Source organism: Melanerpes formicivorus, unplaced genomic scaffold (assembly GCF_026170545.1).
Source record: "Melanerpes formicivorus ecotype bairdi unplaced genomic scaffold, bMelFor1.0.p_v2 SCAF_28, whole genome shotgun sequence".
NCBI classification, from domain to species: domain Eukaryota; kingdom Metazoa; phylum Chordata; class Aves; order Piciformes; family Picidae; genus Melanerpes; species Melanerpes formicivorus.
Window position 1 is genome coordinate 7,451,630 of NW_027142380.1, and position 71,135 is coordinate 7,522,764.

General features: G+C 45.2%; 3 protein-coding genes across 6 annotated transcripts in view; 1 reads left to right on the forward strand and 2 right to left on the reverse strand.

The window, feature by feature from the left end:
* Positions 1-9,763: 9,763 nt before the first annotated feature.
* Positions 9,764-48,716, reverse strand: EIF4E3 (eukaryotic translation initiation factor 4E family member 3). Of its 3 annotated transcripts, none has more exons than XM_068154368.1 (8): positions 48,698-48,716; positions 22,563-22,635; positions 20,402-20,496; positions 17,543-17,603; positions 13,580-13,646; positions 12,268-12,423; positions 11,556-11,599; positions 9,764-11,307 (listed from the first exon to the last, which is right to left on the reverse strand). In XM_068154368.1, exons 1-8 carry the CDS (start codon positions 48,700-48,702, stop codon positions 11,236-11,238), a joined length of 573 nt encoding a protein of 190 aa, XP_068010469.1. In that variant the 5' UTR covers positions 48,703-48,716; the 3' UTR covers positions 9,764-11,235. The 3 variants fall into 3 exon arrangements, with proteins under 3 accessions (XP_068010469.1, XP_068010466.1, XP_068010468.1); XM_068154365.1 differs by lacking the exon at positions 48,698-48,716 and adding an exon at positions 32,691-32,893; XM_068154367.1 differs by lacking the exons at positions 11,556-11,599; positions 48,698-48,716 and adding an exon at positions 32,691-32,888.
* A 265-nt stretch (positions 48,717-48,981) lies between these two features.
* Positions 48,982-51,336, forward strand: GPR27 (G protein-coupled receptor 27). Its single transcript, XM_068154420.1, has one exon. The coding sequence runs from the start codon at positions 49,119-49,121 to the stop codon at positions 50,259-50,261; it is 1,143 nt and encodes a 380-aa protein (XP_068010521.1). The 5' UTR covers positions 48,982-49,118; the 3' UTR covers positions 50,262-51,336.
* Positions 51,337-63,166: 11,830 nt separating this feature from the next.
* The window catches only part of PROK2 (prokineticin 2), a 9,600-nt gene continuing 1,631 nt past the window's right edge, over positions 63,167-71,135 (reverse strand). Inside the window, exons 2-4 of one of the 2 annotated variants that reach the window (XM_068154421.1) lie at positions 68,257-68,420; positions 65,052-65,076; positions 63,167-64,170 (exon numbers count right to left, since the gene is read on the reverse strand). In XM_068154421.1, coding sequence (XP_068010522.1) covers positions 64,045-64,170; positions 65,052-65,076; positions 68,257-68,420 — 315 coding nt within the window. In that variant the 3' untranslated portion in view covers positions 63,167-64,044. The remainder of the gene's footprint in view (positions 64,171-65,051; positions 65,077-68,256; positions 68,421-71,135) is intronic. The other variant, XM_068154422.1, reaches the window with a different exon arrangement.

Consider the following 71,135-nt stretch of genomic DNA (forward strand, 5'->3'; position numbering starts at 1 on the left):
TTTGATGAATAGGCGGTGATTGGCAGGAAAATCCCCTGATTGGCACAAAAATCCCCCGAATGGCATTAGGAGACTCAGCCACGTGAGCTTTGGCCCATTTGTACTAAGTACCATCAGTTAAAGTTGGCATTAAAGGATGCTTAAGCCAGCGTATTTTCCTAACGGGCAGGTCCTCTGAGGGTAGTGCTAAGTGTGCTGGGGGACTTCTTTGAAGTAGCATAAAGGGTAATTATTCCCCAAAGTCCCATTTAAAAAATACCCTTAGAAATTAGGTTTTGTGCCTTTGGAAAAAACCAAAACAAAACAAAGCCAAAACAACCTCGAAAAAGGGACCAAACAAACAAACAAAACCCCCCAAACCCAAAAAACCAACAGCAACAAACCAAAACCAAGCAAACCAAAAAACAACAAACCAAAATCAGCCTCAACGTTCCTGCCTGTGTGGCAGCTGACTGCTCACAAGAGCAGCACCTGGAGGGCCTAGTATAGGGCTGGATGCTGGGCTGGGCTCAGAAGGGTGCAGGAAGGAGGAATGTCCTGTCTCTGTTCCTTGTCTGGATAAAGATGAAGGTCTTGAAAGGTAAAAAAAATGGGAAGAAGAAAGAGACCTCAGGGAGAAGTGGGTCAGGTACAAGTAGCAGCTCTTATTTGTTTCATTTTCCTATATAACCCTTTCCTCTGAGGAGAGGCTGAGAGAGGTGGGGGTTGTTCAGCCTGAAGAGAAGGCTCCAGGGACACCTTATTGCAGCCTTTAAGTACTTAAGGGGCTGATAAGAATGCTGGGGACAAACCTTTTAGCAGGGCCTGTTGTGATAGGATGAGGGGTGATAGTTTTAAACTAAAAGAGGGAGACTGAGACTAGAATGAAGCTGGGTTTTCACAATGAAACACTGGGCCAGGCTGTCCAGAAAGGTGGTAGAAGCCCCGTCCCTGGAAACATTCCAGGTCAAGTTGTTTGGGGCTCTGAGCAGCCTGCTCTAGGTGAAGGTGTCCCTGCTGACTGCTGGGGGTTTGGACTAAATGACCTTTAGAGGCCCTTTCCAACCTAGTCTATGATTCTATGATTTTATGTAGTGGGCAGGGATTCCACAAGTCATGGTGCCTGGAAAAAACAGACCTCACTCAGCAGTCTCTACAATGAAGTCTCTGAGCTCAGGTGGGTTTCTGCAACCTGTTACAGCCATGAAACATCTCCACTGACAAGCTGGCTTCAGTACCAGGCTACCCATTACCAAAGCCCTTTTCCTAGCAAGAGCCCAGGAAAATGCAGGTCCCTGGAGTGATCTTTGTGAGTACCCCTTGGTGGGTGTTTTGGGGTCTGTCCAGTACTGTGGAGCAGGCAGCAGCCAGAGATGCTGAAGTTGAAACCACATTTAAAAACAACTCATGCAACATGGCCAGGTGCCCCTCAGCACTGCTCACACCCAGCACCACCACTGCCAAGGGCACCAGTGCTGGGCAAGAACCTGGGCAGCGCAGCAGGTTATTAACACCACAGCCAACCATCCTGGAAAAGACCCACTACTGGCTCTGGTTACCAAACCCTCCCTGTGCTGTAGGGCAGGAAAAGGGCATCACCACCCCCAGCCCACTTGTGGGTGTGGGTTTAGCTGATTGCTTCCAGAATTGCTCTTGACCTTGTCACAGTGCTGTGAGGAAGTTGTGGAGACACAGCCCACTCTTACTCTCTGACTGCAGAAATGCATTTGATGGGCTGTTGTTTACTTTCCAAGAGTTAGATCCAGCCAAGGCCCTGTCTGAGCAGGAGGGAAAAAAAAGCAGCACATTTCTAGGCAGGGAGAAGAGGGAGGAAAGCATCTATTCAGTTCAGCTCAAGAAAGCAAAGAAGCCACTCTCAATCTATAGAGGGTCCTTCCACGGTTCAGGATTTCTAATTGCAATTAATTAGCAATTGTAGCACGCTCCACCCTCTGCCTCCTGTCTGGCTTTGCGCAAAAGATTTTCCTCAAAAGCATTTTATTTACAGTGTCAGAGGCATCACCAACACCATGGAGCTTTGCTAGCAATGTGTGACATGGCACTTTATGAGAAAGATGCTGGTTTGCCCTGATATGGACACAAACTGCTTTTCCCATGGGCTAGCAGGAGCGCAGAGCCCCAGGAAGGCATACCCCGCCTCCTCCCCAAAGATGGGTGGCACAGCCAGCCCCCTCCTCAGCTGCAAACCTGCTCATCCACGACAGCTTCATCCCCCTTCCTACAGCTTGGTTTAAACTTTTTGTGTGCTCAAAGGGAAAAAACACACGAGTCTAGCAAAAAGTTATACCTTGTCTTTAACATCCTCAGAAACCCCCCAGAAGTCAAAGACTTTCTGGATTTGCCAGCAGCAGCTAAAGAAAACCCACATCCTTGCTGCTGCTGAGCATTTAGAGAGCCTCCCCCCACTTATTTGCACTGTTTATACATGAATTCCTACGGCATTATGTGCTTTGTGTAAGCAGGAAAAGTCCAGTCCAGACACGGCTCCATGACAGCTCCCCCTGACTAATAGCAGAATTATCCTTACATAAGTCCTTTCTCTTCCCTGGCATTTCTTTTTTTCCCCACCGGGAAGGGTGCTTCCCTGCGCAGCCCGGGCTGGGAGCCGCTCAGCGCGGAGCTGCTCCATGCTTTGTGTTGCAGTGCCATCTTATGGCAGTGCTGGGGGCAGCCTCCCACAGGAGAGCTTTCAGCTCTTCGCAGGTATTTTCTCCTCGAGCTGTTAAAGTTTTAGATCGATAAACTTGCCAGGAAAAAATAAATAAATTCCTAATATTAAAGAAGTTTTTAGTTACCAAAATCTCTATGTCCAAAACTTAGAAGCCTTCAAAAGGAGCTCCACAGGCTGGAGTAGAAGCAGCAGACATCATTTATTTCCCTGGAGGATGAGAAGCTTTCCAGTCCAGACTGCTGCTATAGAAATGGTAACAGGATACAAACATGTGTCTCCCATATTACAGACCACGTCTAATGGCTCCTTTATTTCAGAAGAGAGAAAGGAAAGAAGATAAACCTCATACTTAAACCTGAAAGCCATCACAGGCTCCAAATAGTAAAACTATTGCAAATCCTGAACTTCTACCTCCTCAGTAGCTCTGAGAAGTTCCCAGCAGTAAAAGCCCGGAGTTACCAAAGGCCAAGAGCAACCCCTGCTCCATTCACCACCTTTAGGTGCTCAGTGGGAGCACCTCCATCCAACAGCCAAGGATGGTGCCTTTGCAGAGGAGCAGAATGAGCACACACTGAAATTAGATGCTGCTCCCCAGCTTGTGGCGTGCCAGCAACTGGATGAGGCGTGCTGGGAAAGCCATGCTTTCAAAAGACCTCTCCTTCAAGAGTTCAGCTCATCTTGTGTTCACAGGAGGATCAGAGGGAGACCTAATCCCAAAAATTAAGGTCTGGATGTGAGCAGTGGAAGGAAGTTTGCTGCTCCCTGGAGCAGTAGCACACACAGCACCAGGCTGGAGAGACCCTGCTTTAGCAGGCAAAACCCAGACATAGCTTCCAACCAGCTCAGTATTCTGTTTGCAAAGGTCAGTGCCAGGGTGAGAGATGGGCTGTCAAGCACTGTGGAAGGTTGTCTGTCCTCCACACCAGAGCCAGGTCAGCAGGTCCCTCCTCAGAGCAACCTGGGATCTGTGTCTGATAAAAACTGTGAAAATAACCACAGAGGAAGGGGCGCAGCAACCTGCTCTGCCCTACCAGCTCCCCCCCACAAAGTCAACAGGTTTCCTGGAAAGACAGCACAGTCATCAGCAGAGGGTTTGCTGCTCCCTTGTTTTATGTGAAGAAGACACTGCAAAAGGCAGACAAAGAGCAGTGGCCGTGATCCTCACAGACCTTGGGCTGACTCCAGAAACATCCAAAGAGGGAAAGAGAGGTGTTTGGGGGAATGACGTCTGTGAGCTGCTAGAAACAGTGGAAAAGAAACAGGAGGGATGGAGGAGAGAGCAACAAGGCTGCTCACATCACTTTTTTTCATTGGCTTGATTCCAGGGACAGAAACATCAACCGGACTGCCTCCAAAACCAGCCCCTCTGGGGCTGCTCCAAGGTCCTCTAGTGGGGTGTCCTACTGGAATAAAGTCTGGGAGAGGTACCCAGTAACCCTCTGCACATGGCCACAGCAAGAGGGTGGGGGATCTGAGACATGACTCCAGAAGAGCAGCACAGCTGCTGCTGCAGGGTGTGGAGGGTGACTAACAAACTAGTTGGGAAATACCAAAAGGAAAACAGAACAAAAAGAGTCCCCAAAAATTATCCCAAAGGAGAAGAAAAAACCCAACCCAAAGCCAGCAAACTGTGTGGACTGTGCCTACTCCACACATTATGGGATCATTTCACATTTTACCTGGTAGCTCACCCTCCCCTCTTACAGGCAAATGTAATTTTTAAAGGTTGCTAAGAGCCAGCAGTGCTAATGCATTTAGGTCAGCATTTTGCTACTCCAAACCCACTATTTTGTGACCAAAAGACACTCAGGAAGGAGAAAAAATAAATCCTTTCTACCTTAGACTGCATTTCTGATGTGATCCACTCCATGCCTTGATGGCTGCAGGGGTATGGGCTGCTGGGCTCAGTGCTTCCCCAGTATGATGGGAGGCCATGCAGTGCTACCAGCAGCCCAGGGAGAGCACAGCACCGCACAGGTTTACATCCACCATCCATCACTTGCTGACCTTGTTGTTTTCTCTTTGCACGCTTGTATGGAAATAGAACTACAAACCGTTCCTGTGAGCTGTTCCCTGATGTGCAAATACAGCTTTCAATGACTTCTCTAGGAAAGAATCCTTGCTGCTTTATACCAATTGTCTTGCATGTTTATTACACAGAATCACGATCCAAAAAGAAGGGGATACATCCCCTGCCTATTCATAACACTGCTCTCCCTTACACATCATGAGCTGGAACATACTCCAGGCCCCTTTGCATGATGAATGATAACTGCTTTGCTCTTCACTTCCAGTCTGCTCTGATTTGCTTATTTGTGGAGCCTCAGTGCACTGATGGAAACCCTACTCTCCCAGTTTCACCATGAGCCAGAGCACACTGTAGGCATTGGGATGCAATGGGCAGTTGGGAGGGGAGGTACCAACACCTGAAACTCTGGTCCTGGCCTCAATGCTGTGCAAAAGCCATTCCAGAACTGCTGCACCTCCCACTGACACTCTTCCCAACAGCTAGTAGTTTCTCTACCATATTTAAGGCCCTTTCTCCTGCCCCATACCTGGGAGCAGAGCACCAGCTTGGACACAGGGCCATGTGGGTGCACAGATGCCCATCTGCTTGCTCCAGGGATTCTGTGCCTGGGATGTCTCCTGCTGTATTTAGCTTGGCTGGCTCAGCCAGCCCATTCCAGTGTCTGCACACAGCCTTAGGGCAAGTGGAAGGAAACAACATGTGGGCCAGCCAAACCAAACACTGAGAGGTCAAACTCTGCAGCACAGCTTCTTGGAGATGACACATGTAGCCAGGGCAAGTCCACTTGTCTGCTGGCACAGGAGCACCTCGCAGAGCCCTGAGCTAACACCACAGCCACTTAATGCCAGCTTCTCACCCTGGGCTCCAGCACATGCTGCCTTCCTCCCAGGGGTGAGGATTTTTCAGCCAAAGCGGGAGGAAGGTGCAAGGGAGGGGAGACCTGGTGCAGAGGGCAGCCCCCACTCCCTGAAAGCATGGTACATATGGCTTGGGAAATAACCCAGCCCTCACCAGCTTGTCAAATTGGGAAACTGAGAGCTGTCAAAGTGTAGCAAGATTGGAGGTGGCTTTTTTGCAAGCCATGGGATGTCCCACTGTTTATGTATTATCTAATTTCCTCCTTATTGTTGTCCTGGAATAATCATTAGAAGAGAGGGAGAATCATAGAATCATTTTGGTTGGGAAAAAACCCTCTAGGATCTTCAAGTCCAACCATCAACCCAAGATCACCACGGCCATTCAACCATGTCCTGAAGTGCCATATCCACGTTTCTTGAACACCTCCAGGCATGACGACTTCACCACCACCCTGGGCAGTGGAAGAGATGCCCAGGGAGGTAGTTCAGGCCCTATCCCTATCAAAGTGAGGCTCAACAGGGCTCTGGGCAGCTTGATCTAGTTGAGGATGTCTCTATTTACTGCAGAGGGGTTTGGACTAGATAAGCTTTGGAGGTCCCTTCCAATCCAGACCACTCTATGATTATAATGGTTTCCAGCTGAAGACATGTCCCTTCCATGCACAGGTGCAGGTGAGAGGGTTTCCATAAGCTGCTTGGGATCAGTGATTTTCCTCTATCACAGTCATGTTTGTGTTTTAAGACAACTCTTAAGCATCATCCCCTCTGCTCAATCCTGCTATAGGAAGAATATAAAAAGTGATTTCTTTTGTACTCCCAACAGCTGGCAGAGGCAGAGCATTGACCGAGCCTCTTCTGACCCACGGAGCTTTTGTGTTCCTTGCTCTGAAGTATTTAGTTAATTATTACTGAGGAGAGTGTGTCAACCTGTCCTGAACCTGCTATACTGAAATAAAAGCACACAGAAGACTGAGCAAAGCCCATAGCACGAAAAGGCTTTAAATTGAAGAGCTTTGATGTGCTTCTCTGCAGCAACCAAGCAGCATTGCTAAGATGCAACATGCACTCAGAAAGTGCCTTCTCCTCTACTTGCTCCTGCTCCCACTGTGATCCCTTCTCCAAAACCAAACTCCACATGCATCTCCATGGTGCAAATAAGCCACAGACCAAAATCTTTCATTCTGATGTCTCTCTCATTTCCAGGACCACTCTGCAAAGGTAGTTAAACAAAACACAACAGCTATAAAGTGGGAGAGCCCAGCAGGGAGAAATTTGAATATGCAGCTGCAGCTTCTTTCAGTGCATGCAAATGGCACAAGTGCCTGGTGAGGAAACCTCACATGTTTTCATGCTCTCTCTCCAACACTTGTAGCTAAAATGGGAGGGAGATGATGCTGTGCATGAGGTAATCGTAGCAGATATCTTTCTTCTTGCAGAGGAGCCATGACTGTGCATAGGCACTTAGAGCTGAGCTGGCAGCCCAGCTGGGGCTGGGGTGGCTAAAACTCCTGTGCTCCAGCATTAGCTTTCAGGAAGGCAACACAGAGTCTTCTGAAGAAGCAACAAGTGGAACATCTCAAGCACCTGTAGTTGCTGCAACAGCAGAGAGAGAACAAGATGTCCAATGACAGCAGTCAAACCAAATAAATTAAGTCAATCCCATCTCTGCTCGAGAATGAAAGGTTAAAATTATACCACCAACTGGTTGGGGACAGGCTTTTGAGCAAAGCTGCTTTGAGCAAAGCTGCCATTCCCTGCCTGCTAATAGTTGTGTTTTCCAAAGACTTCATCAACTGAGTTGTGTTCAACAAACTGGTATTTGATTACTGGAGTAGAATCCTGTTAATTAGCCAGCCCCAGAAGACAGCCCCTTCATTCCTGTTAAGTGAAATTCCCAACTAATCCCTCCAGCACCAGTTGTGTCACAGCCTGGGAAGCTTCAGATAGCTTTAAGAGATGCCCCAAAGGCAGGGGGAATGATCAGAGCCTAGCCCTGCCTGTTGCCAGCAGCCATCTTCAGCCTCAGGAAGGTGCAAGCCAGCACAAGAAGCTTAATACTCAGAAGCAAAAATATATTAATTTCTTCTACCATTTTCAGCTGTCCCTCCTGGCTCTATGTGCATCAGTGACTTCAGCCATAGTCCAGCCAGCATCTCTCCTTCCCTCAGGGCTGGTGTTCCTGCTGCATCATCCCTGCTTGTGCCCCTGTAAGAGGCCCCCAGCTCTCCTCCAGCCAGTTTGCCACCATCCTCCACTTAACATCATGTAGCATCAACTTCCCCAGGAAGTTGCTGAGAACACCTATTACAAGGTGCTACAAATGTTTCTAAAACATCTCACCTGGCTTCCCAGAGGACAATCTCCATGCAGTAACTCCACACAGCAGACCTGGGTGGCAGCACAAGGGTATTAAGGCCACAAAGTTCCTAGAAAGTCCATAAAAACAGCCTGAGTAAAACTTGTTGAAGAATGGCATGGTCCCAGCGTGGGCAGGTATCAGCCAAGGCTGGTTACCACCCCACAGGGGAGGCAGGGCTCTTCAATTCAGCTAGTGCAGCAATCTGGAGTTTCTTTGCTGTGCGTCGCTATGGAAGTCAAATGTATTAATCTTGTGTTGAAATGCCAGCAGAAATCCATTCTGATAGGACTTGTTATAGAATGGTTTGGGTTCAAAAGGACTGTAAAGACGATCTAGTTCCACCCCCGCTGCCATGGGCAGGGACACCTTTCACTAGAGCAGGTTGCTCAAAGCCTCATCCAACCTGGCCTTGAAAGCTGCCAGGAATGGGGCAGTTGGAGGCTCTCCTTTGATAGCTCTTTAAACAATTGAAACGGTTTTGAAGTAGAGGGGAGTTCATTTAATTGAGTTCAACAAAGCAGACTTCCAGGTGAAAATAATAAATATTTGGTTCAGACTACAAAAAAAAAAAACCAACCTCTCAGTTACAGACCAATGACAAACTGACAACAGTTCATAGTGTGGACTTTGGTGGTCAATGTGCAGCTACTCCACTGCATGGTGGGGATGAAGCCCCTCTCTACCTCTGTCATTAGTATAAAGGTCATTAGTATAAAAGTGCCATGTAAGGAACTACATAAAACCAATTTCCTTCAATAGGATGAACCAAGTAATATTTCACATTAGCAAGTTCCAGTGACACCACCAGATTAGCAGCTTCTGCTAACACATCCAACTGTACTGAAGTCAACATCTGTGCTGAAAGCAAACCTGGAGGAGAGGTAAGAGGCTCTGGCTTGTTTCCAAAGGTAAAAGTAAGCAGAGGGTGAGGTATGTCTTTAATTGATCATTAGTATTCCACTCACATTTCCTCCAAAGACAGGCAAGTATTTCAAGCGAGAAATCATGCTTTAAAACAAGAGGTTTCCCCAAGTTTTCTATCCCTCACTTCTCCAAAGTCACTTTTTTTGACTCTAGCACACAGCAAGGAGGTCATTCCACCTTGCAGGGAAAGCACTCTCTGACATCCCCTTATTTTTTCAAGGAGGTTGGGAATCTCCACGTAGGAGCTGATGGGTGACAAGGTACCTATACAAGAGAAACTACCCTGAGTTGAAATCCTGTTTGTAGTTGTGTGTGCATATATATTTTTTATATATATATATATTCTCTAGATATATTTTTAATATATATAGTGTGTATGTACAGAATATAATAGAGTAGAATACAACAGAATAGAGTAGAATACAATAGAATATAGTAGACAATAGAGTGGAATAGGATGGAGTGGAATAGGATGGAGTGGAATAGGATGGAGTGGAGTGGAGTGGAATGGAATGGAGTGGAATAGAATAGAATAATATCTCTCAAACAATTTAGAGGTAACCAAAAGCAGTAATACAAAAATAAATCCTTGCAGCATTAGATGTATCTTGGAAAGTCATAGGAGGAAAAATTAATCCTGAGGCTGAGGTGTTTCATATACTGTCATTATAGTGTGGATATACATATATATATACACACACACTCTCACACATAATTATAAATATATATCTATAATTATAAATATATATATATAAACATCATAGAATTAAACTGGTAACAGACTATTTGAAACCTCAGCCTAATTGCAACTTGAAAATACCTTAAGTATTAACTGAATTAACACAAGAGATACTTCTAATAAACTTCAGGTCTTCTTTCTGATTTAATTAAAGAAGAAAAGAAAGAAAAAAAAGCAACAAAGCAATTTAAAAGTGTTTTTAATTAGGAACAAAACAGCTTCTAAGAGAGTCAGTTTGAAATGAAAACCACACAGGTTTAACAAAACCCCAGGATCTGTACCATTCACTCTCAGAAAGCAATTACAGAAGGAAGACATTTTGATTTTAGAAAATTTGTTTAATTAGTAATGCTCATTAACTACACAGTTTTGATTCATAAATACAGGTAAAGCTATATATATATATATATATATATATAAACAACTCCAATGGTTGATTCTTATTTTTAAATGTATTTGGTTTTAATGCCTGCCTCTTAGTATACCAAAGACGTGGAAATCAGTGCCACTTGAAGAGCTGCCAAACAGAAACCTCTTGCCAATGAAGTAATGCTCAGTGGCGTGCACATTCAGCTCTACCTTGCAGCTTCTCCTCATAAAAGAAACTACATTAATCTTTGGTAGTGTTATTAAAACAACTCAACACCTCAAAGAATTAGTATAGACAAATACGTGAAGATTAACACTGTTTATATTCTTTACTGTTTATATCCATATCCAGGCTACAATACAAAATCCCTTTCTTTTCTGTATTTCTGTGTTTATTTTTTTGTTAAAAGGCACTTGGGAGGTCATGATGGCTTGAGTTATATGATGGGATCTCTTCCTCTGCACTGAAGTCAACAGAAATTCTGACACTGACCTTTGTGGGTGCAGCTCTGGGCCTGAAATACCCACAGAAGTGTGAGCGCTGGATCCAGTTAGTTTAATGCTTTCAAAATGATTCATGACACTTTTCCATGGAGAAACATCATAAGCAAGCATGCAATATAGGAACATGTATATCCCCATCCCCTCTTAAATAAGAGAGGTGTGGAACTGGCAAGGTTTACTCCTAGGAGATGCCTCAGTCTAGTCTGAACAAGGGTTCTTCAGAAATCACTACAATTAAAACACTCATTAGCATCGTCCCACAGGTAGTCTCAACATAAATGTGGTCTCTTCGGTCTCTTGCTTAGTGAACACTTCACTATTTACTTTTACAATTCATGTGCCCTCTTGGGACACAACCAGTGAGTAAATCTTAACACGATAGGAATGTTTTAGGATGAAAATTCAAACCACATTTCACTGAGTCATTATTCCTCTCCGTAGAGCACACCTCAGAAAAGAGCATACCAACTCTGCATGTTTGCATTTCACTCAGCACAGTACAGAAGAAATGAAAGTCTGCTACCTTCATGAAATAGGAACAAATGTGATCTGACTGGGAAACAAAAGAAAACAAAACCAAGTGGCAGAAATATCTTTTTACAGAAACAATGGAATATGTAAAGAACCAAACCAAAGGTAAATGAATTGCACAGTTAGTGGTCAAGGCAACTGGTTTTCCTCATTTTCCTAGTTTGAAATGTTAGGAACTCAAAAGGCCCAATGCACATTATGGTTCTGCAGGGCTTCTCCTTGTCCAGACCACCTCAAAACACCAAACAACAATCAATGAGCTTGGCGCAGGCTGCTCTCAATGTTTTCCCCGTTGGCCTTCAAAAGCATGATGCTCTCTGTGTGCTAGGGAAAAGAGAAGAGGAAAAAACCCCAAAAGAGCATGTAAACTCTGACAAGGAGTTGAAAAGATTAAAAAAGGAGAAGACAACAGTGTATAAGATGTTGAGTTGCTGGAACATGTGCAGAGAAGGGCAACAAAGATGGTGAGCGGTTTGGAGGACAAGCCCTATGAGAAGAGGCTGAGGGAGCTGGGGTTGTTTAGCCTGGAGAAGAGGAGGCTCAGGGGAGACCTTATTGCTGTCTACAACTACCTGAAGGGAGGTTGTAGCCAGGTTGGTCTCTTCTCCCAGGCAACCTGTGACAGAACAAGAGGACACAGTCTCAAGCTGCACCAAGGGAGGTTTAGGCTGGATGTTAGGAAGAAGTTCTTCATAGAAAGAGAGATTGGCCATTGGAATGTGCTGCCCAGGGAGGTGGTGGAGTCACCATTACTGGAGGTCTTTAAGAAGGGACTGGACGAGTCCCTTGGTGCCATGGTTTAGATGATAAGATGGTGTTGGGTGATAGGTTGGACTTGATTTTGAAGGTATTTTCCAACCTGGTTAATTTTATTCTATGCTATGCTATAAAGTATAAGCAATGTACAAGTGATCTTGGAAATATACTACTCTGATAATACATTTATACAGAGCCCAAAATAAGCAATCCCTGAAAATCCTGATTGTAAACGATTCCTCTAAATGAATACTTAAATTGAACAGCACGTAGTCTTTAGAGTTATCAAGAGATCTGTCTCACTCATTTTACAAATCAGGCACATGAAACATGCACCCAAATACATTCTACAATTAAACTAGAAGATGTATTTGGAATGGTAGCTGACTTTCACATTGATGGGCCATACTTTTAATGCAATGTGAGGTGCTATGTTTCCAAAAGATTAATGAGGAATCATGCAAGATATTGCCAAGGAAATACCCTACCAGCACTTTGTTTCTCTAGAGAAGAGCAGAAAACACTTACGTTTATAGAACACCACTTTAAAAGATGTCTGTGGCAGAAGTTTGTTTATCTTTTCCACCACTTTTGCTTCACTTGCTGAAGAGGCATTCACGTTCCAGACTTGCACAACATCCTCACGGTCACGGACACTGACACTCACCCCTATTATCTCATCATCTGCACAGAAGAGGAAGCATCATTAAGGAATACTTTAAAAGTGAAACATGTCTAATTTGATACTCATATATTGTGAAAACAGTGCCCAAAAGCAAAAAGAAATGAAAAGCAGCAGTCTCCAGTGAGGAGACCAGCATTCAAAGCAGACAAAATAGTTACCAAAAAGAAACAAACTGTATTTATAGAAACTATTGGAAATATTACCTCATGGTGGCTTTAATAAAGCGCCAGAAAATTATTCATCTCTGCTATTAGCAGTCTTACCCTTGATTAAAAGGGAATCACAAGATGCCCTTCAGTAAGGTTAGCAATACAAACTACTAAATAATTTACCTGCAGTTATGTCTAGAAGTAAAAATGGGAGGGTGAAGGTGAAACAACCAAAACCCCAAGAACAGTACCTGAAGAAGACCAGGCATCAGCTTTTCCACACTATGCTTTCTTTTTGTTTTAGTCAATGCAATAACTCCAAGAAAAAAGACCAAAAAAAAAACACCAGCAAAACACACCCAAACATATAAAAGGAACAAAAACACAAAGAAAAAATGGACAAAAGTACAAATGAAAGAAAAGGACACAAACAAGGAAAGGATACAAAAACACAAACAAGGAAAGGGACAAAAACACAAACAAGGAAAGGGACAAAAACACAAACAAGGAAAGGGACAAAATAGAAACAAGAGGACAAAAACATGAACAAAAAAGACAGAAACACAAACACAAGGGAAAGAAAAGCAAGAGGGGGAAAGAAAAGCCAGAGGGGGAAAAAAAGATTAAAAAACCCAACCCTCCACCACCCAAAAACCCAACAACCCAAAGCCCAGAAACAAGACTAATTTAGTTACTTCCAACCATGACGGTGCAAGCAATCCAGTATGAAAGTGTCATTTTTGGGGTGCAGAGTCCTGGCACTGTAGAATTTATTAATCATTTAAATGCTGGCTAATTTTATATTACTAGAAAACTACTTGCTGGCTTCCCATGAATGCAACCTGTCAAGTTGGAGCCCTGTGCTAAGTCAGCCAGAATACCTTGTCCTTTTCATGACAAGAGGTATGAATGTGATTTCCAGCCCTGTACCCCGTTTTGAGCAGTGTTTCCATGTTCTGCATTCAAATTCGATATGGCATGCCAGCCTCGATTATTTTTAAGTCACCTGCTGCGCAACAGTCTGCAAACTGCTCTCCAATCGTTGCTAACAGAAGCTCTTTCCAAACTGCAGCCTGGGGAAGGGGAAAAAACAACAACACAAAAAAAAAAGAGTTACATTTGCATTACTATATTTGGTTTTAATGAAAAAGTTAGGCTTGCTAGCTCAGCTTTGAGTACATTCTCTTCCTGAAGTTGTCTAGACAAAAAGAGAATTTATTCCAGGTACACTGTGTTACAGAATTAACAGAGAATTAACCCTTCCATCCAGTTGAAACAAGAATTTAGACCCTGCAAATGCATGCTGTTACACAGAACCGTACCAATAAATACTTGAAATATTTAACAATAAGTTTATCTTTGCTCTGTCTGTGCCCATGACTCATCCTGAATGCAGCAGTTAGTGTAAAGACTGAAAGTAGATTTCTCCCATGATGAAAGACCACAAGGCCCCACTTGTGAGCCTTTGTTTCTATGGAAAATAATTACTACCCACTTCAAGAAAAGTATCTGAAAACCAGTAAATTAAATTGATTTATATTTCAACATCATCTCTGCTTTGCCCTTGCTGTGAACCAAGCCCATCTTTCAACAGATTCAAATGCTCACCAGCAAATTAAAACGGGGAAAAGCTCTCTGCCACTTTTATCTGACACTTCCCTTGGAGACTTGTTATCACCTAAGCCAAAGCCCACTCAAAACTTTGGCTGTATCTGCACCAACCTAATGCTGCAAGGAGTGGGTTTGTAGGGACAGAAACTTTGATTTTTTTGAAAGAACACAACATGAACATTGGTCTGCGCCACCATAATGACTTTTTCATGGACCACTTGGTAGGAGGAGGGGTGATGGTTTTAAACTAAAAAAGGAAGGTTAAGACTACATAAAGAAGAATTTTATTTATGCTGAGGGTGGTGAGACAGCAGCACAAGTTGTCCTGCCCCATCTCTGGAACCATTCCAGATCAGGTTGTTTGCTGATCTGAGTGACCTGATCTAACTGAAGACCCTGCAGTCAGCAGGGTTGCACCAGATGACCTTTAAAGGTCTCACCCAAGCCATTCTATCACAGTTTTAAGACATTTCTTTTCTGCTATATGAAGTCAGCTTGAGTTTTGGAACCATAAAAACCCCAACATATCAAATGCACCAAGTTCAAACAAATGAAAAAGAAAAAGCAAGCAGCCCCAAGAATGTCAAACTAATAAACTTCTTTAATGGTGGTTTTTGAGTACTCCTAAGGCAACTTTTAGAATACAAAGGATTTCTGTGACTCACAGTCATCTAATTCAATGCAAATCCAAAGCTGTGCTATGGGAAAGACTGTCTGACGCTCCTGAGGCAGGCTGAAGATGCCAGCATGACACAGCCTTTCACATGATGCCCTTCACCTGCCAGTGGAACAGCTCATGTATTGATGATGGGAGTGACCATGAACTCTCTCATTACCAGGGGCAGTGCTCACTACTGGGAGTTGTCCTAATGGTCTCAAGGGTAGGAAGCATTTCATCCAGCAGTAAGCAGTTGCTGGATCAGGTTTATGAGGATCTAAATAGTATCAGGTTTCGTATTAAAAATTGGCCCATGGAAGTGTCAGCATTTTGTCAGTTTTTCATAACACTATCTTGAGAAAAAAAAATCATTTTCCCCCCTCCACACCCCCACCGAGAGCTGCTCCTCTTTTTGAGATAGCAGTTTGGCTCATCTTAGCCAAGGAGATGCTGTGTGCACATGTGATGAAGAACAAAGCCAAAAACCCCATGAGAAACAGGCACAAAAGTATTTTTATGCTATTTACAGAGGCACTGAAAGCTCACCAAATTTCACCTTCAGTTAAACCTGGGACAAAGTTTGAGAGACCAAAAAGTATCTTCATTTTTAAAAGGGGGCTATCATTCATAGAATTTTAGAATGGTGTGGGTTGGAAGGGGCTCCCAAAGGTCATCTAGTCCAACCTCATGTGCCGTCCACAGAGGCATCCTCAGCTAGATCGGGTCTCCCAGAGCCCTGTCAAGCCTCACTCTGAATATCTCCAGGGGCCCCAATCACCTCCCTGGGCAACCTGTTCCAGTGCTCCACCACCCTCACGGTAAAGAACTTGTTCCTAAAATCTAATCTAAATCTGCTCTTCTCTAGTTTGAAGCCATGGCCCCTCATCCTATCACCACAGGCCTTTGGCCCCCTTCAGGTATTGGAAGGCTGCTATTAGGTCTCCCCAGAGCCTGCTCTTCTCCAGGCTTAACAACCCCAGCTCCCTCAGCCTGTCCTTATAGCAGAACTGCTCCAACCCCCTGATCATATTCATGGCCCTCCTCAAAAAACAAGCAGCCAGTAACACAGGCACCCCAAACCAGTTGTCAATTTTGACATCTTCAGACCGTGGATTCTATGAGGGAAAAAACCCCAAAATTTCAGTCTTTTATGATCCCTTGGATCTGCAGGGGAGGAAAGCTGCAACTCACATCCCTTGGATCTGCAGGGGAGGAAAGCTGCAACTCACATCCATTGGAACTGCAGGGGAGGAAAGCTGCAACTCACATCCCTTGGATCTGCAGGGGAGGAAAGCTGCAACTCACATCCATTGGAACTGCAGGGGAGGAAAGCTGCAACTCACATCCCTTGGATCTGCAGGGGAGGAAAGCTGCAACTCACATCCATTGGAACTGCAGGGGAGGAAAGCTGCAACTCACATCCCTTGGATCTGCAGGGGAGGAAAGCCTGCAACTCACATCCATTGGAACTGCAGGGGAGGAAAGCTGCAACTCACATCCAGGGAAAAAAACCACAGGCAAAAATCAATTAACTTTTGGCCAAAACTTCAAGCACTACCATTCAGCATTCCAGGCCTTCTGCAAGGCTGTCACATTTTCCTGACACTTCACTTTTCATGTTTAGAGGCCTGAATCAGAACACACTTACGGTCATAAACACCACATGTGACGAGGTCAGATCTCCTCACCACAACAGTTCACAAGGGAAGTTATCCACATGTATTTGATTAAGGGCACAAAGAGAAACCCAGTTTTTTCAGCTGGGCTAGAACAATGACATGCCTGAATGGATTTTAGCTTTCACATTTTAAAATAAATAATAACAACAACATAAAATAAAAGGTGAAAAACCTGAGCAGAACTAAAGTTCCACAAGATGCACACAAAGTGGTCTGACACCTTGTTGTTGCCAAAGAGGATGATCCCACTCTTCTCTTCTCCTCTACCCCCTATATCCATCCCAAAACCCCTCTCCTGCCCATGCATTCTGATTAAAAATAAACTAAATAGGAGACTTCTGAGATCAGAGTGCATTAAGCTGCCTCACTAAACAGTCCAATAAGCATCACAGCCAGTGTAAGAGTGATCAGGAGAGAATGATCAAGATCTTCCTCCTTCCAGTGGGAGCAAGCCATGAGATGGGATGAGCTATAGGTAGAAACAATGCCTTGGTCCATGTTTGGCTACAGAAAGTCCCACACAGGTGCAAACAAGGAATGCCAGGCAGAAATAGTCCTACTGAGTCTAACACAGAGCTTAGGAGCACTTCAGTGAAACTCTGAAAGCTGTGCTGGATTCTTTCTGTGGACATTTGAAGAGCATTGCCGGAGTTGTGGCTATAATTTAGCATATAATATTACCAGGAAAAGATTCTTACATTTTTCTTTGCATGCCTGTATGCAAAAAGTCTTTAGAACAAAGGTGATTATATAAAGCACTGCATTTCCAAATGGAAATGACTCCAGCTTTCATTTGCTTGATAATATAACCCCCAAAAAAGTTACCAAAAGCAAGGGATGTGGAATTATCTGAAAAGAAACAGTTGTCCATTGTCTTGAAACAAAAGGTTGTAGGCAATAAAAGAGTGTTTGGTTGTTGTGTTAGGTGATGTAAGAACTAAAAAGCTTTGTCAGATGGTGTTTAATGAAACTCCCTCACTAAACCATGTTGAAGTAAAACAAATAAATCAGTGTCACATACCGTACTTTCTTTAAGGACCTTCATTTTCCATATACCTCCTTTGGCATTGCTTTCCTCTTCCCTGGTTATGGAAAAGAGATCAGCAACATAAACATTCATATTCACATCGAGATAAACCTATGTTTGGGGTTCAATTTCCCCAGGAAAATCTCCCACTGGAAATGCAGGTAGCATGACTCAAGCTAGGACTTCTGCATCAGAGAGAATTCTTCCATTGCTCATTCTCAACACCTAATCCCTTTCCTAAGTTTTGTGTGTTGGAAAAGATTTATATTTTCCCAGCCTGCAGAACATCTTTGAAGTGGCTGCACACTGCATGGGAACAAGCCACGAAGCAGTTGTATGTTTTACTATGGTAACCTTTTATTTTGGAAAAACTCTGGCATGTTGTCACAGAAGCAGTTTACTTCTCTTAGGTCTATCCAGTTGAAGAAAATAACATGAGAGCGCTTTATTGCAGTTTTGTGACAGCAAGAAATTAATTGCCTTTGTTAAAAGAAAGGCTGAAGCTGCCCAGAGTTGGGGCAGATGTAGCCATTTAAGCTGCTTCATAATGACAAAAGCACAATATTACAAATGTGTCAGCTTCAAGTTTAATTTGTCACAATGAGAATCACAGAATTGTTAGGGTTGGAAGGGACCTCAAGGATTATCCAGTTCCAACCCCCCTGCCATGGGCAGGGACACCTCACACTAGATCAGGTTGCTCACAGCCACATCCAGCCTGGCCTTAAAAACCTCCAAGGATGAGGCTTCCACTACCTCCCTGGGTAACCTGTTCCAGTGTCTCACCACCCTCATGGAGAAGAACTTCTTCCTAACATCCAATCTGAATCTACCCATTTCTAGTTTTGTTCCATTCCCCCTAGTCCTATCACTACCTGACACCCTAAAAAGTTCTTTTTATAAGGTTTTCAATTATAAGACAAGCTTCCCATTAAACCTCTTTCATAAGAAAGATGAAGGAATAACCTCAAATTCATCTTTGGAATATCTGGCATATATTTGGAATAATATCATATTGGGCTAAGATCAGTATGAGGCCTACAGAGATTCCCCAGAGTCAATGGTCTCCCCCCAGTCCACACAAACACTAGGGAAAGGAGGGGAAAAAACTTTGGAAGAACATCCTCACAAACCTGCAGTCCTGAATTCTTACTTTAGAATTTATTTTATTCTTAAAAACCAGTGCTTCAATTAGCCAGTTTATTGCAACTGTAAACTGAGAGGAGCTTCTTGGCATTAATTACTCAAAAGTTAGCAGGTTACCAATGAGATCAAATTTGTGCAATCCCAGTCCTAAAATACAAAATTACTTTCACAGCCTTAAAGCAGATGTTTCCTTCTCAGAAGAGAGCTTTGCATTTCACACCTCTAACAGTCACAGATGAAATAAAAAACTAAATCCATATATTGAAAAAAACTTCCAACCAAATATAAATATATCTTAAAAAAAAGCAAAATGCTCATCCTTACAAAGATATCAAGATCTGCACACAATGGCCCAGGTGATCTGTATCACAGAAATCACAGTATCACCAAGGCTGGAAGAGACCTCAAAGATCATCAAGTCCAACCTGTCACCACAGACCTCATGACTAGACCATGGCACCAAGTGCCACGTCCAATCCCCTCGAGGGATGGTGACTCCACCACCTCCCTGAGCAGCACATTCCAGTGGCTAACAAGTCTCTCTGTGAAGAACTGTCTCCTCACCTCAAGCCTAAACTTCCCCTGGTGCAGCTTGAGACTGTGCCTTCTAGTTCTGGTGCTGGTTGCCTGGGAGAAGAGACCAACCCCCTCCTGGCTACAACCACCCTTCAGGTAGTTGTAGGCAGCAATAAGATCTCCTCTGAGCCTCCTCTTCTCCAGGCTAAACAACCCCAGCTCCCTCAGCCTCTCCTCATAGGGCTTGTGCTCGAGGCCTCTCCCCAGCCTCATTGCCCTGCTCTGGACACATTAAAGTGTCTCAATGTCCTTCTCAAACTGAGGAGCTCAGACCATCAATATTTTTAAACCCCAGTTTATCAATTCTAACCACTCATAGTATTTTTAGAAGATATGGTATAGAAGATCTTCAGGTGTACTTCATTTGAGAAAATGTGCTTCTGTGGTAGATCAGGACAGAAACCTCCTGTAGGAAGTCACCCTCCAGTTAGACATACCACAATCAAGTTATAGAATTCCAATCCATTCACAATCTATGCAAAGGATGCCAAAAGGATCAAGCTCTTCAGAAAGTGTCTAGACTTCCCAACTGAGATGTGACAGAACTGCAGCAGGAAGAAAGTTCATGAAAAACTCCATTTCTGAAAGCAAAAACTCAGTGATGTATGCTTTATTCCATTACTGTCCTGCAATCAAGTATGAATTTGTTGCAATGCATCACTTCATAATGCCCTAAGTTAGTTTTAATCCAAGGTGTCAGTGCATTTCGCTGCATATGAAGCACCCTTTTGTACAGGTAAAGAACGGTGAAGCACCATCAGCTGTTTGCATCATTATTACACTAGCTCCAATGGAAAGAAAAAAATCTGCAAGCTAACAATAACTCAAATAGAAGTAACATCCTGGGAACTCTTGAACTGAAATTCAGAGTCACATTTTGATTTCTTAACTTCTCTTTCATAATTCAATTTCTTTCTTACATCCACGTTCAGAGGCAGACAAATTGTCAATACAGATTCTTGAGTACAAGGCACTTTTAAGCCTAACAAGATATTTCTTTTGTAGGTCTCTCGAATTAAGGCACTTGCAGGCAACAGAAAACAGATCCTCCTCTCCCACTTCTCCCTCCTTCCATCACTTGAGGTGCCTTCCCTGCCCATGCCCAGGAATGCCTCATGATAACACACCTACCAAAGTGGCCGTCTTTCTCCCCGCATCAAATGGTAGCTGCATCTCAAGGGCAAGTTTGTCACCAGAGGAATGTTGTTGTAGACACTCCAGAAATCCTTCAAAAGAAAAACACCAGTTGCATTAACACCAGAGAGTAAGATGAATGTAGATTCACCTCCTTGTTCATTTTCCCTAAAACAATTACACCTCCTGCTCCTGGAGAACTGGCACCTTCTACGTGATGAAAAAAAATATTTGTTGCAATTTCACTTCTAGTTTTTTTTGTTTTCTAGATGCAAGGAGGCAGAAAGAAGGAAAGGACTTGAACTGGGGATTACTTTAGAGTCAAAGCCCTTAGGAATAAAGAGGAAAAAAAATCATCAAAATCAGAGTTGCACAGAACATATCACAACAAACTGGGATATAGAACTTTACTAGCATATTAGAAACACTAATCTCAATTATCCACTTTGCTTCACTTATGGCCAGTCTAAAACTTCATTATAGAATCATAGAATGGTTTGGGTTGGAAGATCATCTAGTCCCAATCTCCTCCACCATGGGCAAGGACACCTTCCACTGGACCAGGTTGCTCAAGACCTCATCCAACCTGGCCTTGAACACTTCCAGGGAGGGACCATCCACAACCTTTGTGGGCAACAGCGTCTCACCACCCTCCCTGCAAAGAATTCTTTCCTAATATCCAGTCTAAATCTGCCCTCCTCAAGCTTCAAGCCCTTGTAAGATTTCTTGTAGGCCCCCTTTAGGCACTGGAAAGCCACTATAAGGTCTCCCCGGAGCCTTCTCTTCTCCATGATGAACAGCCCCAACTTCTGCAGGTATTTGTTATGACTGAGTTTCAAAGCCTTCACAAACAATAACTTGTTGAACTAAATGCCTAACTAGAAATTCAACTACTTTGTCTAGATGACAGTGAAAAGTTCCAAGCAGATACAAAGAGCTCAAGCTGCAGATATTAACAAGAATGGGGGAGAAATTACAAGATCCAAGTCAGCAGGAACCACTGGATTACTTCCCAGTGTTTCTTCCCAGAGTTTCTGCTAGTAAAAGCAAAAGCTGTCATGCAGGTTTGGGGTGGATGAAAGGCACCTAACAGCAGTGGTGAGCAACAGGGAGGGATGACTGAAAAGATCCCAGTCCCCTTTCTTCTTCGTTCAACAGCTGGGAATAAGAATGGATTGTTAAAGACTTGCATTGCACCAACATGCAACGAGGCAATATTAAGCATTAGTATAGCTCATTAATTATTGTTTAATATTGAATCATTAGCACAACTTCAGAAACAAAGATTGCAACACTGTATGATACAATTTGGTGGCCTTTGGCAATTCTCTTTACCAGCCATTACCATTACCCAGTCACAAGAAGAGATGGAAGACTATTAAAAATAGAACAAATTGGTACAAAACCTCCATTTCAACTTTCATCTTACTCTTACCTGGCTGTGTGCCCAAACCCTAAGGTTACTAACAGAAGTGAAGGGAGCAGAGATGCACCAGCTCTGCAGCTGGGAACTCTTATGTCCGGAACAAGGGATTCAGTTTGAAAACTTTCCTTTTTCGGACATCCTTCAGGCAGTGCAGGCTGGCATTGCTCATTGAGTAGCTATGGCCCATGATGGACAGTGATGAAGTCAACGAAGATTTTGTGTTTGCTCCCCCTCTGGGCCACACTGCTAGCTTCTGATAACCTCACCCAGATCATCAGCCTTCCCAGGGAACCTGAAGGTGGTTTTATGTTTTAATCCTCAACCTGATGAGAAGAAAACCTTGAGTTTTTCAGCCAATAAAATCAAATCATTTAAGTAATGGCTAGATTCAGAGTGAAGCAGATAACACTAGGGGGAAAAAAAAGCAGGAAAAGTGTTCAAAATTAAAATGTTACAGTTCACTGGAAGCACAAGTGGAAACTCAGCACAGTTCAAAAAGAGGGGGCTTGCCTCATCAAGCCAATGTGCCTCCTGCTTTCCTGGCATGGAAAGCGAAGTGAAATCCAACCCATGACCAAGCAATACCACACACAGCAGATAACACTCATGTTTCATACCACAGGTAAGCAAAGCTGCAAGCCTGACTCACCCCTATGAGGAAAAGTGAAACTTAAGAAGTGAATAGACATGACTAACATGTGACAGCTCCTATGGCAATGCCAGACACCTCACCTGCACTGTTTGGACTGTATAAATTTTCTTCAGATTTGAGGCACATTCAGCAGCTGTTGTACCAGGAAGGGACCTTGGAAACAAGCAGAGATTAATTAAAACAAATTTTAACAAGTGGGAAGAAGGGAGATGGATGGGGAAAGCGCCTCATGAGTGTGAAGCTGACATATTTACATGCCAGAGTTGCCTAATGAACTCCAATTCTAATTATCATAGAATACCACAATGACAAAGGTTGGGAGGGACCTCTGGAGATCATCTAGTCCAACCCCACTGCCAGAGCAGGCTCACCTAGGGCATATTGCACAGGACAGTGTCCAGGCAGGTTTGGAATGACTCCAGAGGTGAAGACTCCACCGCTGCACTGGGCAGGCTGTTCCAGTGTTCTACCACCCTCACAGGAAAACAGTTCCTCCTCATGTTTAGATGGAACTTCCTGTGTTTGGCTTTGTGCCTGTCACCTCTTGTCCTGTCACTGGGCATCACTGAAAAAAAGACTGGCCCCATCCTCATGACAGCCACTCTTTAAGTATTGATAAGGATTGATAAGATCCCCACCTCACTTTTCTCTAGGCTAAAAAGCCCCAAGTCCTTCAGCTTTTTTTTCTTTTTTCATATGAGAGATGTTCTAGTACCCTCAGCATCTTTGTAGCCCTTTGCTATACCCTCTCAAGCAGTTCCCTGTCCTTTTTGAACCAGGGAGCTCAGAACTGGACACAGTACTCCAGATGAATCATTTAAAGATGAACTTCAGTGTTCTTATACTTTGGAATAAATTAAGATTCCCCCGGTATTTTGTAAAGTATTTTGATTAAACAGGTGAATTAGAAGTTTTAAGCTAAGAATAACAGTGCTCCTTCTAATGGTCCACCCCCACCCCACGGTTGTTAGGCATCAAAACCCTCTGCAGTGCCAGTGAGAAGGGCTATACAGGAGGCACTCCAAGCTCCTACTCCAGGCTTCTTTTTAATGCAGTTTAATATAAACCAGAAGCTCCTGCAGAGTTTTAAGGCACTCTCAGTGTTCCATACTTGAAAAAGAAAGGCTCATCCACACAGTCTACATAATGAAGTGTAATTAGCAGGAGCAGAGGCCACTAGGTGGCAGAGGCGACCAGCTGGCTGCGGGCTGGGGACACGATGGGGACGTGCACACGGGCTGATGAGAGGAGCATGTCCCAGAGGACAGCTCTCCGTTCTCTTACGGTAAGCCAAGTAACTCAACGCATGACCAGCAGTCCTCATCAGGGGTCAGTACTGGGGGCTGGCACCGTTTAACATCTTTGTCAGTGACATGGGCAGCGGTTAGTGTGCCCTCAGCAAGTTTGCTGACAACGCCAAGCTGTGCGGTCTGCCTGACGTGCTGGAGAGAAGGGATGTCATCCAGAGGGACCTGGACAGGCTTGGGACATGGACATCATAAAGGTCAGTAAGGTCAAGTGCAAAGTCCTGCACAAGTACAAACTAGGAGATGAGTGGATTAAGAGTAGTCCTGCAGAGAGGGACTTGATGGGTGAAAACCTGAGGATGCATCCTGAGCTGCATCAAAAGCAGTGTGACCAACAGGTTGAGGGAGGTGATTCTGCCCTACTCTGCTCTTGTGAGACCACCCCAGCTCCCTGCTAGGAGCACTGTGTCCAGCTCCAGGGTCCCCTGCACAAGACAGCCATGGATCTGTTAGAGCACACCCAGAGGAGTGTCAAGATGATCAAAGGGCTGGAACAAGGACAGCTTGAGACAGTTGGAGTTGTTCAGCCTATGTGAAGAGAAGGCTCTGGGGAGACCTTATTGTGGCCTGCAGGAAAGATGAGGAGAGACTCTTGACCAAGGAGTGTAGTGACAGGTTAAAGGGTAATGGCTTCAAACTGAAAGAGGGTAGATTTAGATTAGATACTAGGATGAAACTCTTCACTGTGAATATGGTGAGGCACTGGTTGCCCAGAGAAGCTGTGGATGCCCCATCCCCAAAAGTGTTCAAGGCCAGGTTGGACATGGCTTTGAGCAATCTGGTCGAGTTGAAGATGTTCCTGCCCATAGTCACTGTAACACTCATCTTACAATCCCCAGCACATGCCCCCACAGGCGCTGCTTGCAGAGAATGAGGTCAAAATTGCCAAGACACATTCCATTTATTAGAATTGGAAACATCTCTTTTTTTTTTCTCCCTCAGCAGATGAAGTAGGATTTCTAAAGAAAAACGAAGATCAAAGGCAAAGCAACCTCCCATTGCATCTCAGAAGGGGAAACAAAAATGTGTAAAATGACTAAATCTGGCACAGAAGCAACAGAGCAGATTTAAGGAAACAGAAAGCGCAGTTGTTGCTCAAGTACCTGCTGAAGAAAGGATAAAAGCAAATCAGATCTCAGTAACCCTCCCGTCAACGTGGCTCTCTGCACTGCTACATCTGATCAGCAGGAAACACAAGAAGAAAAACACTCAAGTTACTCTCAGTTGTTACAGATACAATGTAGGCTCTGGGGCAAAAACTAGATATTCATGAAGAGGGAAAAGAATTAATATGCAAAACTACTGAAACAGCATCACATCTTCAAAACTTTAGTAGTAGCTCCAAGGTCTTTTGAAGGCTCCTATCAAAATGAGTTAGCTTTAAAATACAGACAAACCTAGCAGAGAATTCTCTCCCAACTTTCTCAGCACAGAACAGCCAAACAAGCATCTACTTGACTATTGGCCTGCTAACCCAGAGAATCATGGAACTGATGGGGGAAAGCGTGGGTACCTTTAAATCTCTAAGATCACTTTATCTAGAGGTTATAAAAAAATCCAACCTCTAGCCCAAGAAATCACTATGGGGCAGGTTCTAGTCCTGTGGCTCAAGAACTATGAAAACTCCCAAGGAAAAAAATGGTAAGTTGAAAGCAACAACAAACTTTCATCAGTGTGCTCTAAAGGAATTATCATAGTAAGGTTTGGGGTTATTTTTGCAGGGTTTTGTAGGGCTTGGTTGTTTTGGTCTGTTTTGTTGGGGGTGGTTCTTGTTTGGTTGGGTTTATTTTTGTTTTAGTTTGGGGGAGTTTGGTTTTCTTTTTCTTTTAGTCTACACCCAGTATAAAAGAACAAAAAGTGAAATATTTTTATTCCTCTCAGTACTTCACAGAAACTGAGCCAGCTAGTTAAGTTAAAACAGGCTTTAAAACTTCCAGGTGATACAACTGTGTTTGTCAGCATGGAGTAGAGGATTGGCAACAAAGTACCCATTGTTTTCCCCTTGTTGCTGACAGAAGCAGCACCTCTGTGCTAACCTTTGTTTCATAGATTCATAGAACAGTTTGGGTTGGAAGGGACCTTAAAGATCATCTAGTTCCAACCCCACCCATCATGGGCAGGGATACCTCCTGCTTCGACCAAGTTCCTTAAGGCCTCATCCAAACTGGCCTTGAACATCTCCAGAGAGGGAGAGGGCATCAACAACCTCCCAGGGCAACTTGTTTTATGATTCTATGGCTGGTCTGTCACCACACCACCTACAAATGCCCATCTGGGTCCCCCATGGAGAGGCTGCACATAAAATATTCAGCAGTTCTCCTGGTCTGTCTATTCTGTGCCCTTTCATGCCACTTTTCTGCATCTTCTGGAACTTTATGGCAGGAATGATCCAGCCTCACTGCAAAGTATCTCCCAGTTAACTCCATGAGCATCAGTTCAAAGTCAAGTGTAGAAACAGGAATAACCTACGTGACCCGAATCCCAACTGCAGCTTGCTTCACTACTACTCCATTATTCCAACATGAATAAAGAACAAAGGCTACAAAGATAAATTCCATTGTTTTACCCATGAATAAACCTCCAGGTGGTTGTGCTTATGTTAATGTCTGCTGCTGAACTGTAGCTCTTCTGTTTCCCTGCAAAGAATTAAGGACAGAAGTTTTTTCATATGTGCTCACACTGGCCTTTGTTTCCCAGTGGGAATCTCATCAGGGCTTTAGCAGGAGCTTTCAAAGCTGCCAAGCACTTTGGAAAATACCCCTGTAAGCACTTAGCTGCAACTGCTTTTGGTCTAAATAAGCAAAACATTGACTTACAAAGCACAAACTCCATGGTGCACCTCAATAAATCTGGTAATCCATTCGGAATACAAAGACTGATTTCGAGCCATCAAAGCCTGTCAAAATGCATTTACCAGGTTGAATGTTCTTATCATATTAACTATCATTTTTCATTGTAAACCACCTACTCATAGGCTTTGATAGATGAAACAGGGGATCCTAGACAAATAAGGTTTTGCTATAGGGAAGAAGGGAAATGATGAAGTTTAGTTTCAAATATCTGATGAGTTCAGTTATGAAGATTCACAATTATTACCAAAAGGGCTCTGTTATCAGAATTCATCCACTACACTTACATAGAGCTCATCAGGATGACTTGGAGAGAGAAAAATCAGCATACAAGGATAATATGTTTATGCAAGAATATTTTCACTTTCCTGGAGTGGATTAATAACAGTGCACTACATTTTACAATGTTTATATGTATGTTCTTCCCCTCATAAAGATCCTGAAGAGTTAAATATTCCTGCAATAGAAAAACAAAATTACCTAAAAACCATAACAGAAATCAGGCACGATGGCAAAGCAGGCAGGTCATGACCCTGCAATGTGATCTGCCCTGCTTCACATGTAGATTTCCATGGAAGCAAGCAGACCTTTGATGAGATTTATCTAGAAGTTAGGCTTCTGCACTAGGTTTCTGTGGGACCTCTGCTTGATTTCTGATAGCACTGATTTGTACAGAAGGGCAAAAGTATTTTCCTTGCTGTTGAATGAAAATGTTCTGTCAGCAATGCTGCCAGAACAGATGCAGTTAGATCTTCAAAAGAGGGCTTTTTGTTCCAAGGATGTGCAACATCTTCATTGCATGTGCACGCACACATACTGGGCCAAAAACTGTTACCACTGACAAAACCTCTGGCTTCTTGTTGTGAGGCTGAAAAAAAACCCAGACAGCTCCTAGTGCTAGTACATTTCCTCTATTATGTCATTAGGGAAATGCTTACTTGGAGTAGCATCAAACATAAGGTAGCATAAAACACTCAGCCTGAATGAGTCATGCATTGCAAGGTTTACAAAGCAGAATATTTACACCACGTCCACATGTAGACCAAAGAGCACAATCAGCTTCGCAACTTTGTGTCTACACACAGATCACACCCAGACCCACAGCCCCAAATCCCACTAAGGGATGGCTTCTAGTGTCTAATGTGGCTTTTGTTACCCAGGACACCTCGGTCTTTGATGGTCATTTTTCCTTTTGTGCAATCCTCAAGTTGAATGTGCTGCATGAGTGGATATAGTGCCCAGACTTTTAATCCTTGGCTTTAATTTGTTATACTCAGGGCTGGGTATTGACACTTTGGTGTAAAAAGTTGAATGCGTAGTGCAGCGGAACCTAGAATGGCAATCTTTCATTTCACACTCTGAGGACACTATAAGCAAGACCTTGCACCGTTCCAGAGCTTCACAGAGATAAAGATGAGTGTGAAGATCCACCAGCATGTATCAGCTTCTCAAGGTGGCACCAAAGACTTACTGAAATTCCCTGTGCCCCCAAACATCACTCCAAGCAAAAGTACTATGAATTAAGTGCATTAAGAAGAGTGTGTCTAGCAGGTCGAGAGAGGTTCTCCTCCCCTTCTACTCAGTCCTAGTTAAACCACATCCGGAATACTGTGTACAGTTCTGGGCTCCCCAGTTCAAGAGTGACAGGGAACTGCTTGGGAGAGTATAACAAAGAGTTACAAGGATGGTTAAGGGACTGGAGCATCTCTTTAATGAGGAAAGGCTGAGAGACCTGGAGCTGTTTTTGTCTGGAGAACAGAAGGCTGAGAAGGGACCTTATCAATGTCTACAAATATCTGAAGGGTGGCTGTCAGGGGGAAGGAGCCAATCTCCTTTCAGTGATACCCAGTGATAGGACAAAGGGCAGTGAATGTAAACTCAATCACAGGAAATCCTTTATTTAGAATAAACCAAGCCAGGTTGGAAGAGACCTTCAAGATCATTGCGTCCAACCCATCAACCAATCCAACCCACCCAAACAGCTAACCCATGGCACCAAGCACCCCATCAAGTCTCCTACCGAACACCTCCAATGATGGTGACTCCACCACCTCCTTGGGCAGCACATTCCAATGGGCAATCACTCTCTGTATAGAGCTTCTTCCTGACATCCAACCTAAACCTCCCCTGGTGCAGCCTGAGACTGTGTCCTCTTGTTCTGGTGCTGGCTGCCTGGGAGAAGAGACCAACATCCACCTGTCTACAACCTCCCTTCAGGTAGTTGTAGAGAGTGATAAGGTCACCCCTGAGTCTCCTCTTCTCCAGGCTAAGCAATCCCAGCTCCCTCAGTCTCTCCTCATAGGGCTTGTGTTCCAAACCCCTCACCAACTTCGTTGCCCTTCTCTGGACTCGTTCCAGCAAGTCAACCTCCTTCCTAAACTGAGGAGCCCAGACTGAGGTGTGGCCTAACCAGTGCAGTGTACAGGGGCAGAATGACCTCCCTGCTCCTGCTGGCCACACTGTTCTTGATGCAGGCCAGGATGCCATTGGCCCTCTTGGCTGCCTGGGCACACTGCAGGCTCATGTTCAGCCTACCATCAACCAGTATCCCCAGGTCCCTCTCTACCTGGCTGCTCTCCAGCCACTCTGACCCCAGCCTGTAGCTCTATCTCAATGTAAGAAAAAACTTTTTTATTGTGAGGGTGATGGAGCCCTGGAGCAGGCTGGCCAGAGAGGTTGTGGAGTCTCCTTCTCCAGAGATCTTCAAAACATGCCTGGATGCCTTCCTGTGCGACTTGACTGTTCTAGTTGAAGCTTTCCCAGAGTCCAAAAGCGCAAATAGAACAGATTTAGATTCTCTCTCCCTTCCATTTTTTCCCACTAGGGAAAAGCAAATTAGGCAGAAGAGAGGTAAAATCATGAAAGAAACAAGTACTGACTAGATTTGGATGTATAAGGGTAAGTTTAACAAAATATATATGGCATTTGAGTAAAAAGGAAGTTACAAAGATATAAGGAAAAAGAGTAAATGAAAAAAAAAATATACAAACCCAGGCCCAGCTGGCATGGGATTCTCTTTAGATGCAGTCGTTAGGAGTTTGGATGCAGCACAAAGCAGGACTCACCACATGGTAACAGCAAAAGCCACAGGAGCAAAAGGAAAGGACAGGCAGATGGCTCTCCTTAAATAGGCTTGCTGCACAGGAAGGGGGAGTAGAACAGACCTTGACCCGGGGACCCCTCCCCCTGGGATGGGGAACCAAGTCTCTCTGCCCACCTTGGTCAGGTTTCTTTGTCCACCTGGGGTCTAGGTTCTTTTCAGCCCACCCTCTCCAGGGATGGGTTTAACCTGACACACCTGCCCTAAGTGGACCTTGATGATCTCTGGAGGTCCTTTCCAACTCCTAGCATTCTGTAATTCTGTGAATGAGACACCTAGGTGTGAACTTGAAGCCTTGAAGAATGGACAAACAAAATGGCAGATCTAAATTCCTGGTTTCAAAACTTTTAGCACATGACCTTATAACATTTTAGCAGTTAAAAAGGAAATCTTGTTTTTCTTAAGAGAGAAACACCTGACACCTTCTCTGGCACTGCTGACCTGTGAGCATTTAAAGACCATAGATGGGATCTTACTAGTCAAGCTGGTGGATAATATTCTCCCAAATGCCTTCATCATGCTCACTAAACAGGGTAAGATAGATACGAGGGAGTGATATCAGATGGTTACTATTTCAGACACACATACCAAGAAAGGCTTAGCTCTTACAGGAAATGCAGATGCCCTGTGACACGTGAGAGATAATGGCACTGAACCAGACCCTGGTCAGAGGATGCCAGCCTCTGGATGTTAAGCCTGTGCCAAAGCACTCACAGAAACAAGTGCTGATGTAGATAAAACAAAGACATTTACTTCTGAAGCAGGAGATGTATCAAGTGATACAGTGATAAAAGCAAGGTCATGAACCCCAAGAGAATTACTGGTAAGTCTATTGCTAGTTGCTATAGGAAGTGCTGGATAGCTGATGAGTATTTATTTTAACAGTGTGATCTATGAAAAAAATGCACTGTGGAGATATTAAAATGTATGCCATGGATCTCTCTCACAGTAACTTAATAGAAAACGATAACTAAGTATCCATCTCAGCATCTATTTATCCTTAAGCATCACTTCTTCCTGCTTCTCAGTCCAAGTATAGGGTAAAATGCAGTAGCAGTCGAAAATCAATACCACTGTATGAGAAAACATCACTGTTTCACACCATGTTACTAAAGTAAGTTAAAGAAGTGCCTGCAGTTATATTCCATGGGAAGCCCACCCCAGGGAAGCCTAAAGCAATGGTCCCTCCAACCCACCTGCATGGGTGTACCAATAAATGTCACAGTGACTTCTGCAAGGCTGTAGAGAGACATGAACCTCCTCACACTATGGTAAATTAAATTCATGGCAGCATCTCTTGTGTGCTTTCTACTGCTTTAAATGTGTTTTTTTTAAAGCATGAGGCATGCCTCGTTTGCTGTCACTCTTGTTCCCTGACATTATTCCATCACTGCTGCTGGCAAACAAAACAGTTTTGTGCATACATGGTCCTACCTTCAGGTTTTTTTCCCTTCTTACACATACACTTGTTTTTATAAGTTCAGCAATAACAATACTACCAATGAAATGCACTTAGATGTGATCAGAAAGAAGGAAAAAAAGTCATACAATACCTGAAACTTTAAGTGTCTAAATTGCAGTGCAACTAAGACTTAGAGTAAAAAAAAAATCACAATGCATCTGAACTTGAAATGGATTTAAATACCTGACATGGATCAGAGAAGATAGACATGCTCATGTCCATATGGCTTGTGTAAACAAACAGATCTGGATGGTGGCTTGCTCAAACAGCAATCCAAATGGTGCTGTTTAAAATGAACTGCAAACACAACTCAGATCCTGAACCTGGCCACATCACGAGTTGAGAAGGATTAACCAGAAATCATCTGTGGGTTTATTAGTAAGGTTGAATTTGCAGGACCTGAGAATACTTGTGTGCTTTCAAGAGTTTCTTGCTGTCTCCCTGTCATGAAGTTACCACTGGGGAAAAAAACAACTAACCAAAAACCAAACCAAAAACACACCATAAACCAAACCCACCAACCCCCCAAAAACAGAGAGAGAGAATGTTACCAATACTACAAAGCAGAAAGGCTTCCTTCTGGAGTTGGGGGTGAGGAGAAACATCAGAGAAAATTGAGAAAAGAGAGATGTATAGAAGAATTCACACTAGCAAAACAGTATCAGATTCTGCTTTTAAACTTTCTATTTCAGTTTTTCACTCCAGCACTTTAGCCCTGCGCATGACTGCATGCACCATGGGAGTGAGCACCCTCAGCAGCAGCTTTCCATAACCATCAGACATCAAAACTTCAAGCCCCCGAAATGCAATGTGAACACTGTGTTCAACTGAATTTTAGCTAATCCTTCAAACTGATTGCTTCGGATTTTCAGGAGTAATCATCTACAGGAGTAAAACCCAATTTTTAGAGTTATACATTGTGATGTGTCACGGTCAGGTTGGTGGGACTTGGTCCGTTTGGGGCTGGGACATCAGGGACAGGGCGGTACAAACACTGCAGCAGCGAAGGATAACAACCTTTTACCCTTCTATTTCTGAGGCCTGCCAGCGTCACGTCTAAATTTAGACGTTAAAACATCACCACTGTTGTCTGAATCGATGCATGACCGCTCAGCTACTGAACTAAAAGCGTTTCCCAAACCGGTTTCATTAACTAACTCCCAGAAGACGCTGACGCTCCCCCGCGATGAGAGCTGTCACTGCCTGCGTTTCCACTACGGAGGAGGGAGAGATGTGGCAAAAAGAGGAGTGGAAAGATGGTGACCGGTCCCTTGATGGAGGGCCACCAGCAGTGCTCTGGCTGGTTACAAAGCGGCAGGACCACTAACTTTTCCCAATCGGAGCCTGAGATTAGTCTCCCCGTGCCCAGTCTGTTGGCCGAGCGAACCCGGTAACGAGCAGCGATGCTTTCCACAGCCGGGTTTTACCCCCTCCCCGCCCCGCTGGCTCCTACAAGGCTGCTGTCCCCCGCCACCGCCGGCCCCACTCACTTGTCCAGCCAGAAGGTCCAAGGCGAGTGCAGCGGCAGCTCCGCCAGCTCGTCCTCCCGCCCGCCCCGCCGCCGGGCCCGCTCCCCGCCACCCGCCGCCTCCCGCCCGCGGGGGCTGAGCGCCATCGGCCCGGCTGTGGCGGGGGGCGGGACGGGACGCGGGGAGGGGACAAGGGACGCTCGTAGCGGGGAGCCGGATAAGGGGAGGGACGGTGGAGAGGGAATGGAGCGGGACGAGGGCAAGGGGAGGAGGGACAGAGGGACGAGGGGCCTTTGGCATAGGGGAGCCGCATTGCTGGCGTGCCTTAAGCAGAGTGTGGCCAGCAGGTCGAGGGAGGTTCTCCTCCCCCTCTATTCTGCCCACATCCGTTGTCCTGTGTCCAGTTCTGGGCTCCCCAGTTCAGGAGAGATAGGGAACTACTGGACAGAATACAACTGTCCATCCAAAGATGCTGAGGGGACTGGAGCGTCTCTGTGAGGAGGAAAGGCTGAGAGCCCTGGGGCTGTTTAGCATGACGAAGAGCAGCCTGAGAGGAGATCTTCTCGATGCTGATCAATAGCGAAAGGGTGGGGGTCAAGAAGATGGGATCAGACTTTTCAGTGGTGCCCTGTGATGGGCAGGAACCCAGGATGTTCCAGCTGAACATATAGAAAAAAAAATCTTCCCATTGTGGAGTCTGCTCTTGGGGAGTTTAAAAATCTGACTGGACATTGTGACCCCTGGGTAACCTGCTCTGGTTAACCTGCTCATTGCGACACACTTTAGCACAGGGACTGAACTGGATAATTCCCAGAGGTCCCTTCCAAGCCCTACCATTCTGTGACAGTGAGGATAAGGGAGCCACACTTCAGGTGATAGCAATGGATACATTCAAGGGTACATCTGCAGGCACGTGTGGCTCCAGAAAAGGGTCCTGACCTAGGCTCAGCACATATACTCATCCTATCCACATCTATGCCACTTCTGCAGAGCACAATGGAGGGGAAACATTGATCTACTCTATCAGACCTCTACAAGAATCCATAGTTGATGGTGTTAGGGTAGGCAAGATGCCTGATAGCAGCGTCCTGCATTGAGCACACTGCTCGCCATCTCTCCACATGCACAGATCTCACCTTCCTGAAGGATGCCTTCCTGAAAAAAATTACATTTGGGCTCAGTTTGGTTTGGCAAAGCTGACCAGAAAACTACATGTGTCTAAAAATCCACGTTTCAAGACACAAAAGCCTTGCATGTCCTCAAACTGGAGGAATGAGTATGATGCAAACTGACCATGGATGGAGGCAATAACACAACAATGAACCTTTCCAAACTTGAGGCAAGGATAATTTATCTGTTTTCTCATCTTCTCTACAGCCTACTTAATTTACATGCTTGATTTTATAGGGATATGTTCCTCCTAATCCAGTGAGAACATGTGCTAAAAACCTCACATTATTTTTATAATAGTATTTTTAAAATCAAGATTCTCCCCAGTGGGACTATGCAGAATAGTAAAGTTAAACACCCACACAAGTGATAGCAGGATCAAAGACCATGAATCACAGAGGTTTCCTTGCAAGAACATTTGGTAGGATGAATAATTATATACATAGTTCATCCTAAAGGAAAAAAATCAATAAAGACACATTCCCCTCAAGAACTAAAAATCTAACAGTAAGGCAGGTCAGAGATCACCCATAAAAAGCAGTCTGTACAGTGACAATGAAGCAACAAAAAAAGTTAATGATTATGCTGTGCAGATGGAAAATGCTAACTGTTAAACCAAATTAAGATCTGGAAAACCAGTTGCACCCTCTCTTGCAATTTAATTTACTCCTCTTTAAATAGAAGGCAAGATAACAACTGCTTAGGAGAGCTTGAAAACGAAAAATTTGGCACTCTGAGCATTTCTTTCTGTTTTAATGGTGAGCCCACCAAAAATGTTAATCCTGGGGGGAAAACAAACAAACAAAAAACCCTCACCAAAAACCCCCAATCCAACACCAAAAACCTCACAATAAACCGCTATCTAGGCACAGATTTCTTCAGAATAGCTGGAAAAGACAGGAGGAGAGGAGGAGAGTACTAATTTCTTATGACCCTAAAGGGCCACATCTTGTCCCTGTTATGGCTGTTGACAACCTCCACGCCTGACACATTTGTGGTGTCCTCTGCTGGGGCTGGCAGCAAAGTATAACATTTTTTGGATGTGCAGCAGCATCACTCTGGAAATAAGGCCAAACCCACTACACTCTAGCACAAAAACTAGCTATGAATCCTGCATCTGCCTCTGATGGGAACCACATGCTTCAGTGAAAACCTCCAGATTCCTCTATTAGAGAGCTGCCCATCATTTAAAACATTATAGCTTGTGTTGAAAACAGTGTCCTGAGCTGCAAGGAACAACCCCCACACCTCTGAAACATGGAGCAAGTATCAGGCAGCAAAACCAGGGTCATTATTCCAAATGAGACATGGAAAGCCTCCTTCTATTTCTTGTTTACATCGGTAAATACCAGGTTTCACACGGCACAAGGTACGTTGAGGGAATCTCAGCTAACAGTAAATTAATCTGGTGGTGGAGGAAGAGCAATCACAGGATACATTGAATTAGATTTGCCCACAGAGATTTCTATGAAGTTGTGACACAGAGGGGAAAAAAAAATTCCCAGAGTCTCCTGAGATGAATCTCACAAGGAAAAACAATCACAAGAACAGCATCTTGATTCTGCTTTGCCACCCCCTGCTGCTAGAACTCCTTGAATGAAATCAGAGATTAAAAATCCCAGGAAATTATTAGCATTTTCAGAGAAATATTTATAGGGCTTTAATTAAAAATTTATTTTATTGATATTTGCCATATATCTGGAAGGTTCCTTTTAAAAGAACCCCTGGTGATGCCACCTCCTGTGCTTTTGTATCTTCCCCAGAAGATTTTAAACAAACCATGTGCTAGTGCCATCCTGGGCTACAAAACGGCACAAAGGTGAAATGAGTTGCTTAAAGCCCTCCACCATAGAAGGGGCTTCTGGCTCCACTCCCTACACCTTCTCCCAACCACATCCTCCTCTTGCTTGCAGAGTTATCCAGGTAAACAGGCAATTGTCTGCTAAGGTCTTACATGGCAGAACTGTGTAGCTGAGAGCAGGAATCAGCTGCTTTCATATGGGTAAAAGGTGAAATTCTCCAAAGTAACAATTGGGAAGGAAAGAAATCCAACAAACCTGGAGTGGGAAATGCTGCTCTGCCCTGTTTTGTGTGCTTCTAGCACTGCTTGCCTGCACCCAGTTTCAGGCACCTGAACCTCTTTGGTCCAAATCACTCCACACTGGGTCTCATTAGAGCTGAAGAAGGCACATTCTAGCTTGAAGAAACAATGACATCTTCATAACTCTTTCCATGGTTTTACTTGAGATTTAAATCCTTAGAGTCCTTACTAATCCCAAACTCTTGACTGCAATGGGTATGTTATGTGTGCTTGAAATGTTCCTTGCCTCTTCCAGTAGCTTTCCCATAGGCCACACTGCCAGCTAGTGCAAGGAATCCCCAGGATATAAATCAAGGGCTGTTTGAAAGGGCAGATTGCCTCTCAAAACCATCAGGACCATCCCTTCTCCTGCTGACAGCTGTGCACCATCACTGTGGCAACTGCAATGCCTGCATGCATGAGAAATATTAGGAAAGCATTAGGCTTATTTTAGTTATATTGTAATGCAATGTAGCACCTGGAAGGGAGGAAGGGAAAAAGCACCATATGAGCAGTCATGTTGCTGGAAGAGTTCCACAGCTATTTCTGAGGTGACAGGTACTGCACCTTAGAAAACATCTGATAGATCACCTGGGTTGGTTTGTTCAGCACTCCAGATACAAAATGAACTCTGTGAAACATCAAGCTAGACCTCCCTTCTCCCAAAACTCCTCTTTTTCACTGAAGCAGAGCTAGCTGGAGCATAAACCTTCACAGCCTTGAAGGATGGCTTGAGCACAAGCCTTGGCTGCTGTGCCCAGCTGCTGCCCTGCTGCTGCCTCACAGCCTGAGCCAACAGCAATGAAATGTAATTCCTCTACCAAAAGCTGGTGTCACGATCACTTGCTCTTGAAACACTGCCTGGGACTTCAGAAGCATATTAAGTAACACAAGAGCTTCTGAAAGGTAAGATAAACTGATCAACTAAGAGCTGAAGCAGAGGTGAGGATGAAGGGATTGTATTTGATATTTGCTTCCAGAGGCTTAAATCAATGTTTTTTAAAACCTAAGACATGCTATTGAAGTGCTGAATCCCAATGCTTTTGGCAAAAGCTCCCTCATCTAGGAATGATTTCATATCAGCCAAGCTGTTAAGTGGAGGTTGTCATGGAAACAAGTTATATTCAAATGATATGGCCAGAGATATACTGTATTTAGTGAGTTCTTCATTTGCTGCGTATTGGGAACATGTCAGAACTAAATGATATTGCATAACTTTGTTTTGTTAAAAACAAACTGGCTCACTGCCTCTGTTTTCCATGCAGGCTTCAGTCCAGTCCTGCCTGAGACAGAAGGTTTCCCGCAGAGTCCCAAGCAGGGCTACATGGGACAGGCTCCTCACAGCTGGTTCCTGCAAGCTCCCATTCACTGAAGTCTCCCTTCAAATGGACGAGCCAGCAGTCAAACAAGCAGTGGAACTTTTCCTTAGCTTGTGCAACTGGCATAACTATTCCCTAGTCCCAGCAGAAGTGCAGTTCAAGTAGATCCTTTCCTTCCTTACTAAAAAAGTTCCTACATATGCATTGTAAAAGTGAAGAGCAATAATGTATACTATTACATAAAGTTCATGGGCATCCCTTAAGTGTCCATCATGGCCTTGCAAACACAGGACTCCTTTGAACTTACTGTGTGTGAGTGATGCTAGGACAATCTCAGAGGGGTCTATGTGCCTACTGAATTTTTATGTCTGCTTTTGTAGCTGTGGAGATGTTAAAAAGTGCAAGAATTCTGTTCCACATTCTAGGAGTTACTGCATTTTTTTTATATAAACAAAATTAATGGAAAAGTTCTTGCACAAGTTAGAAACCAAAACCAAATCACTTTTGGCCAGGACATTGTGTGGAAACTTCAGCCTGAAAAGTGAAAACAAAAATGAAAGACAAATCTGGCTCCAGAATTGCTATCATGGGAACTGCTGTGTGGCTTTTACAAGGCAGCATCCAAAGGAAAGTGTTTTCAGCAGTCTCCCAAGAGATCAAGATTCCTGACTGCTGAATAGAAGCAGAGCTTGAAGTAAAAGTCAAACAAAAGTTAAACCTCACCTTTAAAGTTGTTACATAACTGAACATACTCTAAAATGCTCCATGAGAAGGTGATGGCATCCCATAACCTCTGGGTCTAGAGGGCTGTGAAAATAGAATGGCAGCTTGCAAACTTCTGGGCCAGATAATCCTAAATTTCTCCAAGCTCCTCTCTTACAGTTTAGAAAAAGAAGGTGAGAGAGCTCCTCTGGTATACAAAAAGCAAACCACTGGACAGTCTTCTGTCAGATGTGAACATGAAGAAGGCTGGCTAGTCCTCTACCTACCTCAGGTTAGGGCAATAGCTGGAATGACAGGAGTTTTTCCAGGATCCTTGATGCACTGCAGAATCCCAGCTCTCTTTGGTTCCCACTGCTTGTGAAGAAAGAATGAGCCTCCTCCAAATCCCTTTACAGTTAAAGTGCGTACTGACTTCAATATGCTTTACATTAGGTCTTTATTCTTTATGTGACCATCTTTGGGAGCCAAGCTGACTCCCCAGTGGGAGTTATTGGCGGGGTTAATGGATTAACTCAGCATTCAATCCATGCATTGGGTATTAAAAGACTCGAATTTCTTTGGATCCCATGCTTCTGCTTTCATCTCTCTCCCTTCCTACTTCCCTGTGCTTGCACAGCACTGGAGCTACCTTAGCTGTCAAACAAAGAGATGCTCAGCAAAGTTGAGGTCAGGAGCAACCTGATGCACCTCAGTTCTAAGTTATATCTTGGAAACAAACACCAAACAGCTTTGTTTTCCTTATTTCCAGTAATATATCTGCAGAGTGTGCCACTTTGATATTGCTTCCCTAAACATGAGCATCTCAAAATAGCACCACCCACAATGCTGTTCTGTGTTATATTAAATCAAAAAGAATGTTGTTGGCACCACATCTGGCATTGGCTTTGATGTGGAACATGAGCTTAAACACTGTTTCCCCCCCAGGCATCCCAATATACAGCTGAAGGAAAACAATACATGAGAGTCATATCCTACAGATCAAGTGAACCACGTTAGCCTGTACCACAGAATAAGCCTGGGGTGGAAACCTCATCTCCTACTGATATTGTAAAAAAAAACAAAAACCAACCCAAAACCCATTCCAAGGTATAAAATATACAGAAAATAACATCTTATAGGTTTTATGATCATCTCTTAAAAATTATGAGATCAGTGCTGCTCCATGATTTAGCTCCTAGGGTCATGCAACTTTCTGCATCACTCTAGTTGCGAGGTGTCCTTGCTCACTGCAGAGTGGTTGGGCAAGGTGACCTTTGAGGGTCCCTTCCAACTCGATACAATCTGTGAAGCTCTCAGGTTTGGTACCGGTCCAAGCCGGTAAGACAAGGGCCCCTCTGGAAATAAACCACTAGAGGGAGACTGACTTCAGCAATGCAGCACCCAGAGGGAGAAAAACCTGCACATCGTCTGATTCAGATAAAACATGCTCCCTATAGCTCATTACAAAATTTTTCTTCGTGTTCCTTCTCCACAAATGAAAGTGGCTGAAACTAATGGGTCAAGTTTTACTTTGCTACTGTAAATTGAGGGAGAGTGGTAGAAATGGGATCAGGCAGTCACGTAGCCTTCTACTGATTATAAGAGAGGTTAGGCCAACTCTATTAAAAAAAGAGAACACCCAAAAAATACCCCAGCCACTGAAAATACTAATAGCTGTATCCTAGCAACATCACAGATTCCATGTGGACTTTGTTCTGGAGTCTACAGTCTTATTGCATCAAAATTATTGACTTTCTCAAAGTCTCTAAACGACCATCATAAAACAGTTAGTGCTTAAAAAATACAAACATTTAATTAGTCACATTAATAAGAAAAAGAAAAAAAAAGGGAAGAAAAGCAGCACTGAATGCTAGCACTCCCTTTTCATGGAGCTTGGTTGAGCTTCCATTGAAATCAATGTCAAATTCCCACTTCATTTATTGGTAGCAGAGCTGGATCCCTCCTTTGAGCAGAAAAGCTGGAAGCAGCCCTACAGAGCTTGGCAGATGAGGTTTGTTTCCCACGCTGGGCTCAGGCACTGCATGGATGACATTCATACAGCTCTCCACAATCCTCCCAGTTGCCATGTCCTTATTGTAAAGGTAATTCAACTGGTATTCAAATGGTGCATAGAGGTTTTCTCCAAGGCTTTTGTACCATGCATATAACCAATGTCTGGGGTTTTTTTAACTCTAAGCTTTGTTTTTATTTAACCACAATGACTTCTTTCAAGATCACAAAAAAAGATGCAGTCCTGTTGGTTCATCCCAAAAGCCTCTGCTCGTCTCAGGGATGAAAACCTCAGCTTTGACATAGCTCCAGGAGCTTTTCCCCTCATCAGCCCTGTATCACTGAAGTGAACTTTGTCAGGTAAAATACAAGAACAAAACAGCAAATAAATAAAAAATGAAGCCAATCAATCCTCCCAAAGAAAATCTCCTTGCACAAAAGAAACAACTATGGAAAAAAAAAACCCAAACAAACCAACTCCAAACTAACAAGCTGTTTGTCATCCTTAATGATCCTTGCATGATGATCTCAGGAATCCTGGGGCATTTTAGCATTTAACTCAGGGTTTGGGCAAGCTCACATTTTGGTCACCATTTTCACTCAGCTCCAAATTATATTGCAGCTTTTCTGACAGCTTTATCTGTTATTTCAAGCTCTGCTTCAGTAAGTTAGCAAGACCTTTTCACCAGAGAGAAAGTGCTATTAAAATAATAGATTCCTTTTCATCACCTGCCTCAAAAGCTCAGTTGATAGGGTAGTATGGTAAAAAAGATTTCTCATGCTTTACTTAGCCTACAAAGTTGGTGGAGCCCCATGAACACTTCAAAACTGCAAAACCTTTTCAGGTGCTATTTCTATAGTTCAAAATTAAACAAAGGGAGAGAAACGTCTTTGTTGAAGAAGCAGCTGAAATACAGAAGGGTTAGTTAATGACTTTCAGTCCTTGAACATGAATCCAGTGATGGCTTGATTTGAATTCCAGCTGTGGTGCTGAACTGTTTGTACTGCTTCAGCAGCCTTGAGCTGACCTCCAAACCACTGCTGTCAGTTATGGGAAAACACTGCTGGATCATCATCCCACTGCAAGGATCCCACTGGGTTATCAGTCCAACACCCTGACAAGGGCTTTATCTAAATAGTCAATACCCACTTAACTAAGAATTTATCATTCAAGTAGTGTCCATGGACTTTCTGATATTGTTCTATGTCATGGCTTTAGTCCCACTGAGGTTTTTACATTGCTTATGCTTTCATTTCAAGCCACTGGAGAGGGGGAAGGGGATGTAGGCAAGGAGAGGACATCCATTTGCACAGAGTGCCAAAATAAAAGAGTAGCTCTGGCTTCAACCTAAGCTATAAACAGGCATAAACCAACAGCAAAGGCAATATATAAGGACAATAGAGCAGCAAAGAAAACAGCCTTCAGATTTTATCTACTCAAGTTAAAAGATGGTATCAGAAGGTAGTTCCAGCACCTCCAATAACTCTCCCTGATGATGCGATTAATGCCAAAACTGCTCCAAGGAGAGGAACTAAAGAAAAATTTGAGAGATGCAGACCAAATTATGTTCCTAGTTACACCTTAAAAAATGCTGTTGGGCTAATTTATACCTGTAATATGCAAAAGTGTAGGGAAAATAAAATACACAATAAAGATGTAGATGCTTTGACTAGCCAAGCAGGCTTTATTTGAAGGCTCTCTTCAGCATTTACTTACAGTAGCAACTGTAGCCTGCTGCCCAGTTGCAGCAGGATTGCTTTGGATGGAAGACACTGGAGAAGAGCAAGGGCTGCATTCATACTAAGGCAATAAAATCCTGCTTTGAAGATGAATTTTCAGTTGTGCATTAGCTCTTTTGTTTTTTAACTTCCAATGAATTTTCTAGACAGATGTTCATAATAGGTCTATCTGGATAGCAATGGAAAGAAGTTGTTTCATAATCCTAACAGCCACTTCTTGCTCTGAAGCTGCCCACGTTGCCCATGGTGAATTTGCTGCTGGGTGCCAAAGGCCATTTCACCATGACGAGGATGTTGGATCCATCCTGTGCTGATGAGACTGCAGTTTGCAAGGGCTGAAGTCAGTCATGCAGGGAGACATGACAACACCGTGTGTAAAGCCTGTGGTTGCCTGTTTGCCCTGCTGCCAAGTTTTACCTCAGCCTGTGGAGGTGGCTGCAGCACACACATAATTAGGAGTACACTTATTTATCTGCAAGATGTTATAACCCTTCCTGCTAACGAACTTGGGGCCTGAGAAGCACAACGGTGGCAGAGCCCAGGGCTGGCAGTGCTCCTAAAGGCAGTAAGCTGCTTATCTCTGGCCTAAGGAGTTTATAGCACCCATGTATCTCCAAAAGCTCATTACTTCCTCAATAAGCAACTGAGACCTTAGATACACAAGCAGAACAGCAGTGACTTGAGGTTGCTACAGCACAGACGAGTTTTCTGGGGTTGGCTAATCTGCTGCAGGCTGGCTCAACAGCCTGAAGCAATCCCTTTTACCTATAAACTGGAGAAAGCCTGATCTTGTGAAATGCTCCTTAGTATCCAGCTTTGCTAGCAGGAGAGTGTGTAGCTAAAAGTCAGCCCCGAGGAGGTAGCAGGACCAGCAGGACATGATGTCCTGCAGCATCACCTGCCATGGCAGTGGAGGAGGCCATGTGCTCTGAAATGGTCCCATGTTGTATCTGCTTCTCCCTTGCCCTGCAGTCCTCTGGTCACTCACTGCCTCCAGGGCAGAGAAGTGGAAATGCAACCCAACCAAATGGTCTACATCCCATGAGAGAAATGCAGAGGAAAGAAGAGAGGAAATGGGAAAATGTGATCCTGGGGAGGTTCCCCTGGAGATTTTTGAGGAATTTAGAGAAAGAAATTTGGTAACTTTCTTGGCAGGTTCATGGGACTGGATCCCAGCTACAAGCTCTGTAGAAAGCTATCATGCCAGGGACATTTTCTGTCTTACTGTGGCTATTCCCTACGTCACAGGGGATCTCCTCCACAAAAGAGCTGCTTCTGAAGAACAGCATGTCACCAACAATTCAGCAGGTTAAGTTTAGCAGAGACAGTGATAGAAGTGAGCAGGAAGGAGCTATTCTTCCCCTCTGCTTTTCTTCCCCCTCCATTGAACAGTCTTTAAAGGCCAGCTCCCTTTGCAGAGGGCTACAGAACTTTTCACAAGTGGTGTGCATAGAGGCATTCACAGCCATGATACCTGTGTCTGGTTATTTCCAGTCAAAATAATCTCCTACTCAATTATGGAGAAGAATAGAGAAGCTCAGCCTGACTCACAATCACATGGGGGAAAAATGAGAGGAGTTGTTCAAGTTCAAAACGTTCAGCTCGCTGTGGAGGAGGATTAGTACTGCTGTGGAAGGAGGCTTTCTCTCCCTCTGCAACAGCACAGCACTAAGGGATGGAAGAGACCTGAGTCCACTTCCCTGCTGTGCCAAATATACTCCTCCATTCTTCTCTCCTCCCTCCCCAAGAGAGCATATGAAGTATTAAACAGCTAGGAATAAGCCCTTGAAAAATGTGATAGCTAGCTGTCAGATACCTCTCTGTCACAGAGATACAGCTCTGTCACTGTTTTGCAGCCCCACTGCTTCCATCCAGGAAATAGGGATTCAGCAGTAACATTAATACTCTCACCCACTCCAGTGTCATCAGTGCATTTTGCACAGCTGTGCTAATACTTTGGTGAACAAAAGCACATCCAAAATGCTTCACTAGTATTTTGCTGAGCACAGAACTGGTCTCTGCTTGGCCATGCTCTTCCCAGCCTGGTGGAAGTAGCCAGTGCACCATCTCTGACCTGACATCTGGACCCTTTGCAAGCAAAGAGGTAGGGTGGGGGTTCTCCAGTGTCAATTTGAATCTGTCTCCGTTGCACTGTGCATGTACCATGGGTGTGCCCCAGTCACAGAGGGCAAGTGCGACCCCCTGAGCAAAGCAGTTATTTTGGGTAGGAGTGTAAATTTTGCAGACTTAAAACTTCTCACCCTGTTTTCATGTTATTCCATGCCCAAACATTACCTTAAAGTGTCATCTTCTGTTCTGCCATTGTCACAAAGTATTATCATGATCCTTGTAAACACCCACAAACCTACCTCATTATCTCCTCACACTCCCTCCTCCCTTTGCAGGGATGAGTGATAGCCACAGATAGGCCAATGCCATTTCCCGGGCTGCAGCCTTGATGCTTGTTCACCCTCCCCCTTCTCTAGGGTTCATATCAGCTCCTTCTCCCATCTCACAGCTGGATTTAAGTTCCCTTGGCACAAGGACAGCTTTCTGTTTTGCTTATGTAGCAGCCTGGTCCTTGACTCACTCTGTTAGGTGCAAAGATAACACAAATAATGAATGTCATCCAGAGAGCTGTCTGGGAATTACAGGAAGCTGAGAGGGAGGATCCACATCTTTCTCGTATTGGCATCTGACTCAATCCTTTGTTATCCCTTTCTGCTCCAGACTGACCTTTCCATCTCCTTGATTACTAAGCCTGAAGTCTTTTCCTTGCCTGAATTATCTGTGATGGAAAAATTCTTTTGACTGACTGCTCTCACCTGTCCTGCTTCCAAGTGGCATCCCAGCCATGGAGGGACTCCAATATCATCCCCTAGGCATGCCCAGACATTTTCTACTTCTTCCAGACACCAGAAGTTACACTGGTTTCTACTACAGCAGCACCAATGATACAGGTCACTTCTCTTTGCAGAGACATTATGCAGAGCTCCCAGACACAAGAAGACAAATAATATCAGCAATGACAAACAGCTAAGGCTTTGGGAAGACCCCCAGTGACTTTTGGAAAGATGGCAAGATGCTTGCTCTAAGAGTCTCTATTTCAGCTGTCTTTCCTGTTTGAGGCAGTGAGTGGAGAACATGAAGAGGCAGCCAATTCAAGTCAAGCACATTGAAAGGTCAGAGGAATCCATCTAGCCTGTGCAGCACCATTTTGTAAGCAGAGAATAGCTCTTCATTAAACTCATTTTGTGAAAGTGACTGAAGTGAAAAAGAGAAATAGCTTAACACACTCATTACAATCTCTGAAAATTACCTGTTCCCCATTACTGCTGTGTAGGACCTGGCTATGCCCAAATCAAAATACCCCCAGTGCTTCCAGCCCCTGTCTGGGCACTGGAGGTGGGAGCCTGGGATTTTGGTGCCATGCTGTGTCTGGGGGTACACTCATGCCACAATCATGCTCTTGCTCCGCTGGATGCTTGGCAATCATGCAGCACTGAGGGTGAAGGCTTCACTATGGGGGTGTTGGGACAATCCCTGTGGCTCTTTTGACTCTTAATGGCACCTGAGGGCTGGAAGAGCTCCTCAAGCAGTTCTGCAACAACAGACTGGTTACAAAATACCCCATTTCTCTTTTTTCAATCAAATACTGTAAATGTGACACTGTCCTAATGCCCAAACTGAAATTGAGCCTGCGTGACGAACTTGGCTGAACTTGGCGAGTCTGATACAAGGACAAGGTGAAGCACCCTGAGGTGTATGGGGGCTGGGACAGGGAGGGCTATTCCCCTGGCAATGAGCAGGCAGGGACATCAGAACAAGGGCTGGGGTATAACCAACAGGCAGAGTATCTTGGCAGGTCTAACCCATGCCAGCTCCTTTGGGAAATAAGGATCCTGCTCATGTGGAGACTGTTAACCTCCACCTACCCCTTTTCTTCTTCAGTCTTCTTGGCTGTTCTTTTAGCATCACACCTCTCAGCTGGCCCTGCAAGGAAGCTGACCCCAAATTCCTGGCTCATAACTCCTATATAGCAGCCCCATCAGGGGAGCTGGCCTGGGAAGACGGATGAAACACCATTCTCTACCGACTCTCCCCTTGCTACAGGTGGGAGAAAGATGAGCTAGCAATTTGCTGCTGGCCTGGCAAGATAGCAGTGAATTACAGCAGCTCCTGAGCCAGCTCAGCTGTGCTGGCAAGCGTTCAGGGAGAGGAGAAACCTTCCCCACAGGCGCGGAGGAGGGAAGCAGGTGTGCTATTCCCTTTTGCTCACTTGGTGGCAAAGATCACAGAGCTAACATGGGCTGTAAGGTCTCCTCTGCTCCTTTAAAAAGCCGCATGTCCCCAAAGACAACCAATCCTCATACTTGTGCTTGGCAAAGTGCTTTGGCTGCTGGCACCCTGCCATGGGAGAGCCTTTTAATGTGGTCCCGTATCACACTGGGGGCTAGCAAGGTACATATCCCCTGCTCCTTCAGAAAGACACCATGCCCAATGCTGATGCCAACAATGAGACACTGCACACTCAGTGATCAAGTCACTGCATGAATGTGAGAAATGCCTTGAAAACTGCACAAAGCACTGAACAACCCGTGGGCAATTCTCTGTCACAGTAAAACTTTGGTGCAAATGAAAACTCAACAACTGAAAACAGCTCAGATGTACTGGGAGGAAGCAAAAAGCAACCTCAATTATCTGCCGCTTATTTTTCATCTCTCCCAGGACCTCTTTCTCTCCTAACAGTAGCAATAAATAACAGATCCACGAGCAAATGAAGTCCTGAGAGTGATACAGGTTGCCCTCAACACATCTTTGGGGCAAAGTCTGGTTTTGGTTCCATCACTGATTAAATGCCAGGTGTTCAGCAGAGCTGCTGTAGATGTCTGGTAGCATGAGGAAGGTCGGTGCCTGGCGCCCACCACATGCAGTGAGACTTTTACAAACCAGCTCAAAAGCTGCTCCACTGACATCTGCTTTTGGGGCTGATGCAGATGAGTTAATTGCTACCATTGCTGGAATAACGCTGAATTTACTGATGGTTTTTAATAGAACGCTCAAAAAGGATTTCAGACACGTCCTTCATGAGGCCATGAAGGAAACTCAGTAATAGTACAGTAATTGCATTAGCATCTCCAGCGAGCCCAGGGCTGCCTGGTGCTGTGTGCCTTACAAGGCACACAGAGGGGCCTTGCCCTACATACACAAGGATGGCAAAGTGGCAGAGGACAAGGATCTGCGTCACACTGGCCTACATTAATTAAACTGCCCGTTATAAACCCACATTAGCAATACAGGTGCATCAGGAGCTCTGTGCTAGTTCGGCCAAAGGTATTTGACCTGCCCAGCCCTCCATAAAGGCCCTGTGGAGGTGAGCCTGGGAGCTGGTGAAGCCCCTGCACAATGCATAAACACTAGACATACCCAGGTGAATCAGGGACATTTTGCCATCTCCTCTCCCATTTTGCCTTCTTAGGAACATCAATCAGACCCCAAATGTTAGGCTCTGACTTGCAAAGGCACCTTCTCCCTGATGCTCATGCTGAAACATCTGACACATGAACTTACTGCAAACGAGCAAGGGACCATGTGCCTGGGTTCTCTGCTGCAATAGGCGCTACAGGACTTGCCTTTGCTGTGTGCAGAGAGTTAAATGGCTATTTAGAGACTCATGGAACCATGGAATCATTTAGGTTGGAAAAGACCTTTAAGATCAGGTCAACCATTAACTCAGCACAGCCAAGTCTGCTGCTAAACCATGTCCCTCAGCACCACACATACGTGTCTTTTAAATACCTCCCAGAATGGTGAATCCACCACTTCCATGGGCACCACTTTCAGTGAAGAATTTTTTCCTAATATTCAACCTAAGCCTCCCCTGGCACAACATGAGGCTGTTTCCTTTCATCCTATTGCTTGTTACCTGGAAGAAAAGACCAACACCCACCTGGCTCCAGCCTCCTTCCAGGGAGTTGCAGAGAGCAAGGTTTCCTCCAAGACTGCCTTTCTCCAAGCTAAATAGCCCTCAGCCACTCCTCAGAAGACCTGTGCTCTATACCCTTCAGCAGCTTTATTGCCTTTGTTTGGACACTCCCCACCACTTCAGTGTTCTTCTTGCAGTGAGGGGCTGAAAGGTGTAGTATCACTAGTACTGAATACAGGGTCACGATCACTGCCCTAGCCCTGCTGGCCACACTATTCCTGATCCAGGCCAGTTGGCCTTCTTAGCCACCTGGGCACATACTGGCTCATATTCAGCCAGCTGCTGGCCAACAACCCTAGGTCATTTTCTGCTGGGCAGCTTTCCAGCCACTCTTCCCCATGCCTGGAGCATAATACTGGGTTGTTGTGACTCAGGTGCAGGACCCAGAGCGCAATTTAGTATGGATAAATCTTGCCACATGAACGTGACACAGATCTACAGTAATGTATATCCATACACATATTGGATTGATACATATATCAATAGGTGTGTATATGGGCATGTACACACCTGTGTCTCACACACACACACACCTCAGCTCCATAAGCTCTAAATGGCTTCACTGCTTTGCCTCCAGAAGAGGCTGTGGAAGGTCTTCAAGGCCACACAACAGCAATGGCCAGATACCCCATCCCACTGCATTCCACTTCACATGGCAGCAGCAGTCGGACATCCCATCCCATCCCATCCCATCCCATCCCATCCCATCCCACCCCCCCGCTGCGCCGCAGGGAGCATCTAGCCCCACCTCGGCACCCCCTCCCCACCGCTACGCCCCCCGCACTGCTCCGCCCCGTAGCCACGGCAGGAGAAGGGCGGGGGCCGAAGGGACCTGCGGCTGCGGGCGGCTCCGCTCCCAGCCCTGCTGCGACAGCGGGACCTCCGCGCCGCTGCGCGGGTGACTCAGCCCCGCGCTCCGCAGGGGCCGGGCTGCTCGGGGAGCGGGGGCGGAGGCAGAGCGGGGGGGAGAGGGGGAGGAGAAGGAGGGAAGGGAAGGGAAAAAGGAGGGAGGGAGATTTACCCCATTGTCCTCGGCGGGAGCTGGGCAGAGCCGCTGCCGCTGTGCGCAGGCTCGGCCGGCCCCCTCGCCCGGCGCGGAGGAACAGCTCGCCGGCGGTAAGGGGGTGGGTGGCTGTCCCCGTCCCCCCCTTCCCCAGCGCATCCCCCATCCCCATGGGGCGGCGGCGGCGGCGGGCGCGGCCGTAGTGGGGCCGCGGGGCGGGGGGAGCCGCATGGCCCGTGGGGAGCGCGGCGGCAGCGCCCCGCGGCGCCGGGGCGGCGGCGGAGGCGGAGGGGAGAGAACGGCGGCGGCGGCGGGCATGGGGGCTCCGGGCGGCCCGGCCCTCGGCCCCGGCGTGCTGCCGCGGCGCTGAGACCCCGGCCCTGTCTGCGTGGTGCTGCTGAGGAGGAGGGAGTGGAGGAGGAGGAGGAGGAAGGACCCGATGGCGAACAGCAGCGAGCTGGGGAGCAGCAGCAGCCCGCACCTGCCCAGCGCCGGCGGCCTGCTGAGCGCCTCCGGGCTGAAGCTGGCCACCCTGGGCTTGATCCTCTGCGTGAGCTTGGCCGGCAACGTGCTCTTCGCCTGGCTCATCCTGAAGGACCGGCACCTGCACCGCGCCCCGTACTACCTGCTGCTGGACCTCTGCCTGGCCGACGGGCTGCGCTCGCTGGCCTGCTTCCCCTTCGTCATGCTGTCGGTGCGCAGCGGGGCTGCCTGGCCCCACGGGCCCCTCAGCTGCAAGGTGCTGGCCTTCCTGGCCGTGCTCTTCTGCTTTCACGCTGCCTTCCTGCTCTTCTGTGTGGGGGTGACGCGCTACATGGCCATTGCCCATCACCGCTTCTATGCCAAGCGCATGACGGGCTGGACCTGCCTGGCTGTGGTGTGCATGGTGTGGACCCTCTCCATGGCCATGGCCTTTCCCCCCGTCTTTGACGTGGGCACCTACAAGTTCATCCGGGAGGAGGAGCAGTGCATCTTCGAGCACCGCTACGTCAAGGCCAATGACACGCTGGGCTTCATGCTCATGCTGGCGGCTGTCATTGCAGCCACCCACCTGGTCTACATCAAGCTCCTCTTCTTCATCCATGGCCATCGCAAGATGAAGCCGGCCCAGCTGGTACCGGCCATCAGCCAGAACTGGACTTTCCACGGGCCGGGAGCCACCGGCCAAGCAGCTGCGAACTGGACGGCTGGCTTTGGAAGGGGGCCCACGCCACCCACCCTTGTGGGCATAAGGCAGGCCACCCACAGCCAGATCAAGAGGCTGCTGGTGCTCGAGGAGTTTAAGATGGAGAAAAGGCTCTGCAAGATGTTCTACATGATCACCTTGCTCTTCCTGCTTCTGTGGTCCCCCTACATTGTGGCCTGCTACCTGCGGGTCTTCATTAAGGCCAGCTCCATCCCCCAAGTCTACCTGACCACCTCTGTCTGGATGACGTTTGCCCAAGCAGGGGTCAACCCCATCCTCTGCTTCATCTTCAACAAGGAGCTCAGGGTCTGTCTCCGAGCCCACTTCCCGTGCTGCCAAAGCATCCAGAGCACCCAGGGCACCATCCTTTGCGATCTCAAGAGCTTTGGGATGTAGGGGGACTTTTCTCTTTCTTAAAAAAGAAAGATGGATATAATTTTCCATGTTTCTGCATATGATCTCAAGAGAGTGTGACCTGTGGGGGACATACTAAACCACCGCCCAGCACCCAAACCTTAGGCTGTAAGAAGCTATTTTATTTATTTTTCTATATTTTGCGTATGCTCTCTTCAGAACATAAAAGGTTGCTGTCTATGGGAACAGGTACTTGAGCAGAACACCCCTAAACCTTAGGCAGTAAGAAGCTGTGTTTCTTTGTGATTGTGTGGTTTTTAAAAACAAAAAAAAAACAAACCACCAGGGCTCTAAGTTTCTGGTCTTGCTTCTAATGTTTCTAGACATGTTTCCAACAGATACGGATTAAGGCCATGGCATCTTTTTTTGTTTCCCTATTCCTGTCTGTTTTGATAAAGGCTTAACAATTTTACTCATGTAATATTTGATAAGGGCCAAGACAATTTTATACTAAAGTTATTTTTGATGACCTCAAGAGGTGTTGTTTTGTTATTATTTGATTCCAAGTGAAGACCAAGAAGAGGACGTTCCTAATGTGGTCAGAAGTCAGTTTTTGGTGGGAGCTGTTGGGTTCATTCATTCTCCAATGGTTTTGAGTATTTGAAGCAGTTGTTACTTACAACTTTTGCTTGACATGCAAACAGTGTAGAACTACTTTTCAATTTTTTCTTGTTGCACTATTCATTTGGTAATATTTCAGAACTATTTGTGAAACGTGATTTTAAAAATATCAACTTTAAAAAAAACAATCAACTATAGCAGTTTTTAAAACCTAGATTGAAATTCATATTTTACTGCCTTTATAGGAAGTTATCTACAAACCTGGGTAATACTTGTACATTTTGACTGTTTTCTTTAATAAAATATTGAAAACCTTTACTGTATGTAATTGTTTCAGAATGGCAGCATTCTGCTTTGCTGACAAATAACTTGTGTATGTGGAAGGTTGTATGTCTTGTGTCTGAGTAGATTTCACAGCTGAGGTTATTATGGACAAGCACAATCCTTTTGCTGTTAGATCTCAATTGAGGTGTTTATACCAATAAAAGTGACTAAAGCCATTCTTAAGAAGACTTAAGTTCATGATGGGCAACAGGTTTAACTGGCACAATTCTTTGTGTCTACTGAAACCAGATTTCTGGTTTAGCTGATAGCTACTCTGCTAATGCTAGAAAAAAACCCAAACAAACCCAGAAGTGTGTAATTGTGGATTGCTAATTTTAGTTGGCAAAGCAGTTTTTTAACATGGTGGCTTGGTTAACACTGTGCTCCCAAACTGTGTTCTTAATGGGTAATTTGCACTGATTAAGCATGGCATTTTAAACTGCTTTATTGTTCTACAAAAACTTCTCTGAAAGTATTTTAACCAGAAGCCTTTTAGTAGGATCCTGACAACGTTTTAGCCGTCTCAGAGGAAGCTGTCCCTGATGTGCTTTCTCACTGTCTCATGTAACATTTAACAAACATCAGTCGTGGCAGTCCTGGAGCAGGTTGCACACGAAACAGCAGAGATAAGCTCGGTGTTCATGAAGAAATCTACATCTGTGCTAAGAGTATTTCTGTAGAAAGCAGTCCAAAGTTGTTAGCCATCACCTGAGCAATAATTGTCCTGACTGAAGTGAGCACAGACAGACATGTGCCAGATCAGAAGGCAGCTGAGGTGGCAGCTTCAGATTTAGGCAGGGAACTAAATGAGGTGGGGCTTATAGGTTTTTTGTTTTGGGGGTTTTGTTTGTTTGTGTTTTGATTTTTAATTGCTTGCCGCCCCTAAATCAGATTTGAGCACTAGAGAGGCAACATTTCTTGGAGTGCATAAAAAGAAGTTTGCAATTTAAGCTTTTGGTGTAGTTGCAGAGAAAGTAGGCAGGGGGAAGGTGGAGCTGTTCTGGTACTGCCAGAGCTGGGCAAAGAGATCTGACCATGGATGAGGTATCTAGAAAATAAAGTGAGACAATGTATCATTTCCAAATCTGTTTGAAAAGGCATCTGGGTACAGGAGGAAAGATGTCAAGACCTTCAGATCACAGCAGAAGTTGGTTATCTGTGCTAATTACATTTTCATCCTGGAATATCAGATCATAGTTCAGTGATTTTTGAGCAGTAAAGGCAGAGAGTTGTGTTACAAAGATGTAGGGGCAAAGCATTGATGCTGTGCTGGGAATTCTCTTCCAAGCATACCTGTAGGTCTGTTTCACTGTTAGGTCTGAATTTCAGCAGGGTTCCAACTTTTTGCAGAACCACCTTTCCTTAAAACTGAAGAAGCTTCCTATCTGGGAGCCTAGAACCTGTAATCTTGCTGCTTTGTTTCTCCTAATCCTGCTGGTACCAAAGCCAATGTTTTCCTTCTCCTACTCTATTAAAAAATGCCTGATATTTTGGCATCCTGTCTCTCTTCCAGGCTATAAGTAGTATGGTTATGATTCTATTTAAACCACAGAGATGGGAGAATAGTTATTTTAAAACCTCCTGAAAAGCTGCAAGGAGCAGATTTTCATTTTTAGAATCAAGCACAAGTTGTGTAGTCAATCCTGTACGCGGGGGAAGAAAAACTCACCTTTGGGTGACCTGGTGGTTTTATTTAGCTCATCAAGCCACGCTGCTGAACTGAATGCCACTCTCTGTGCATAGAATTATAGAACATTTTGGGGTAGAAAGGACCTTTAAAGGTCATCTAGTCTAACCCTTGGGCATTCCCCATCTCAGCAATGCTCTAGCTGATAGATGAGCCCTGCTCTTACCCACTGAATATAAGGGATGCTTTGCTATCACCCATGAGTGGCAACTAGTCTTGGTCTTGATACAACAAAAGGATGCAAAATGCTTAAAAACAGTATCTGTACACCATGCCCTTTGCTTGCATGTCGCTTCCAGGGGTGTCTCAGGACTTCTGATGCTCTCTGAGGACAGAAGTGGTGCTGTTTGAGTTAAGTTTTTATTTTAGATACTTGCAATATCAGGCAGATTATGATCCTGACCACACAAGTACCAAAGAGAAGGAACTCAGTAGCTTTATTTCAAGGCTTAGATGGGGATTGTGCAAATAATGGCAAATACAGAACTAAATATCAAGAACAGACACGGCAGAAAATGAACTGGTACTTGGTGGTGGCACACCAGCAAACACCACTTTGCTGGTCTATCCAGCTGGTTGAGAGTGCACCAAGAAAGTATGAAAACCCAGAACAGGCTGGAAAGGCACCAAAGGATAAATATTCCTTCTGAAATCTGAGAAAATACAGGAAAATTAGAAAGAGAAAATCTCATTTCCAAAGCACAGCATTAACATGCTCTCAGAATATCCTTTAGCCTGTGTATGGAGAGAGTGGGTCACAGAGATTGAATGCTTTGGCCAATATCAGATCTGGATAACAAAATGAGGGAAATAAGGAGGATGGGCTGAGCACAGGAAGCAGCCATTGATAGTGTTGGGATCCGTGAGGTAAGGCTGTGAGCCTCCATATCCCCAGCTGCCCATCCAGAGCCCAGAATGTTTATGGTCTTGCTTATCAGTGCTATTGGTTGAGACTCAGAGCTGGGTATCAATAATTACTTCCCATGTTCATGTGAGAAGCTATTGCAGCTTGTGCAAGTTCTAGGCTCATTAGTGAAAACTCAGGTGGCCTGACCCCCTCTCCTCACCCGACTGACCAAAAGGCAAAATACACAGAGGGTTTTGTGAACTACGTGGCAGCAGGGCTCTCCCAGCTTTTCCATCTACCTGTACTTGACCAGAATATAGATAAAGTCCTCTCTGTACCCCTCCAGGCAGATGTATGATAGATAGCTTTCCATATTCTGGGCAACACAAGTGCTGAGTATCAGAGGAAATACCAACATGATTCCCCCCTGAGATTCTCTGCAGTCCAGCTCAGAGATCCCAGCATGCTTGCTCTTGCATACTTGTGGTGAGTTGGAGTTGCACTGAGAGCTGCTCTGGAAAAAAACTTGATTGCTGCTGGCATCTTCACTCACTCACTCACCAGGTATTTAACACATTCCTTGCAAATGTTCCCAGTCCAAATCTTGTAGTTGGTGAAAGTTTTTAGAATAAACTGAAGTGTCAGATCAGCATGAAAAATGACACTGGCCTGACATCTCAGCAAACAGCAGCTATGGTGGTCTCTGATTTACAGCACTCAATGCTTGGAGGCCTGTGGGGTGCTCCTAGCTCTGCTGTTAGATTTGGAGTGAGCTTGCTAGGAAAGGGGCTGAAATAATTGGCCCCAGCCAAATTATATTGTTGGGTCAAGGTCTCATTCAGTGACTGTGCTGGAGGTGGAGGATGAGCAAAGCTCACAGGCTGTCATTATTTGCTTTTCCAGTACCAGGTCTCCACCAGGAGAGACAAAGCTGCCTCCCAGAATGGTGTGAAACCAATAGCCTGGAGGAAAAGGGCAGGAATTTGGCTTAGTCTGATGATAGCAATAATTCTTTCCTGGGGCTCTACCTGGATGTGATACAGCTACACCTCCAGAAGGCTGCTCTGCCATATGCTGTGGGACTACCCTGGGACATGTGCTGAGCTCAGAGGAGAGCAAAGCTGGCATTTCCCCTCCCTTCCCATCAAAGGACACATGGGGTTTGGCTGGTCCTCTGCTGCTCACCCCACACAGTTAAGCGCAGCCATCCTGTTCCTTCGTAGCACCTGTGCTTGCTCAGTGTTACCAGCAAACCACCCCCAGAGAAGCAGCTCTGGACAGAGTAACAGACACACATTTGCCAGAATGTGATGTTGAGGGACTTCATTAACTTAGGCTCCACATTAGATGATCCTGGCAGTATTAGAATATCCCAGAAACCTTAGATAGTTATGCTGCACCTAAAAAAATTAGGAACCTGGCAGGGGTGCTGTTTTCTAATAGAAGTCCCCTAAAAACCTCAATTTTAGCACAGCTTCCTCTGTAGTTGCTCAAAGTACCAGGCTACAATTAACTCCATGATGTACAAACCAGGAAGCATCTCCCATGCTATGGTGTTCCTAAGCTTCAGAATATCGTAAAGCATAGGACTTCTCAAAGAAAGGGAGCTGTCAGAGGACCAGCAGTGAAGATGGTCTCTTAAAAGCCAGTACAGAGTCATGGTGGGCTGCAGCTGTGCCAGTGGAGGTCTTGCTATAAACCTCCTTTTATAGTGGTGACCTCTGATGCCATGTCATTCATGAAAGCCCTTGTGTGGGGTAAATCCTTACTCATCTGTGAATTGTAGAACTGGTGAGCAAGAGCTGACTTTCCAACAGGCCTGACGTCTGCAGTGCCATGACTTTGCCTAGAGCTGACGTTGCTGCACATCCCTGAGCCTATTTTCACTTGGTACCAGTCATTAACTGCCCCACACCTCGGCACTTTAGCTGAAAAATGATTAATTATTCTTATTCACCTTTGTCAAGCACAGAACCACTGATGGCAAGAGCAGGACATTATCACGGGTGAACAATCGCTGACTGCATCAGCTTTCATCACTTAACTTTAAAGCCAAGCTAAGCCTTTAATGCAAGCTGTTGCATTTCTGTATTTCTATTCATGTTTAATGACCTCGGTGCTTGCACTCTGTCTTTGATCTTGTGAGTCACGCATGGTTGTGCTGGGGATGTATTTATTGGAAAGCCACTTTCTTCAGTGCCACATTTTTCACCTCTACTGTGACCAGGTTGATGGCGCAAAGCACTTTGTGTAGGAGGCTTTCAAGTTCAAAGCCAGTCTTGCAAGGGCACAGGGGAGCTGTGAAGTCCCAGTTAATTCTAGGCAGCCATCACAGTGCCAATAGAGCAGACAGAAATCAAGAGATGGCCTGGTGAAGAGAGAGCCCAGTCCTGAGGTTTCTGAGTGTTATTTACTGGTGTGTCATTAAAAAAACACCCCAAAACCCTGTGTTTGTGTGAGGATGATTAACCATTGGAACAAATCATCCAGAGGGAAAAAAATGGATCCTCCATCTGTGAGACGTGTGGCGTGAGCCTGCGCGTCTGCCCACGGCTCACCTGCCTGGGAGCCTGCTGCCTGGCCAGCCGTGGCCCCTGCGCTGGGGTCTGGGGCTTGGTCCAAGCACACAGGGACAAAAAGCAATCAGAAATGTCAGTAAACAGTATCAGGACTGTATGTGTCTGGTGGTGATTCACTCCTTTTGCTAACTGTTTTTACAACACCCATTTTATCAGGGCATATAAATACCAGTGCTTGCTTCTTGCAGGAATTTGAGCAGAGGTAGAGCTGAAATGGCTTTGTCATTACAAAAAATAATGCAGAGGGAAACACAGGAAGCTTCAGAAGGAAGGGCTGAAGTCTGGGTGCTTTCTGACAGTGAAAGAGGAATGATTTAGTGGAATATTTCCTCACTCCATCGAACCACTCAATCTGTCCCCATCTGTCACTGACTGCTTGCAGGAGGGTGATGGAAAGGAAACTGTTGAGTGGCTTGAGAGTCTAGTAAATCATCTGGGCTTTTTTCCTTTGCCTTTTCCTCCCTCATTAGGCCCTGCACACTCACACCACACAGCAGGTCCCCCAGTGTGCTCTGGATGCCCACAGGGCCAAGCTGCCCCAGGCAGTGAGTTTCAGCAGAGGCACCAAATACATCTGGCTGTGGAGGAAGGTGGATGACCATGCAGTATGTTCAGCCAAGCTGCAGTGTGATCGAAGGGGGAGAATGAGAGCACCAGAGCCAAGAAGCCAGCAGAATCACAGGCAGAGGTAAAGCTTGGAACCATGGTGTGAAAGCAAGGAGGAACACACTTAGGCTGAGTATCAAGGGACAAGGCCAAGTGCTGGGTCTTGCACTTAGGTCACAACAACCCCAAGTAGTGCTACAGGCTTATGGCAGAGTGGTTAGAAAACTGTCCAGCATAAAAGGACATGGGAGAATTGGTCAGCAGCTGGCTGTGTGCCCAGGTGGACAAGAAGGCTAGCAACATCCTGGCCTGGTTCAGCAATAGTGTGGCCAGCAGGACTAGGTCGGTGATAGTATCCCGATACTCAGCTCTGGTGAGGCCACTCTTTGAATATTGTGTTCAGTTTTGGGCCCAGCCCCTCACTAGGAGAAGGACATTGAGGGCTGGAGGATGTCTAAAGAATGAAGCTGGTGAAGGGTCTAGTGCACCGGACTTCTGAGGAGTGGCTGAGGGAACTAGGATTGTTTAGTCTGGAGGAAAGGAGGCTTGGGGGAGACTTTGCTCTCTACAACTTCCTGAAAGGAGGTTGGAGCCAGGTGGGGGCTGGTCTCTGCTCAAAAATAACAAGTGGTAGGATGAGGAGAAACAGCCTCAAGTTGTGCTAGGGGAGGTTTAGGTCGGACATTAGGAAAAATTTCATCCTCAGAAGGGTTGTCAAGCCCTGAGACAGGCTGCCCAGGGCAGTAGAGGACTAACCATCCCCGGAGGGATTTAAAAGATGTGTAGATGTGGTGCTGAGAGATATGGTTTAGTGGTGACTTGGCAGTGGTGTGTTGACTTGATCTTAAAGGTCTTTTCCAATCTAAATGATTCTATCACCAGAGCACTTCCTTGGCAGGCTGATAAAAAATGCTGCAGAAGTCAAGCTCTGTAAGACCTGCCCACCGTGCTGCTTGTGGGGATGGAGGTCTCAGCATTAATTTTCCTCCCCTGAACTCTCAGCCAGACAGACCTCTTCTTACTCTCTGTTTATGCAATATCTAAGTGCTGATGTAAACCAAATCTGAATAGTTGCAGGCTCTGTTGCAATGTATGAAGGGTTTGTTAATGACTTTGTGGACCAGAGTAGGGAGGCAGTTGAAATTATGACTCCACTGCAGTCAGGAAATTTTGCTAATGAATTTGAAGGGGTGGGAGATGTTCCTGTCAAGGTTTCACCCTTGTGAGAGAATAAATTGAGGAGGAAAAAAAAAATAAAAGAAGAAAAAAATCTGCTAATTTGACAGGATGCAGTGAAATTTTTGGAAAGAGTGATCATGCTTGCAGCTGCCTCTCCCTGAGCTGGCCTTTCTGGTATGTCTCAAGGAAGCAGTTAGAGATGTGCTGCCTGGGCTCTAGAGTAGCCTAGAGAAGTAAATAAAGAGGAGCTCAGTTTTATACCCCTTGAAATTAATAGAAGTTCTGCTAGTTTGTGAACTCTCTGCAGCAAGAACCACGACTCCCCTTTGTGCTGGCAGAGCCTACAAGTGCCTGCATGAACTGACACCAGTGAACCCACATCTACAAGAGACAAAGAGAGAAGGTTCAGCCTGACTCACTTGGCTGCAACCAAGCCATGTTTGCAGCCTGCTTCTGACTCTCACTACAGCCTTGGGATTTACAAAGCCGCATTACATTCAGAACCAGATTTAATCCCTTCCACGTGTTGTGCTGCTGTGTTGCTGGGGTTCAGTGGTGCTGGGTGGGATTCCCAGCCCAGGAGGAGATACACTGCCCATGCAGTACAGAGCTCTATGGGGAATCATGGTGGTCATGGAGTTGTTGAGTAGGAGTTTGGACTTGGTGATCTTAGAGGTCTTTTCTAACCGTAATGATTCTGTGATCCACATCTGCAGGATGCTGGTAGAGACACAACTACAGCCCAGCCTTCCCATGCTGCCTGCTGAGACAGGGGCAGGAACACTTCTGCATCTCAGGATAGCTCAGACTGCAGTGGTGTGTGTACATGCTGCGTACAGCCCAGGCACCTGTGGTCTATGAGATTTGTAACCTCCTGGGGACAGGGACATGCCTGTAGCATGCTGATATTTGGTGCCATAGCGTAAGGAAGCATTCGATCTGGGATGCTCTGGGCACTCCTGGTGTACAATTACCACATACTCAGTTTCCCAGGCAAACTGGGGCTTCCAAAGGAGTCTTTCCATCATTTTTACGTAGTGCATGTACTCCCTTTTGCCCCATACTAAGCTGTCTTGTGCTCAGACCTTTGAGGGTGTTCATAAGTGTGCTATGTGGTCCTCAGTCCTCTTTCCTGCACTTTGCTGTTACCCTGTGCTGAATTCCTTGCCAGGACACATGCTGCCATCTTCCCTCCCTTCAGAGCATCAGGCTTCAGCCCTTCCCATTCAGCCCTTCCCAGCCCTGATGACTGGGCAGAGTGGCCCAAAAAGCTACCATTCTCTTCTGAGGTCTCTGGATCATACAGGGGAATCTGCCCTTCCAAATCACCGAGCTGTCTCCTGCTGCATTGGGCTGAGTCTGCACGCCCTCAGCACTCTCCTTGAAAAGCGGTAGGTGATCTGCTGTATGTTTGATGTGCATTAAACTCATCTCCATTCCTGTGCTCAGAATTATTGATTAGTCTAACAGCTGCACCCCTGCTGGTTTGGCATTTCATATCTATGTGATGGAGAAAGGCACATTGATTTTGCTATTGTTAAAATCCTCTTGTATTTGCAGTCTTTTCTCCCCCTGCAATTTTCTAATTCCTTCTGGAAAACATGTTACACATTGTCAAGATCAAATTCCTGAGACATCTTGTTTAAATCAAGGGATTCTTAGCACCTTCTGTTTCTTTTGAATACCCATCTGTGCAGTAATAACAAATCAGAGAGCTACTGGGGTGAGGGGAAGGTATCAGCAAGAACCTCAGTCTGTGGTCATACTTGCTGCTATCATACATCATTATGGTGGATTATGCTGATGAGGCAAATCAACAAAGTAGCTCTTGATAAGGTATGCTGTAAGATCTTCTAAGACACTAGAATTTGAGGGTAATAACACATCTAAAGTTTTTAGCCTGCTTGCAAGGCTTGCAATTCTAATCTTGGCTTTTACCTTAGAGCTCTCCACACAGATAGCTCTTGTTCTGTATTGTTCTCATCACCACCCAGATAATCCTCAGCCTCATGTGATTTACCCTCACTGCAGCTAGTCCTCCTATAAACCAATGGAAACCCATGGTTAGGGTGACCTGCCTCCTAGGTAAGCACTCATGCAGATCTGAGAAAGACTGTAAACTGTTTTGTTTTGTTTAGTTTAAATTGACTCGATTTCCCAGTTGGGAAATTGTGAGCAGGAGGATGCAGATGAGGCTGAGCTTCAGCTGAGTTTTCTCCAGTTCAGCAGCAGAGCTTTCCCTCCAGCCCCCAAGGCTTACAGGTGCGAGTTTGCTCAGCCAGCTGTGCACCCTCAAACCCTAAACACCTTATTTCACCTTTCCTAATAAGCATGTAATCAAATTAAGGCAGCAACTCGTTACATGTGGTGGTGTCCTTTCCTGACATGGCTCTCTGCTAACTCAGTGCCTGGTAATAAACACGGAAACTCCTACTGCTTGGTGTGATATCATCATTATTCTATAGCATATCTGCAATATAAATATTAATATAATATTAAAAATTAATGCACACATTTCTGTTAATAATTAATAATATTGCTCCAATATTAATAAAATTAAACCAAACATCGGCACAGATCTCTGAAGTGGAGCAAAGAAAGGAAAACATTTGAACCAGGCTCTCTTAAAGACAAGCTGCATGCACTGGAGATTAATCTTTTCCCTTTCACAAAGCTGTTTTCAGGGCTGCAGGGCTTTTGTTCTCTTTTCTCACCTGATTTCTCCTGCAAGGGTCTTCCCCTTTGCCTTCCTCCCAGGCAGGTGAGGAAGCTGTCCCTGGCCTAGGATTATTGCCTTGGTGGTGCTGAGGCAAACTGAGCAGCACAGGCTGCAGAAAAGCTTTCCTGGCAGAGCTGGCTTGAGGCTGGCCTCCTTCTCCATCCTTCATGTTGAGTCCAGTTTGGTGTCTCTCTCAAGTCAAAAGCTGACTCAAGGGAGAAGCAGAGGGGTATGCATGGCTGTTTGCAGCCTGAAATACATCTTGTGCCCACTGGTTTACCTATTATCACTGTAAAGCAAAAGTAAAGGGATTTCTTTTCCCTTTCCACTGCAAAAAGGAATTAAAAGCACTTTGCAAGTGTACTTGGGTTAGGAAATCTCCCCTAGGATGGGAGAAAAGATAATTGATTAGGCCAGGGCTTAGGGAAGAATTGGGATGCAAAAGCTTAATCTTCCTTCCAAAATGATCTCTCAAATCAACTAACCTTCATGGCAACTGTCAATTAAGGAGAATTAAATTACTAAAAGGGGAATTGTAATAATGATTGCCAGGTGGATGTAGTGGAGATGTAGGACAGTGAGGTTTTGCCTCCAGCTCTTCTACATTAGCAGCTGTGCTCAGGTAGTGGCAGGCAAGGTGTGGAGAGCCTCTTGAGGACAAGTACAGGATGTCTCTCTCAAAGCAGCACCTTCCCAATGCCCTCTCCAGGAGTGTCTGAGGACAAGAGCACTTCAACCTTCTATAGATAGTGTGAACTTTGATCTCATGTAGTTGGGACTGTTCTCATTACCCAGATAAATGCTTAATCCCACAAGTTAATTGGAACAAATTACAACTACAAAGTTGCTCTGCTCTTGTCTGACAGACTCTCCTAGGAGTTCAGTTTGGCAGGTCTAAGGCAGTCATCAGATATAATTCTCCATTCATTTAGAGTGATATAAACCAGGATTATTGCCTTCAGTGTTGTCAGTGGAGATTTGTGCCAGTGGGAGGTGAGAAGCAGGGCTGGTCTTTCCAGCTATGGTTCATCGTTTTGAGCACTATGACAGCGTGCTTCAGTAAAAATGAATGGAGCAAGACCTGGGACATGTACACATTTGGGCTGTTTCTATTTTCCTTCTTGCCTGGTGAATCTTCCTTGCAGGAGGATTTGACTCGCTGATCTTGAGAGGTCCCTTCCAACCCTTATCATTCTGTGATTCTCTGATTTTCCCTTTGAATGTAAATTGATGTCCATGGGGTTAAGCTAATTTTATACTGAGAGACATGGACAGAAATACAACCCCCCCAGGCTCCCAGTGAATTCCCCCTCTGGAGACTCACACTGTGTGGGTACATGGGGTGTTTGGGGTGCCCCACTTAAAAGTGACAGTGGTAGGACCAGGTCTGGGGTTCGTTTTTCAGCCCAGGGAATGAGAATTTCTGCAGTGCTCACATGTCACGGGATTAGGATGGGAATGAGTTGGGCTTTCACCAGCACAACCCAGCCCTTTGGGTTAGCAATGAGCCTCTTTAAGACGTCAGCTCTAATACAGGCACTTTGTACCTGATCACATTAATGTAAAGCACATATAAAATTCATATAAAATTATAATTTGGTGGCACCTCAGACTTTCCTTTTTTTTTTCCTTACAGGGCCTGAGTCTGTTGTCACTTGTACAGCTGCTGTATTGCCGCTGCAAAAGGCAAAGCAAAATATGTAGGCTCTGCAGTGGCAGCCCTGGGGCTGAGCTGTCTTCAGCCAGACAGATGCAATCTTATCTCTCAAGACATTTATTTTTCTAACGCCCAGGATCCCCAAGGATTTGGCAGAATAACAGAGAGGCTGTGGAGCCCACGGGAAGCTGCCTGGAAAACTCACTGGGACATTTCTCATCTCCTCTAAATAATACAGGTGTTTGGCTTCATGCAAGCATGCTAACTTCCCTCAACCCACCCCTCCATCGTCAGCAGCAGCAAAGCACTGATTGTTGAGAGCTGAATGACTTCGCTTTTCCAGTTCCAGTATATGTTTACATGTCTGAGAGCAAGAAACGTGTGGAACTCACACAAACTATTGGAATTCCAGCTCCAGGGACTGACAAGTAAATATGAAGTTGCACAGTACTTCATAGAAAACTGACCAGTCGTATGTCTGCTGGGCTAAAGTTGATCATTTGAGCCAGGTTCCAAGAAAAACATCTCATATTAGCTACACCAAGCCTCCTCCATCGTCTAAGACTGCAGCTTGGTCGAGGAGTTTGTGGCTGGTAAACTGCTGAGTTGCCCTAAAAGCAGCCAGGGGCATATAATCTTTTGCTAAGCTACCCATAAGGAACTCTACTAGCTCGGATGAAGGGAGTAGGTGATAACAGAAAACACCAAATGAAAAGAGAAAACCACAATGACAAAATAATGTTATAATATTAAAATAAATCAAATCATATACTGCCAGTATTCTGATACAGAATTTTTACACAGCAAATTTGCTACATATACAAGAAGTCAGGCAGCCTGTTACAATAAACTTCAGGGTTCCTTTGTTTTTTTTGAGATACAAACTACATCTTAGCACACAGTTTGAGATGATCAGGTAGTTTTACATCAGCTCAAGTAACAACAACTGCTTCTCATCTTTGAACAGTAAAATGACAAGACTCTTTTAATGCTTTGAATGTTGAAAGGCTTTGGTTCCACCTGCCACTTTTCCCAAAGTGTCAAAGCTACTTCTATTGGTTAAATTTTCCCCCTAGAGATGTGCCTAACTTACAAATACAGTTATATTAATATTAGGAAATAAAATATATATTTTTTATATATATATATATATATTAGGAAGTGTAATGTAAATACAGGGTGTTTTTGGCAATTGTCATATGCTTCACACTACACAATTATTCAACTCTCCGTTCGATTCAAGCATTCCAAAGTGGAAAACCATGGCCAGAGTTTTCCAACCCTGGCAATAATCTCAGATGGTTTCATTCTGGGGTGAAGATGAAGCTGTAAAGAGCAGGAGATGGCTCAGAAATCAAGCTCCTGCTCTCAGAAAGCAGCATTGCGTTAGCAGATGTCATTTTGCTCACCCCAAAATGAAAGCACCTCCCAGCAGAAGTCCCTCCTGTAAACCTTGGCCAGCACAGCACAGTATCTCATCTTCAGTTTTAATGTTGGTGAGGCAGGAAAGTATGGTGAAGGGTTTCCCCTGGCAAGTACCTTGCTCATCACAATAACAAGAAAAGGAATACATCAAGTAGCTCTTTGTGGTGCAGAACAGCTCCTGCTAAAAGAAGACATCTTTTTTTCTGAAGCCTGGTAAACATTTGAATTTGCTGGGAGAGGTCCGTAGGCAGGCCAGGCCGGGGAGGCACGGGCAGGTGTGGTGCATCCGCTGCCCGGAGAAGGGAACCTGAGGACAGAGAGCACAGGCATGAAGAGTGGGAATGCAGGGAATGCCACCCACCTTCCTCCACAGCAGGAGATCCCCACGAGGGCTGGAGAGCAGGTGACAAAGCCAACAGTGTTGTATTTCCCAGTCAAGCCACAGTTAAAAGCAAACCATAACAGTCCCTGTTGCTGTATGAATCTGCATCCATGACTCAGAGAATCACGGAATGGCTCAGGGTGGAAGGGACCTCAGAGATCATCTACTCCAGCCTCCCTGCCATGGGCAGGGATGCCTCTCAGCTAGACTTGGTTGTGCAAAGCCTCATCTAACCTGGCCTTGAATACTTCCAGGGAGGGTGCATCCACAAACTCCCTGGGCAACTTATTCCAGTCTTGCCAGCCTCGTCCTAAAGAGCTTCTTCCTAAGATCCAGCCTAAACCTACTCTCCCTCAGCTTAAAACCATTCCCTCTTGTCCTATTGCTAGACATCTTTAGGAAAAGTCCCTCTCCAGCCTTACTGTGGATTCTGTTCAGGTATTGAAAGGCAGCTATAAGGTCCCTCCAGAGTCTTCTCCAGGCTGAACAACTCCAGCTCCCTGAGTCTGTCTTCATAGCAAGGGTGCTCCAGCCCTTGGTTCCTCTTTGGGGCCCTCCTCTAGACTCACTCCAACAGTTTTATGGAGAGCACATGTTCTCCATTTACTCCTGTTTCACAAAGGAATCTCTTGTGAAACCATGCTGGCCTTCAGCATCATGTTCTGTGGTGCTTACTCTGCAGGAGTTTCTGCTTGCCCTGATTCCTACCTTGTCATATGGCACACAGCAGCCTGTAAGCCACAGGAACCACAGAATCCCGTGGTAGCTCAGGCTGGAAGGGATCTCTGGAGGTCATTTTGCCTGACCTCCCTTTGAGGGAGGATCCTTTTCCTCATGGGGCAGAGGTTTCTCACCTCAAACCACCCTTCTCCAGCCCTGCTGCATTGCAGGAAGCACACATATGGGCTGCATTAAAGAGATTTAATTGTGCCATGACATGCATGTGCACTGACACTCTTGAATAACTTCATCACAAGCTCTGTCTTTTACAGGAGCCATGTCTCTGCCAGCACATGAGCTGAGCCAAGCAGGACAGCATGGCCAGGAGCTGAGGTGCATGTGCTGAGCATCCGGTGGGATGCTGCAAGGGAAGGACAGAGGTACAAAGCCACTGCTGCCAGCTGGGCAGGCAGCCCTAATTCTCTTGTTTCCAGATCCCTAGGTCTTTGAGCTTGTGATTTTAATATTGCAAGGATGCTTTGTGTCAGTGTGCAAATTTTCTCTTTAAGAAAGCTTAAGTCCCACACATTGTCCCATGCATCATACCAAGGACCTGATGTGGACAATCATTTGAGCTGGGCCTTTTGTGATGGTTTTAAACTGCAAGAGGATTTATACTGGAAAGAAGGAAAGATTTTTTTTTATACTAAGGGTGATAAAACACTTGCACAGGTTGCTCAGGAACCATTCCAGGTCAGGTTGGACAGGGCTATGAGCAACCTGATCTAGTTGAAGATGTCCCTACTCACTGTAGGGAGATAACCTTTAAAGGTCACTCCCAACCCAAACCATTCTGTTATCCTGTGACCTGCCTAACTCAAGTGATGCCACACCACGCGCAAGCCTTGAGCAGGGGACTCACATCACCTGCAAATGCCCTGGGCCAGCGCCAGCCCCCTGCCCAGCATCAGCAGCCCCAGAGCGAGGGATGCCATGGGCTTCCCTGTGCCATCCACCCCAGCCTCTCTGAGCAGAAAGGCCACCAACCGCGGGTACCGGGGACTCCCTGTGGGAATCACACCTCTTGGGTGCCCACGCACAGCTCTGCAGAAACACCTAAAGTGTGAGCTGCTCAGGCTGGTAAGGCTGACTCAGAGGTACCTCTCAGCCCTCTGACAGCTCAAGTGATTTATTCAAAACGTTACATTTGCTGCAAGGAAACGTTCCTTTCAGTGGGACTCCCACGCTGAAAATGTGGCTTAATAACACACCCGGCTGGGGATAGGCAGCAGGTGACAGCTCTGCAGGACGGCTGCTTTGCCAGGACGTGCAGCTTCTGCCTGCGTGGGCACAGCCCACGTGCCCGGAACTGGTGCTGGTGCTGCTGGCTCAGCCGTTGCATGCCATGTGCCCAGCAGCAGGTTTTAATGAGCATGGAGAGTTTGTAGGTGAAAAGGAAACAAGGGAGCTCCCGGGAGAGATGTGGGGGTTATGTGCATGGCAGCAGCAAAGCCACCCCTGTGCTGCCAGCTCGCTCTGCTGACCTGCCACACCTCATCTGCCTGCAAACCCTGCCTCTGCCACGCCAGCTGAAATGGTTAACCACATCCAGCCAACGCCATCTAGTTGCTGAGAAGGAAATGAGAAGGTGGAATCTGGAGGTCCCCAAGGCAGTGACATAGCCATATAACAATGCATTTGATTAAAAGGGACCTTGGAAGTCCATGGTGGTGTCTGCTCTGTACATGACTTGAAGGCAAATGAAAGGTCTTGGTGCTCAGGGCCAGGGGTCTCCCAGCTACTCCCTACCAAAATATTGAGGTGAGAGGAACCACTGAGCAAACTCTCTGTCCTTAAAAACAGCCAGTTTCACATGCTGCAGTATTTTGTGTCATGAAGAGCAGTGGGGTGAGGAATCTAAATTTAAACTTCACAAAGCTTCTAAACATCAGTGACTATGGCTGTGACTCTGGGGTGGACAGGCATCTTCTGATTGCAATTATGTAGGAAATTAGATTAAAATATATTAGACAGCCTAAATTATCACTCAGTAGCAATAACCTCATAAAAATACCCCAAACCCTAGAAGACATTTTCCTTTATCCTGAGACTCTGGTTAACATAAAGAGCCCTTACAAGAAAAACCTGCTACATTACACAGTAAGAATGAAAATCTGGTCCCCATTATCACAGCAGAAGATTTAAAAGTTTAAGTGTAATAGAACAGAGCCCTGAACTTCCTAAAACTGAGAAAAGAAAGCATAGATGCTGAGCTGAGAAGCCAGAGATTGGATGAGGCAGTTACAGAGGCAACTAACTATCTGCACATTCATGATCTAAATGTGTTGCCTTGATTTTTTCACAGGTGGTGACTTTCGGGCCATACTCTTCCCTAAGGATGGCTCTGAGGAACATCAAGTTCTGAGGCTCCTTGCCAATACCCCTTTTCATAGTACATATAATATGTAATTATGTAGATCTAAATAAATGTATTTGTTAATATCATTATGTTAATAATACCATTTATCATATAATAATGTGTTCATGTATGTGTGTGTGGACATACATATACACACATATGTATTTTAAATGTATGTGTAGAATGGGAGCAAAGAGAGCAAAGAGAGCAAAGTGAGTTTTCTCAAGTACAAGGGTATGCCAACACCTTCTCAAAGGCTTTTGAAGGCACCAATGGCCTTCATCCTCTGAATTACAATGAGGTATTACAGAATCACAGAACAGTAGGGGTTGGAAGGGGCAGCTGGGGATCATCTAGTCCAGTCCCCCTGCTAATAAAGAAGGGTCACCCAGAGCATGTTAAACTGGATCATGTCCAGGTAGGTTTTGAATCTCTTCAGAGAAAAAGACTTCACAGCCCCTCTGGACAGCCGGATCCAGTGCTTCAACACCCTCAAAGTGTTTGATTGCTGTTTTATGTCAGGGACCATGCTGCAGTGATGCACCAGCTGACTCAATACTGGCTGGTGACATTTTTATGCTTGTGATGGGATCTTGACCAGTTCCACTGAGGCTGGTGCCATTTGCTGTGCTCCTGCACACACCAGTAGGCACAGGCAGGGCTGGCTTGGGAACTACTGAAGCTTTTGGGAGCATGATATGAAGCAAAGCAACAACAACAAAATAATGAGAAAACAATCTGGGAAGCATGTAGTGCTTTCATCCTCTGATTCCCTTCAGCATAATTCTGACAGCAATGCATTTCCTCAGGCGGGAACCTTCAGGACTGTTTCCCTACAGATGAAAACAGCTGGGTATTGTATCACGGGGGATGTTTCCCCACCCTGGCACCACCTATAGTGATGTAATGTGATGTACAGCACAGAATATTGCCATTTCTTTCTGCCACAGCCCCCTGGTGACCAACTCACTCGGTGACTCAAAGGATGGCAGTCCTCTCCCAGGTTTCCCATGGGCGTGCACATTCGTAGGCTGCGGATCCAGAGGCTAATGGCACAGCACATCCCTCCTCCGCACTGCTGGTCTCGGTCACAGGCCTGCAATTCAACAGAGCAGCAAGCAAATAACATCAATCATAAATATATTCCAGAAACAAAACAAATGAGGTGCTTGAGAGCTGCCTCTCACACCACCACAAGTTAACATGGTTCATTAGGGCCCAATAACAAGATTTAAGGCTGATTCCCAAGAATCTGAATACAGACCCTGGCATGTTTCAGGGATGAGCTCAGGATGTTTGAAGCCACAACCATGTAGAATCATAGAATTGTTAGGGTTGGAAGGGACCTCAGGGATCATCTAGTTCCAATACCCCTGCCATGGGCAGGGACACCTCACACTATGTCAGGGTGCCTAGAGCCACATCCAGACTGGCCTTAAAAACCTGAGGGATGAAGTTTCTACCACCTCCCTGGGAAACCTCTTCCAGTGTCTCACCACCCTCATGGTGAAGAATTTCTTCCTAACATCCAACCTGAATCTACCCATTTCTGTTCTTGTCCCATTCCCCCTAGGACCAGGGGGAATGTACAGAGAAGCTGAGGGACAAATACAGGACTACCAGTGATTCATTCCTTCTAGTTTCTTATGATACCTTGTGGTTGAGTGCCTTTACAAATGCAAGACTGCAGGAGAGGTTCATTAGAGAAGTCCAAGCAGAAGTAGCTAAAATAGAAGCTTAATTATGGATTTTGTGGCTGTTGCCTAGAACTTCATATAACTAAAAAGAGGTCTTACATGTGTAATAGAAGAAAAAAAAAGCTTGGCATAAAGGTCCACATCCAAGAAAATGCTACTGTGGCAGTGTTTTCCCTGCAAGGGATTGGAAATATTTCAGGCACTTACCCAATACAGCTGAGATAAGCACAAACCAAAATGCAAACTCTTGGGTATGTTTTAAAAACCAGAAACCACAAAGAGCAGTTCACAAGTTAGGGTTTGGAAACAGGTTAATGCAAACCTTTTGCCTCTTTTTTAAATGCAAAGCTTATCAGACTTTGTATTATATTAATCTAATGCAAACCCCAGTCTCCTAATGAGAAATACCCTTAGTTAAAGGTTCTTATTACACCCCAAGGGTATGCTTATTTAACTCACTATTCTCCTAGAGTCTGAGAGCAGGAGTGATAGACCAAAGGCACTGGTCAGCAGTACATAAACAGGCAGCTTGTAAAAACGTACAGAAAAGATGAGAATGGCTCAAGGGAAGACCAAGCATCACAACATTCACTTGAGGAAAACAGCTTACAGATATTACCCTGGGGTTTACATCATAAACGCCATTAGGCTGCGCTCTGCTGGGTAAATATTACAAGAGTTCAACCAGCAGAAGCCAGACCAAAATCAGGCAGAGATTAGGGAAAAGCTGATGGGTTAGGGTCAAGCTGTTAATTAGTGTGAACAACCCCAACCACCAGCCCTCCTCCTGAACACACTTATAACAAAGGCAGCAGCTCTGTGCTACAGGTGAGCCCAAACACACGGAATATTTAGTTACAGGATTCACTACAGCCTGCCAGGTAAATAAGGTTTCTTCCTAACCTCCCTCATCCAGAAGAAAAAAAACAAAAAAGAAAAAAAGAAATGTGCTCTAATGGTCTCATTTTCCCCTGATCATCAAAAAATCCCAAACCCTTCACATTCTGTGATTTTGACTTCCTTCAGCATGTTGTCATCCACCTGGAGTCAGGAGACTCTGCAATTCCTCACCAGTCCCTTTCTTCCCCTGAGATCTTTATCCACCTCCATGGAACTGGTCCTGGAGGGAAGGACCACTCAGCTACAAAACAGATCTGAACCAGCACCATAACAAGGGGACACAGTCTCAAGCTGTGCCAGGGGAGGTTTAGACTCAAGGTGAGGAGAAAGTTCTTCACCGAGCAAGTCACTTGTCATTGGAACGGGTTGCCCAGGGAGGTGGTGGAGTCATCGACCCTGGAGGCATTCAAGAGGAGATTGGATGTGGCACTTGGTGCCATGGTCTAGTCATGGGGTCTGTGTTGATAGGTTGGACTTGATGATCCTCGAGGTCCTTTCCAACCCAAGTGATACTGTGATACTGTGATACACCCTAGCAAGCAAGGGTGTCTAAAATGTGGTGCTGAACAATTTCTTTCTACACCACACACACACACAAATGTATACATCCTGCAGAATTCTTGAGGCACCCTTTCCAAAAATGTATGACAAGTTTTGAAAATATTCCACACAAATGCTCCTGCCCACACCTTAACTGCAAGGTGTAATTCACATTGCTACTCCTAATCTTTACAGGACACAACATGAAGGACATTCCTCTTCAGCACCCCAGGAAGAAATTTTTTTATAGTGAGGGTGGTGAGACACTGGCACAGGTTGCCCAGAGGGGTGGTAGCTGCCCCATCCCTGGAACCATTCCAGCTAAGGTTGGACGGGGCTCTGGGCAAATCAATCCTGTTGAAGATGCTCCTGCTGAGTACAGGGAGGTTGGACTTGATGACCCTTCCAACACAAACCATTTTGTGATGTTATGAAAAGAAACAGCTCAAGGAAAAAGTTCCATCTCCAAGGACAACTGATCAGCACATAACCACCACTGAAGGGAGGAAGGTTTGAATAAGGTCCTTAAATTGCTAGGAAACAGCACCTTTGGGGCTCAGAGGATGAGGAGGGGAATAGCTATGTCAGCTCTCATCTGAGCTTTGCCTATTCATCAGAAGCCAGAAATGCATCAAAGTGATTTAAGCAAAAATTAAGCAATAATTAATAAATTA

Coding starts and splice junctions, on each gene's coding strand:
- EIF4E3 (XM_068154365.1), bottom strand. CDS start 32,815: ATGGCGCTCAGCCCCCGCGGGCGGGAGGCGGCGGGTGGCGGGGAGCGG. Junction 11,600..12,267: donor TAAAGTGGTGTTCTATAAAC/GTAAGTGTTTTC, acceptor GTTCTGTCACAG/GTTGCCTGGGAGAAGAGACC. Junction 11,308..11,555: donor TGGCTACAACCTCCCTTCAG/GTAGTTGTAGAC, acceptor TCTTTTCCCTAG/CACACAGAGAGCATCATGCT.
- GPR27 (XM_068154420.1), top strand. CDS start 49,119: ATGGCGAACAGCAGCGAGCTGGGGAGCAGCAGCAGCCCGCACCTGCCC.